The 70,766-nt window shown below is 50.6% G+C and overlaps 1 protein-coding gene and 3 pseudogenes across 2 annotated transcripts; 2 read left to right on the forward strand and 2 right to left on the reverse strand.

Moving 5' to 3' along the window:
- Positions 1 to 6,325: 6,325 nt before the first annotated feature.
- Positions 6,326 to 57,935, reverse strand: LOC147119065 (uncharacterized; annotated as a pseudogene).
- Positions 13,718 to 27,461, forward strand: LOC147119066 (uncharacterized; annotated as a pseudogene). Its single transcript, XR_015077981.1, has 2 exons — positions 13,718 to 20,283; positions 26,102 to 27,461. The product of XR_015077981.1 is annotated as an uncharacterized LOC147119066 (transcript).
- LOC147119067 (uncharacterized) lies at positions 22,218 to 26,095 on the forward strand. Its single transcript, XM_085984771.1, has one exon. The coding sequence runs from the start codon at positions 24,470 to 24,472 to the stop codon at positions 25,157 to 25,159; it is 690 nt and encodes a 229-aa protein (XP_085840897.1). The 5' UTR covers positions 22,218 to 24,469; the 3' UTR covers positions 25,160 to 26,095.
- Positions 33,517 to 36,439, reverse strand: LOC147119068 (uncharacterized; annotated as a pseudogene).
- Positions 57,936 to 70,766: the final 12,831 nt, after the last annotated feature.

Below are 70,766 nucleotides of genomic sequence, written 5' to 3' on the forward strand. Positions count from 1 at the left end.
TCCATGGCTATTAAGAACATTGAGTCCATGAATGGACCAGCAAAATCAATATGCACCCATTGCCATGGAGAGGAGGGCCACTCCCATGGGTGTAGAGGGGCATGTGGTGGTGCATTTTTGACCTTCTGGCATCCTGAGCAGCTCTTTGTCAGGTCCTCGAGTTACTGATCAATCCCCGGCCACCACACATAAGCCCTAGCAAGGCTTTTCATTTTCACCCCTCCCAGATGGCCTTCGTGAAGCTCATTGAGCACTCTCTCACTTAACTTGGGTGGAATTACCACTCGGGATCCACACATCAAGGTCCCCTGGCATACTGACAGCTGTTCTCTTCTGGATGAGAATGCTGGCAACAGTGAGTCGCCATGTGTTGGCCATCCCTTCACCGTCAAATCATATACCCGAGACAGTGTCGGGTCATTTCGGGTCTCCTTCTCTATATCCGCGTTAGTTACTGGCAAGCTTTCAATTATAGTTGATAAAATATTTCGACAGGGTCCACTGCTGGTGCTTCCTCCGCAGTAGGCAGTGGCAGGCGTGATAGCCCATCAGCGTCTCCATGCTGTTTCGTGCCCTTATACTCTATTTCATATTGGTTCGCCCCTAGAAAAAGGGACCATCTTTGTAGCCGTTGCGCAGTCATCACCGGAATGCCCTTCTTTGGATTAAAGATGGAGACAAGTGGTTGGTGGTCAGTCAGCAAGGTGAACTTCTGCCCGTGCAGATAGTGGTTGAACTTTTTTACTCCCCACACTAGGCTGAGGGCCTCCCTGTCAATCTGGGCGTAGTTACGCTCGGCTGAGGTTAGTGACCGAGACGCAAAGGCTACTGGCCTCTCCAAGCCATCCGGGAATTTGTGCGACAGCAGCGCACCAATACCATAGGGTGATGCATCACACGCCAACCGAATTGGTAGTGCTGGGTTGAAATGAGCCAACACCTCTTTTGATGTGATCAATTCTTTGCACTTCTGGAAAGCTCGTTTACATTCGTCATTCCACTTCCATGGTACCCCCATTTGCAGTAGGGTGTTCAGTGGGTGTAGTACTGTAGAAAAATTTGGCAAGAACTTATAGTAGTAGTTCAACTGCCTGAGGAACGACCTCAGTTGTGACACATTTTCTGGTGCTGGAGCCTTGACTACTGCCTCAATCTTTTCAGGGGACTTATGTAACCCCTCTTCATCAATAACGTGGCCACAATACGAGATCTGCTTCTGGAAAAACTCGCATTTGTGGCGATTAGCTCGGAGCCCATATTCCTTCAATCTAGTGAGCACCTGCTCCAGGTTGGCGAGGTGATCACTGTCATTTTCACCCGTGACCAGGATGTCATCCAAATAACGCTGGGTCCCTGGAATCCCTTGCAGGACTTGATCCATTGCCCTTTGCCAAATAGCCGGAGCTGATGCTACCCCGAACACCAGCCGGTTGTATTGGTAGAGACCTTTGTGAGTGTTGATCGTGAGGTACTGTTTCCAGGCTTCTTCTACCTCCATTTGCAGGTACGCCTGGGCCAGATCAATCTTAGTGAAGTGTTTTCCTCCAGATAGCGAGGTGAAAATATCTTCAATCCGCGGAAGCGGATATTGTACCGTGTGAAGGACTGGGTTCACTGTCACCTTAAAGTCCCCACAGATGCGAACCTTCTTTGGTTCCCCAGGCGTATTACTCAACGACCTCTTCATTACAGGAACGATGGGTGTAGCCCACTCGCTCCAGTCCACTTTGGACAGTACTCCAGAATGTTCCAACCCTTCCAGCTCTGCTTCGACGGCTGGGCGGATCGCATAAGGCACCGGTCTGGCCTTAAAAAACTTTGGGCTTGCATTTTCCTCTATTTTGATCATCGCTGTTATGCCTTTTAGTGTTCCGAGTCCCTCCTGGAACACTTCTTGTGCGTCAGTTAGCATTTTTGACAGTCGTCCAGGTGTGACGTCGTCATTCTTTTTGGCATCTACCATCAGTGCTTGTATGGAATGCCAATCTAACTGTATCTTCCGGATCCATTCACGTCCTAGCAGTGGTGGTCCTCCATCTGGCAATACATATAGGTCCATTTTTGGTGTTTCCTTGCCGTTGTATATCATGTTCACCCTTATTTTTCCTTTGGAGTAGACGTTTTGCCCCGTGTACGTCTTCAAGACAATCTCTGTATCTCTCAAGGGCATATGTGAGAATAGCCGCTTGTAGTCCCTTCGGTTTATGACTGTTAGGGCTGATCCTGTGTCCAATTCCATTTTCACTTGGGCTCCGTCTATCTTGAGCATGACCCAGATAGTTTGGTGATCCTCCATTTTGATTACATTATGTAGTTTCAGACAACCCAGCTCCTTGCTGCCGGAGTCTGTATCACTTTTCTGTTCGTCTGAACTACTCTCCGTCACCTTATGTACCTTTTTGTACTTCTCCTGTGGAGATTTCTTGCTGCTGGTTTTCTTTCCCGACCTGCAGACTCTTGCTATGTGTCCTACTTTTCCACACTGTCTGCACATAAGAATATAAGAACATAAGAAATAGGAGCAGGAGTAGGCCAATCGGCCCCTCGAGCCTGCTCCGCCATTCAATAAGATCATGGCTGATCTGATCCTAACCGCCAATCTACTATCACAGAACCATCTCCTGAATCTAACAGAATTAGACACACGAAATAGGAGCAGGATCAGGCTACACGGCCCCTGGGCCTGCTCTGCTACCCACAGGGCCATATCTGATCCGAACCTAGACTCATGTCCAAATTCCTGCCCGCTCCCCGTAACCCTTAATTCCCTTTACTTCTAGGAAACTGTCTATTTCTGTTTTAAATTTATGTAATGATGTAGCTTCTACAGCTTTTTGGGGCAGCATATTCCATGGACCTACCACCCTCTGAGTGAAGTAGTTCCTCCTCATCTCAGTTTTGAAAGAGCAGCCCCTTACTCTAAGACTATGCCCCCTAGTTCTAGTTTCACCCATCATCGGGAACATCCTCCCCGCATCCACCCGACCCAACCCCTTCACAATCTTATATGTTTCAATAAGATCACCTCTCATTCTTCTGAACTCCAATGAGTAGAATCCCAATCTACTCAGCCTCTCCTCATATGTCCATCCCCTCATCCCCGGGATTAACCGAGTGAACCTTCTTTGTACTGACTTGAGAGCAAGGATGTCTTTTCATAAGTATGGACACCAAAACTGTATGCAGTATTCCAGGTGCGGTCTCACCAATACCTTGTACAACTGAAGCAATACCTCCCTATTTTTATATTTTATCCCCCTAGCAATGAAAGCCAACATTCCATTGGCCTTCTTAATCACTTGCTGCACCTGCATACTAACCTTTTGAGTTTCGTGCACCAGGACCCCCACCCCAGATCCCTTTGTACTTCAGTACTTTCCAGTTTCTTGCCATTAAGATAATAACTTGCTCTATGATTTGGTCCTTGAACCAGCAATCATTATGGTCGTGTGTTGTTCTGCCGCAGCGATAACACTTCACTGCTCCATATGACATTTCATTTGTGCCATATTCTTGCGGTCTCCGTAGTATCTCTGCAGCGCCCCGTGCGGCTGCTTCATGTGATACTGCCATGCTGAAAGCCTTGTCCAGCATAAGATCCTTTTCTGATTGAAGCCGTTTCTGGGTTCCTTCACTTTGAAGCCCACACGCAAACTTGTCCCTTAAAGTATCTGCTAGTCCCGTTCCAAACTGGCAGTGTTTCGATAGCTTGCGCAGTTCCGTTAAATACTCAGCATTACTTTCGTCTTTATGCTGGTTCCTTTTGTGAAACTTAAATCTTTCTGCTATCAGCAGCGGTGTGGGGTTTAAGTGGTCCTGTCGGATTGCCACTATGCTTTCAAAATCCTTTTCCACTGGCTTCTCTGGGGTTACTAGGTTTTGCAGTAAGCCGTACGTTTTTGCACCCATGGAATTCAACAATACCAGTGCTTTCCTGGCATCTGGCACTTCATTCGCCTTGCAGTACACTTCTATGTGTTCTATATATGTCGCCCAATCTTCGACTTCATTGTCGAACGCTGTGACACTGCCACTCTTCGGCATCCCTGGGTGTGGTTAGACTGGCTAAAAATGGCGTCTCCCGCACTCTCCCTTCTTCTCCGCTGGCTCAAAATGGCGTCTCCCGCGCTTTCCTTTCTTCCCACGCTCTCCCTTCTTCTCCACTGTGGCTCAAAATGGCGTCTCCCATGCTCTCCCTTCTTCTCCGCTGCGGCTCAAAAATGGCATCTCCCGCGCTTCCTTTCTTCCCCCGCGGACGCTGCTCAGCCCTTTTCTGCGCGTTTTCCTGCATGCCTCTCTCATTGACGCCGCTCGGTCCTGAACCCCGGCTGCGCCCAGTGCACTTTACCCTCTCTTTTTTTTTTCCGTTGACGCCGCTCGGTCTTGAACCCCAGCTGCGCCCTGTGCGCTTTACCCTCTCTCGTTGACGCCACTCGGTCTTCAACCCCAGCTTTACCCTGTGCGCTTTACCCTCTCTCTTACCCCGTCGATGCTGCTCGGCCTTTTTCTGTGCCGTCGGTCGGCTCCAGCCGCCGCCGTCTGGGAAGGGTCTGCGCCGTACCTGCTGCCAGCCCGCTGCGCTGGATCGTCGCGACTGGAGAACCAAGCCCAGCTCTCCACAACCTCCTCTGCGATGCTCAAGTCCTCTCTGGATGGTCGACGCCCGCACTGATGGAATTGGCCTTCTTCTGCAGAGTTGCAGGTAGGTTCGAATCGCCTCATCGCCAATGTTAAATCCGTGAATTTTGATGTATGGTGTCCTTCAATAAATCAACAGAGACTGCAGAGGAACAATCAACAGGTGTTTACTGGATGAGGGTTACTCTAAAACTAAAAGTACTGATCCCTACTCAGGGTTTATATACAGGTGTGGTCACTGCCGGTACTACAGTACACAGGAGCTGTAAAAAGTAGTTCTCCCCTTAAAGGTACATACACTACATAGAGTAGGGGTTGGGAGTAGCTACTCAGACTGGCAAAAGGTGGGAAGTGGTGTTCCACAGGGATCAGTGCTGGGATCACTGTTGTTCACCATTTTCAGAAACGATTTGGAGTCGGGAATCAGAAGTAAAATTTTAAAATTTGTCGATGACACCAAATTGGGAGGTAGAGTTAATACTGAGGAAGACAAAATGCAAGAAGATATTAATAAATTTCAGAATGGGCGTGTAATTGGCAAATGAATGTCACTATAGATCAGTGTGAGGCGGTGTGTTTTGGTGGGAAGAATAAGGAGGCCACACACTACTTGGACAAGGGGGTGAAATTGGGTTGCTTTGTGTCTCCCGCGATATTCAGCGGGAGGTTAGCGGCGGCGGTAGCCGGTAGCTCCCCGTGACACTGCACCGCCGGCAATGGCATCATCGCCATGTGCAGCACCCCGGCTGCAACCTTGGGTTGCGACCCCTGACCTATCGCCTTACGCTACATGCCACAAGGTCAGGGGTCGTTCCTGCAGCCGCGGCGATGCCACTTAAAGGGCAGGTGTCGGGCGGCAACTTTTTATTTTGGCCGACTGCCAGCACCTGCCCCCTTCCCCTTTCTTCTTCGGGGTGCCGGCCGCGATCGCTCAGCCCGGCGCTCCTCTTCATCCGACACCCCGCTCCCCGGTGGTCCAGCAGGGCCCCGGTGTGCACAGTGCTAGGCCCCTCCCCTTTAATCGGGGAGAGAGGTCTGCTATGACACGGTGCTATGTGCCGATGGGCGTGGCGCTGTTGCATGAAGTGCCGTGGAATTCACTGGTAGCCCCTCAAGAGGGAGGGGAGCGCTTCCAGTAGCACCCCACCTCCTGCCTGGGGCACTACCACTGAATTTAATGCACAGGGGCGCTAACTTTTTCAGGGCTTAAATTAGCCCCGGCGACGTTAGCGACCCAAAGGGGGCGCCACCAAATTTTCCCCCTAAGAGTCTAAATGGGCTGGGGGAGCAGAGGGATCCCGGGATACAGATACACAAATCACTAAAAGTAGCGACACACGATAATAAGGCCATTACAAAAAAAGCACTGGGGTACATTCCTAAAGGAGCCTTCTGTTCCGTGCCTAGGAGCTCTGAACCATGGCAGAGAATGGCTGGGACACGTTTCTCACAGGCCTCGAGATTAACCCACACGGAGCCTTTGCTGTCAGTGAAGAGAGACGAGAAAGACCAAAGTGCCGTTTGCCCCTCTCAGTGTGGCCCTGAAGGACTGTGTCCAGGCTGAAGTTCTGTTCCCCCCGTACGATCCTCCCCCAAATTGTCCTTTCTGAGCTCCAGCCAGGTGATGCTAAACACTCAGGTGGGAAAGACAAAAATCTACAACAATGTGTTTGAAACAAAGCTGATTTATTTGACATATATCCAGAATATTAAACTCCAGCTCAGTTACAGGAGTTATTAACATCAGTAGAAACAAATCCCAACTGTCAGAATGAACATGGTTCAGTCCTGGATGTGATTAACAGCAGCAATAACAGCAGAATTCAACCCCTGCAGTCACTTGTGAACTTGCTGGTGTCTCAGCAGGCTGGATGAACGAGTGAATCCCTTCCTACACTCAGAGCAGGTGAACGGCCTCACCCCAGTGTGAATGTGCTGGTGTGTCAGCAGGTTGCATGAATGAGTGAATCCCTTCCCACACACAGAGCAGGTGAATGGCCTCTCCCCAGTGTGAATGTGCTAGTGTGTCAGCAGGGTGAATGACTGAGTGAATCCCTTCCCACATACGGAGCAGGTGAACGGCCTCTCCCCAGTGTGGGTGCGCTGGTGTACAGTGAGATCAGTTGACTGCCTGAACCCAGTCCCACAGTGAGAGCACCTGAACGGCCTCTCCCCAGTGTGAACAAGTTGATGGTACGTCAGTACCCCAGAACTTTTATAGCACTTCCCACAGTCCGGGCATTTAAAAGGTCTCTCATCAGTGTGAACTCGCTGGTGTTTCAGCAGGGTGGATGACTGAGTGAATCCCTTCCCACACACAGTGCAGGTGAATGGGCTCTCCTCAGTGTGAACTCGCTGGTGACTCAGCAGATGCTTTTTGCTTTTAAATCTCTTCTCACAGTCAGAACATTTAAAAGGTCTCTCTCCAGTGTGAACAAGTTGATGTTCCCGCAGGTGGGATGAATTAGTGAATCCCTTCCCACACTCAGAGCAGGTGAACGATCTCGCCCCAGTGTGAACTCGCTGGTGTCTCAGTAGGTGAGATGAATTAGTGAATCCCTTCCCACACTCAGAGCAGGTGAACGGTTTCTTTCCAGTGTGAACTCGCTGGTGTCTCAGTAGGTGGGATGAATTAGTAAATCCCTTCCCACACTCAGAGCAGGTGAATGGCCTCTCCCCGGTGTGACTGCGCTTGTGTGTCGATAGGCCAGAGGATCGGCTGAAGCCTCGTCCACACACAGAACACGTGTATGGTTTCTCCCCACTGTGAACGGTGCTTTTTGCTTCCATGTTCAGAGGCCGATGATATTCAAATCCATGAGTCGAGTGACTCTGTCAGATCTTGATGTGGTGTGTGGTTTGAGCTTACCGTCTGTAAATACTCCCCTTCTAATGCCCTGTAAAATTAATTTAAAACAGGGAGCGTGAGAGAGAACTCACAAGAAAACAAAGGTAGGTTGTGCAATTGAGCTCAATGGCCCAGAAATTCGGGTCGGGTTCTTCCCGCGGGTGCAAGCCCCCGACCTGCACTTACCTAGCGCGCCGGCCATTGAGGCCTGGCCCTGCGTGGATTTCCGATCTGTGGCCCACTCCAGCTCCCGGCGCGCTGTGCTTGCATGATCCAGCGGTGTACTTAGTGCGATGCGTCGGCTGGGATCACGTGAGCCACGGGCAACCAATCGGAGGAGGGAAAAGTCCATTCATGAGATTGACAGAAAGAACTGTCAAACTCATGAAAACTCCGGGCGCCCAAAGCAGTACTTAACCTTAAAATAAATTTGAAAAAAAATCACACTATTTAAATCAACTATAAATAACATTAAATAACTATGTTAAGCAATAATTTAAATTTTTGAAAAAAATAATTTTATAAAAAATCGGGGCTAAAAATACACTTACCTTACTGTAAAGTATTTAAAAATAATAAACCTGTGGAAAAAATGTTCTAATTTTAATTAATTGACCACTTACCTTTTAAAATGAAGTCCTTACGTCTGGTTTTTAAATGTGCAAAAAGTACAGGCCTTCACGCACGGGCAAACCCGTAAAAAAAGCGGAAGTTCAGCGGGCACGCGCAGACTCCCGCGCACACGCGTTCGACCTCTGAACCCCTTCGTTCAGAGGATCGGAAATGCCGGTTTCCCGCGCATGCGTAGTGCATGCAAGAAAGCGGCACTTCCATCGGGTCCACGCGTGGGTACTCTGTGCGCACTCACGCGTTGGGACCCGAATTTCTGGGCCAATGAATCTGGTCATTTGTGGGGCCGGCACTGGAAAAAAGTGACCATGAAAGCTGTCGGATTGTCGTAAAAACCCAACTGTTTCATTAATGTCCCTCAGGGAAGGGAATCCGCCACCTGGTCTGGGCCTACACATGACTCTGACCTCTATGGGAGGAGAGAGAGAGAAAGGTGGGAGTGGGAGGGGGAGGGGGCTAAGGAAAGGAACTTTATACATCTGCAACTCGACCAGAACTTTAACAGAACCTCCAAAACCCGCAACCTCCACCACCTAGAAGGACAAGGGCAGCTGTTGCATGGGAGCACCATCATCTCCAAGTTCCCCTCCAAGTCACACACCATCCTGACTTAGACATATTCATCGTTGCTGGGTCAAAATCCTGGAACTCTTTACCGAACAACATTGGGCAGTCAAAACTGCCCAACGCATTACCGGCACCCGGCTACCGACCATAGAGCACATATACCAGAAACGCTGTTTACGGCGGTCACGGTCCATCATCAAAGACCCTACCCACCCCAGCCACAGTCTGTTCACCCTCCTGCCATCTGGGAGACGCTACAGATGCATTCGCACCCGTACGACCAGATTTAGGAACAGCTTCTTTCCCAGGGCTGTCATCCTACTGAACTCCACAAATAAACTCTAAAGCCTGCACATCTGCCAATGCACTTTATTATGGTTATGTTAATGTAGTACAAGCCAAATGTATGTTGAATGTTTAAATGTCTTAATCTAAATGTACACTCTCGGGAGCCGCAAGCCTACATTTCGTTGTACTGCACCTGTGCACTAACAATGACAATAAAAGTTGGTTTGATTTTTGATTTGATTTGTGGGAGTACCTTCACCACACGGACTGCAGCAGTTCAAGAAGGCGACTCATCACCACCTTCTCAACAGGAAACTGGGGATTGGCCATATTTGCTGCTCTTGCGAGCGGCACCCACATCCCAAGAATGAATTAAAACAAATCTGTAGATGTAAACTGGATTAAAAGCCTGCACAGAAATATTTGTTCCTAAAACAATACTCTTTTACATTGTGCGGACAGTGTCTGTTTAAGAACCTAATCTCCCCCAGAATCCACCTCCCTTGACAGTCTCACATTGGAAATTGTTGGGTCCTCCTGCGCTCAGAAGTACAGGGGGTTAAACCCAGCAGCTTCTCCTCCATCTCCACTCCAGCTCAAACTGAAGCAACAAAAAGACCTACACAGGAGGCCAGGGAGCGACTTCCGTCAGCCTGCAATAAAACTAAAAGGTACACAGTGGTGTTCCCCAGGGGTCGGTACTAAGACCACTGCTTTTCTTGATATATATTAATGATTTGAATTTGGGTGTACAGGACACAATTTCAGAATTTGCAGATGACACAAAACTTGGAAGTAAAGTGAACAGTGAGGAGGATAGTGATAAACTTCAAGAGGACATAGACAGGCTGGTGGAATGGGCGGACACGTGGCAGATGAAATTTAACGCAGAAAAGTGCGAAGTGATACATTTTGGTAGGAAGAATGAGGAGAGGCAATATAAACTAAAGGGTACAATTCTAAAGTGGGTGCATGAACAGAGAGACCTGGGGGTATGTGTGCACAAATCGTTGAAGCTGGCAGGGCAGGTTGAAAAAGTGGTTAAAAAAGCATACGGGGTCCTGGGTTTTATAAATAGAGGCATAGGCCTAGAAATTGGGTTTTGGCTTAGCCAGGGCTTTTGCGCCGGAAGTTAGTGCCGGCGCTAAGTCCCCCTGCGCGCGCCAAAAATTCAGTAGCGCCGCGCCCAAACGGCTGCCGGCGCTACTGAAGGGTCTTAGCGCCTGGAAAAGGGCGCTAACTGCCGTTTAGCGCCGCAATTCCGGCGCTGCGGCACCCGATGCGGTGCGGCAGGCTGGGGAAGTGCAGGCCTCCTCCTTCCGTTAAGGAGGAGCTGCCTGCACCCGGCCGCGGCCCGCGCAAATCTGTTTAAAAATGAGCCCCGCACCTCGGACAAGTGCCGGGCTTGCATCTGTTCCGGGGGGGGAGGGGGAGAAGTCCGGGGAGGGAGCTGCGGGCAGGCGGCCGGCGGGAAAGCGGCCGGCCGCCACGGGGCCTTTAATGCGCCGGCGCAACCATATGTTGGACTCTGTTGCCAGAGTCTTAGTTGCGGCTGCCACGGGCGAGGCGGCCGCAACTGAATTTCGGCGCTGGGGCCCGTCGGCATGGCAACTGGGACGCTGCGCACACCGATGACATCATCGGTGCCGGTGCAGCGCTACCGGTGCAACGCCGCTTTAGGGCCCCAGGGAATTTTTCAACTGGCCATAACTCTGGCGCTAGTCCCTCTAGCGCCTCAAAAGCGGCGCTAAGGCTAGTGAATTTCTAGGCCATAGAGTCCAAAAGCAAGGAGGTTACGATGAACCTTTATAAAACACTGGTTCGGCCTCATCTGGAGTATTGTGTCCAATTCTGGGCACCGCACTTTATGAAGGATGTGAAGGCCTTAGAGATGGTGCAGAAAAGATTTACAAGAATGGTTCCAGGGATGAGGGATGAGGGACTTCAGTTACGTGGATAGACTGGAGAAGCTGGGGTGGTTCTCCTTAGAGCAGAGAAGGTTGAGAGGAGATTTGATAGAGGAGTTCAAAATCATGAGGGGTCTGGACAGAGTAGATAGAGAGAAACTGTTCCCATTGGCGGAAGGGTCGCGAACCAGAGGACACAGATTTAAGGTGATTGGCAGAAGAACCAAAGGCGACATGAGGAAAAACTTTTTTACGCAGCGAGTGGTTAGGATCTGGAATGTACTGCCTGAAAGGGTGGTGGAGGCAGATTCAATCACGGCTTTCAAAAGGGAATTGGATAAGTATCTGAAGTAAAGAAATGTGCAGGGTTACGGGGAAAGGGCGGGGAGTGGGACTAGCTGAAGTGGTCTTGCAGCGAGCCGGCATGGGCTCAATGGGCCGAATGGCCTCCTTCTGTGCTTTAACCATTCTATGATTCTATAAAATATTAGAAAGTTTGTGCCACAGAAGCACGGGGTTTATCTGTTTTTATTGATGAATTTAAAAAGTCTCTATTAAAACCTGAGCCAGTGTGTTGTGAGGCAAAGAGCCTTGTGTCCAATAAGGGGAATAAAGGCCCACAGCCTCCCCTGGCCCCGGGCCCTGAACAAGGGACTGGAGAAACTCGCTGCCCTGCGGATCAGACAATCAGCCGGCGCTAGTCCCGCCCCTTGGGCTCCCCGATTGGTTGGAGGACCCGCCGCCGGCTCGCTCCTCCAGCCCCGGCCCGCTTGCTCCCTATTGGTCAGAAGCTCCTGTCAATCAGGCTGTGGGCCCGGGTCACATGTCCCCGAGGAGATCACGTGCACCGTCCAACTGACTGCGCTCGGTCCGGGGCCTCACAGACTCTCGGGTTTTTCTATTTCTCTTTATTCTCTCCCGATCCACCCCTCCCCCCCGACCCCGCGCGATTCTCCACCCAATCGGAGTGGAGAAAACTCACTTTGCGTCACTGATCCTGGCTCTGCAACCGACACCAAGGCCTTTCCCCGGAATACCCCGTGCCGACTCCGTCCGACAGGATCCGAGTGCGCAGGTGCAGCTCTGAGTGGGGGAGGGGGGTTGGTCTCCTCTGGGCATGCGCGGTTATTACCCTTGGCGACCGGGAGGGGTCGCTGTGCCGGACTCGGCCCAAACCGCCGCTCTGTGTGCGTATGCACGGACACTCGCTGTCCCCAGTAGGAGCAGGAATGGCCATTTGGCCCATCGAGCCTGCTCCACCATTCAATGAGATCATGGCTGATCATCACCTCAACTCCATTCATCGGCCCGATACCCACATCCCTTGATTCCCCTAGAGTCCAAAAATCTATCGATCTCAGCCTTGAATATACTCAAAGACTCAGCATTCACAGCCCTCTGGGGCAGAGAATTCCAAAGATTCACAACCCTCCGAGTGAAGAAATTCCTCCTCATCACAGTCTTAAATGGCCGATCCCTTATCCTGAGACTATGACCCCTCGTTCTAGACTCTCCAGCCAGGGGAAACAGCCTCTCAGCATCTACCCTGTCAATCCCCTTCAGAATCTTGTATGTTTCAATGAGATCACCTCTCATTTTTCTAAACTCCAGAGAGTATCGACCCATTCTACACAATCTCTCATCATAGGACAGCCCTCTCATCCCAGGAATCAATCTAGTGAACCTTCGTTGCACCGCCTCCAAGGCAAGTATATCCTTCCTTAGATAAGGAGACCAAAACTGTGCACAGTACTCCAGGTGTGGCCTCACCAAGGCCCTGTACAATTGTAGCAAGACTTCCTTACTCTTATACTCCAACCCCCTTGCAATAAAGGCCAATATGCCATTTGCCTTCCTCATTGCTTGCTGTACCTGCATGCTAGCTTTCTGTGTTTCTTGCACAAGAACACCCAAATCTCTCTGAACACCAACATTTGAAAGTTTCTCACCATTTAAAAAATATTCTGTTTTTCTATTCTTCCTACCAAAGTGAATAACCTCACATTTCCCCACATTATACTCCATCTGCCACCTTACTGCCCACTCACTAGTCTATCTATATCCCTTTGCAGACTCTGTGTTCTCCTCACAGCTTACTGTCCCACCTAGCTTTGTATCACCAGCAAACTTGGATACATTACACTCGGTCACTTCATCTAGGTCATTAATATAGATTGTAAATAGCTGAGGCCCCAACACTGATCCTTGCGGCACCCCACTAGTTACAGCCTGCCAACCTGAAAAAGGTCCGTTTATCCCTACTCTCTGTTTTCTGTCTGTTAACCAATCCACTATCCATGCTACTATATTACCCCCAACCCCATGAGCCCTAATCTTGTGTAATAACCTTTTATGTAGCACCTTATCGAATGCTTTTTGGAAAATCAAATACACTACATCCACTGATTCCCCTTTATCTACCCTGCTAGTTACATCCTCAAAAAACTCTAATAAATTTGTCAAACACGATTTCCCTTTCATTACTATTCAAAAAAGGAGGGAGAGAGAAAACTGGGAATTATAGACCGGTAAGCCTGACATCGGTCGTGGGGAAAACAGTGACAGGATCGGACAAAGTCAACATGGATTTACAAAAGATAAATCGTGCTTGACTAATCTACTGGAATTTTTTGAGGATGTAACTGCTAAAATAGATAAGGGAGAACCAGTGGATGTTGTGTATTTGGACTTTCAGAAGGCTTTCGATAAAGTCCCGCATAACAGATTAGCGTGTAAAGTTAAAGCACATGGGATTGGAGGCAAGGTACTGACTTGGATAGAGAACTGGTTGGCAGATAGGAAGTGTTAGGGAATATATATATATATTTTAATAACATAGATTTTAATATGATTAAACTAATGACTGAAAGTGCTGATTGTGCTTAAACAGCCACAGAAAAAAGGACCACGTGTAAGACTGCAGAACAAAGACATGGTGAGATGTATTCGATCCAATCACAGCGTGGTAACGTCACATAGGCTGATGTATCAGATCCAATCACAGCGTGGTAACATCACATCGGCTGATTCAGCTTAACTTTAGAACAAAGGAATGAGTGATGTATAAGAGATCCAATCAGTGTGATAATGTCAGATCGGCCGATGTAGTTGAACCAACCACGGCTCTGCATGCATGCTGCTGAGCCAATGGTAATAAAGGGGGAGGGTACATTTGCTGTGATCTGCTGCTGTATAAAAACCAGCCATTTTGAACATGCTTGTTAGTACAACAAAGGAAAGTCAAACATGTAAGTCAGTGCTGCAATAAATCGACTATTTAAAACTTACCACCGGACTCGCAAACTTTTATTTTAGTGTGTTGACCTCAGATCAGTTTGGTCCACTGAAATTACCTTGATCTAACAATTTGGCGTAGTCGGGCAGGATCGCTGAAGGAAGAGACTTAATCTGAGACACCAGACCTATATCGGAGGTAAGGACTCCTCATTATAAAAATCCTCGGTTGGTTGTCTAGTCATCTCCCCTCCACGCGATTCCACAAACCTCCGGGTAGCGAACCATCCAGGTGGTAGACGGCCTCGAGGTCCCATATAGAGCTCTAACTTACTGACTCGGCTGAAAAGCCTATGACTTGAGACCCCCAAGTAAAGAAATCGATATTATGGCACCACTCGATAAACCTACAACTATTAAAGGGGGGCGTGCCCCACCTGAAATTTCAGGGGATGAAATTCTCGAGCAGTTGAAAGACTATATAGAATTACAGTTTGACTTACCTAAAACCTGGTTCGAAATCGAACAAAAGTACAGTACCTCCTCCGGACAATGGTCTTTGGATGACATAAAAAGGGTCTGGGGAAAAACGACCCATATGAAAGATAAAAGACGGATCAGATGGTCCTTGGCAGTTATGAATCAGACCTAACAGTGAAATGAGATTAAGACAAACTCCCAACACGATCACAACTTGACCAATGCAAAAGAGCAGAAAGATGCGATTTATGAACAATTGTAAAAGAAAACAAATGAGCTTGAAAAGTCAGAAGTGGAAGTTAAAAAACTTAAAGATGAAGTTCAGGACTGTAAAAAACAATTGGATAAACAACCGATAGTACCGGTAGTCCAAGAAAAGGGAAAATGTGTCGGGACCTGGAAGGGTTACCCAGATCTAAATGAAATAAAGGAGGAAGGTCGTGGGAGACAAAGACAAGAAGCAGGTCAAGAGACCGACTCGGGATCCTCTAGTAATGTCAGTGAAAGTGAAGAAGAGGAAACAGGACCCCATTTGGCCCCGTTGAGACAGAAAAGGAAAAGAGTAGAAAAGGAGTATGAGAAGAAAGAAGATGGGGAAGAAAGGGTGAAGTATCAACTCCACCCATGGGACGGAGTCCAAATTCTGATTGTAATGATACCCAGGAGAGAGGGAAATAAGTTACACAGCAAAGTAAAGACTGGCCTGGGAAATGGTGAGCAAGAATTAGATGCCGGATGGGATGCGATCCAACAGTGGTTACAAGTGATTAGCTCTGCAAAAACGGATTGGGGAAAGATCATAGCCTGTCAACAGAAAGGGACGGAGGAAGTGTTAGAGTACGACGGGCGATTTAAAACTAACTGGTTGGAACACTCGGGGCTGAACACAGGAGAGATAAAGAAGGAAAAAGATCTAATTTGCAGGCTAACCAATCTGAAAACTCAGCAAAGGAAGAAAAAAACAGGGATTTGGAAAGCCAGGAAATGCTGAGACGCCGATGGAAAAAGAGGAAAAAAAGAGAAACTTAAAGTTTTACTGACATGGAATTTATTAACATCTGTGCTGAGACAAATAAAACACAAGATTTGCTGAGTGAAAGGAACCTTGAAAAATGACTATGAATTTTTAAGAAATTACAGTATTTCTTTTGTCTGATCAGATGTTCTTTAAAAGAAAGATTCTGTTATGTGTGTTTTAGCTCCACCCACTTCTCTGTGTTAAAAGCGTTTAAATCTTTTGTCTTGTCTTGGATTTTGGAAGTTTTAAGAATGTGCGAAAAAGATTGTGCCCCAAGAATTGAAAAAAAAACCTTTGAACTAATTTAAATTAAGCTGGTGTGTAAAAACTGAGAAGAGCAACAAAAAGTTTGTTTAACAAAAGATTAAGTTTCAGTCTAAGATTTAACCTTGGAGTCACGGTTGCTATGGTGAAATCTTCTAAAGCAGTTTGATTTGATTTGTCTAAATGTGAAAAACTAATTTTTCTCCAGTTCTATTCAATGTTTTTACAGTATTTTGGAAAGACACCTGAAGAAAGGACAATAAGAAATATGACGTAATTTACTGTTTTCTGCAAGAATGTGCTATTTTGTTTTGTTTTATCTGTTCTGTTCGTGTTTAGTTAAAGTGTGAAAACACAACTGTCTTTTTCGATCAGGAAAGTTTTTTTAATTTACGTGAAGTGACGCAATTACGCCTGATAATGTTTTGCTCCACCTTCTTAAAAACCTGCAAAGGAGTTAACCCTTTCCACTGACAGCTGCTTAAGTTCACCAAGCAACAACTTTAGTATGAAATTTAAAGATATGGGACATTATTAAATTTAAGTTTCTTAATTTTAAGTTAATATTTCCCCACAGTGATAGAAGGAAAATTATAATTTGGCGACACTGGATCAAAAGGTTAGAGACCTGGGGTCTCACATTAAAGATGTATTACAAAAGACAAATGAAAATACAGATAAAAGAATTATCTGAGGATCAAAAGCTGACCATACATCTACAAAAGATAGTTACAGTGCTAGAAACACACGCCCAAACCATTAATAAATTCATAAAAGAGTACAATGCATCTCAGCAGGCGGCTGCTAATGACATATGTAGCACATATGGTAACTGGATTGTGGAACAATCCCGAGAAAACCTGGCCCAGATACAGGCAGGGGAAGTACCCTTATGGATAACGAATCAACAATTAAGGGCGAACCTGACCGGTGGGCACAAGGGGGACGGTACCTCTAAACAGGCAGTAGCAGGCAGGAGCTTGACGGATTGCCAGTTGAGAGCAATGGTTCGGGTGCACCCCACACAAGTCGAGTGTAAACCTGACGGGGGAGGGCTCCTAGGGTTGGTATTGGTAATACCGGTGATGGCACCCGAAGCCCAAGGACGAGAGGTGCACCGAATACAGAATATTGGGGTAGTGAAGGACGGAATGCACATATCCCATCACAATATGTTACCATATGCTGTGAAGATTAAAGGGAATTTGGCTGGAACAAAATTGGAGGGATGTGTTACTAGGCACGCTATCACTGTATGCCCACATAGTATTGGACACAGCCCAGAGGCACAGTGTGGATTTAACAATACTGGTACCAATCAGGGTAAAATTTGGTTTAAAGGATATAAAGGGGTCCTCAATATTTGACCGGTATAAAACCATCTGAAAGGTATCATTTAGTCTTGTTAGCTGGAAAATAAACGCAAAGCACCATGAGATACTTGGCTATATTAACTCTTTTAGACTAACATAAGTAGAAATTAGCTGACATTCTGAAATGTTGCTTGTAATTACAACCTGGTAACTATTTAGAAAGAGCCTGTTCTTGGAAGAGATAAGGATACAAAGGCACAATTAAGAAATAGCAAGTAAGACCTTGAAGAAATAATCAGCCAGCTGTACAATTCAATGTGGCTTTGTCCAGCTAGCCGTGTCTCTGCTGGAAAGTACTTTCCCACACCGATAACAAAAGTAAGAGATGGCTCATAATACTGCTGTTTGGATTTTGGGATAATTTTGAAATGACAAAATGGACTCAGGCACTATATATTTGTTTACTTTTGGGAAAATAAAAGATCCTCTAAAATAATGATAAATAAAAAGTGTTAATAACTTGGATCAAGTGAAAATGTTTGATCTATGTTTTCTATCTTAAATATTGTACTGGACAGTAAAGTTTCTCCAGGACTCATGAATGAGATATGAATAGTAATTAAAGGAAAGTGATTGAGAGTGTAAGATTGAAACAGGAGAATTACACGACTGAACGGGAATTTTCAAAACTTTCTAGTGAAAGTCAGGAAAGTGTAGTTAAGAAAACTGAATTTGATAGTCTGGCCACTACCCAAGACATCGGGACCATGCAGAGGAAGATGAGCAAAGATCTCCAGACAACTACAATCTTTCGATAAGACACCTGAAAGCCCGAGAAAGGCTTGTATCGGATGGCATGTGTGCCATGATATTGAGATACCGGTGTGAGTTTGCAAATGTGATTTGTTACATATGAGGTAATTACCATCCAGGAATGTATGGTGAATTTACACTGAAGAACGGGTCTCAGACATGCTCAGTTACTTGTCAACAGCAAAACATGGTTAATGTGGCTCAGGAGAGCGAGACAACTTTTAAAGCATTGACACATACTCCATCGAGAAACTATCTAATTAATGAAACAATCAGAATAGATTTAAACACACTGGTACCTGTTAGAGGGATTGAAATTGAAGTTGAAGTGGAGAGTTACATAGAATCTGGATTGTGGCAATTGAGGGCCAAGGAGAAATCATGTTTAGTAAGAATTATCCACAAGATGGATACGAGTAAAAGAGATCTGGAGAATCTTTTAAATCCATGATTTGTTGATTAGATGTTAAACTGTAATGTGTTTGATATGATTGTAAAACTGAATTTAACTGTGACTGTAATAATTGTGTTTTGTAGGTAACAGAGCGTGGGAAAAAACAGTATGAATCCAGTATGAGGTGATTTTGGTGGTGCCTCCTGTGTCACTACTACTGCAATTATCATGCTTTACGGGTCTAACAGGACCTGTCCCATCAACCAACACGTTTTTAAGTATGAGCTACCCAATAATGTGGCACAATTCGGATACTCGGATATGACATTCCCCTGTTGTTTGTGGGTTTCAGTGAGCTCATGATGTGACTGAACTCCTCCCTAAAGGATTTTTATGTTTTGGAGCAAGACAACTCGAGAATAGATATTGAAATTGACAGCATAGGGGACAACTCACATTGGTGGGATATTGGGCTTAATACATCAGCACACCCTTAGGTTCGTATTATTTCACATGCTCTGGTAGCTATCCAACTTGTAATGATAGTGTATTTGATATATGTAACGTGTGTAGTAAGACTTTGATACATAAGCCAATTGGGTACTCATGCCCATGACTGACAAGCACTAACAAATTAATTGAGCACACCGAAAGAGAAGATCCGAAGTAATGTAGAGGAGACCCCAGGCAGGGTAACATCAGGAAAGATAGAAGAAACAGAGGATTTCCCAGGCGGGGCAGAATTGGAACACCGGAACAGTGAATTGGATTTGAGTAAGGGGTCAGAGGTTGCTCCTCCCCCTCAAAGGAATGGACTGTAAGGAAGGGAGAAATCTTCAAGACTCCCTACTAACTAACGCCCAAGTTGAGAGAGCAATAAGAGCTAGCTAGATTAGTCAAGAGCCAATTGTGAGAAGTCAATAAGGATATTTCCTTCTCAAAGAAGGGAATTGTAAGAAATAGCTGTTAGATTAAAAGATGGGTTTTAATTCTTAGACCAGGGACTGACAACAGGCAAGCAGAAAAAGATAGCATAAATGCCAGCAAGGTCGAATATCAAGCATCAAAAGACAAATAGAAATGATAAGGGAATGGTAAAATGCAAGGAAACAGGGAGGATAGCACCTGCTAGATAACAAGGAGCCACGAAGCCATAAAATGCCCTTGAAGAATCTTGACAAAACATTCCTCAGAAGGATAAGAGGGAGGCCTTGTACAATAGGGTGGGGATCAAACTGTGTGTTTCTGTTGATTAAATGTGCTTGCCACCAGGCGGCTGCTGCCCCGCGGGCAAGATGCCTTGCAGGTCGCCGCAGACCGTTTTTACATCTTAAAGGGGCATGTTATATTTAGCTGCTAGATCGGTTTGTACCTTTTCTACTTTTTATAATTTTTCTACCTTTTTACTTTTTAATTTTTACCTGAATGTATTTTTCAAAGCCAAAGCCATAAGCTGAGGGGAGCTCCTCCCACTTTTTAAGATGCACTAATTAATTTAAGATCGTGAAATCAATTAACTTATTAAAACCGGGCTTTTACTGTGGCCACGTAAAATCCTGGTTGATGTAAATTTGTGCAGAGCCACTGATCCGGACAGTGGCAAAACACAGCAATGATCGATTATGTTTTTAACCTGACTCTTTATTTTTATGATTCAATTTTGAAAGAATCAAAGGGGGGAGTGTTAGGGAATATATATATATATATTTTAATAACATAGATTTTAATATGATTAAACTAATGACTGAAAGTGCTGATTGTGCTTAAACAGCCACAGAAAAAAGGACCACGTGTAAGACTGCAGAACAAAGACATGGTGTGATGTATCCGATCCAATCACAGCGTGGTAACGTCACATAGGCTGATGTATCAGATCCAATCACAGCATGGTAACATCACATCGGCTGATTCAGCTTAACTTTAGAACAAAGGAATGAGTGATGTATAAGAGATCCAATCAGTGTGATAATGTCAGATCGGCCGATGTAGTTGAACCAACCATGGCTCTGCATGCATGCTGCTGAGCCAATGGTAATAAAGGGGGAGGGTACATTTGCTGCGATCTGCTGCTGTATAAAAACCAGCCATTTTGAACATGCTTGTTAGTACAACAAAGGAAAGTCAAACATGTAAGTCAGTGCTGCAATAAATCGACTATTTAAAACTTACCACCGGACTCGCAAACTTTATTTTAGTGTGTTGACCTCAGATCAGTGTGGTCCACTGAAATTACCTTGATCTAACAGGAAGCAAAGAGTAGGAATAAATGGGTCCTTTTCCGAATGGCAGGCAGTGACTAGTGGGGTACCGCAGGGATCGGTGCTTGGACCCCAGCTATTCACAATATATATTAATGATCTAGACGAGGGAACTAGATGTAATATCTCCAAGTTTGCAGATGCCACAAAGCTAGGTGGGTGTGTGTGCTGTGAAGAGGATGCCGAGAAACTCCAGTATGATTTGGACAGGTTGGGTGATTGGGCAGATGCATGGCAGATGCAGTCTAATGTGGATAAATGCGAGATTATCCACTTTGGTGGCAAAAACAGGAAGGCAGATTATTATCTGAACGGCAATAGATTGGGAGAAGGGGAAGTGCAACGAGACCTGGGTGTCCTTGTGCACCAGCCACTGAAGGTAAGCATGCAGGTGCAGCAGATGGTTAAGAAGGCAAATGGTATGTTGGCCTTCGTAGCGAGAGGGTTCAAGTACAGGAACAAGAATGGCTTGCTACAGTTTTACAGGGCCTTGGTGAGACCACATCTTGAGTATTGCGTGCAGTTTTGGTCACCTTATCTGAGGAAGGATGTTCTTGCCATGGAGGGAGTGCAGCAAACATTCACCAGACTGATACCTGGGATGGCAGGAATGACGTATGAAACATAGAAACATAGAAGATAGGAGCAGGAGTAGGCCATTCGGCCCTTTGAGCCTGCTCCGCCATTCAATGAGATCATGGCTGATCATCCAATTTCAGTACCCTGTCCCTGCCTTCTCCCCATATCCCTTGATCCCTTTAGCCTCAAGAAATATATCCAACTCTTTCTTGAATATATTTAATGAACTGGCCTCCACCGCCCTCTTTGGCAGAGAATTCCACAGGTTCACCACTCTCTGGGTGAAGAAATTCCTCATCATTTCAGTCCTAAATGGCTTACCCCTTATCCTTAGACTATGACCCCTGGTTCTGGACTCCCCGGCCATCAGAAACATCCTTCCTGCATCTAGTCTGTCCAGACCTGACAGAATTTTATAGGTTTCGATGAGATCCCCTCTCAATCTTCTAAACTCCAGTGAGTATAAGGCCAATCGACACAATCTCTCCTCATACGTCATTCCTGCCATCCCAGGTATCAGCCTGGTGAATCTTCGCTGCACTCCCTCCATGGCAAGAATGTCCTTCCTCAGGTAAGGTGACCAAAACTGGACACAATACTCAATGTGCAGTCTCACCAAGGCCCTGTACAACTGTAGCAAGACATCCTTGTTCCTGTACTCAAACCCTCTTGCTACGAAGGCCAACATACCATTTGCCTTCTTAACCGCCTGCTGCACCTGCATGCTTACCTTCAGCGACTGGTGCACAATAACACCCAGGTCTCTTTGCACTTCCCCTTCTCTCAATCTATTGCCATTCAAATAATAATCTGCCTTCCTGTTTTTGCCACCAAAGTGGATAACCTCACATTTATCCACATTATAGTGCATTTGCCATGTTTCTGCCCAATCACCCAACCTGTCCAAATCGTACTGGAGTTTCACGACATCCTCCTCACATCTTACCCTCCCACCCAGCTTTGTGTCGTCTGCAAATTTGGAGATATTACATCCATTTCCCTCGTCCAGATCATTAATATATATTGTGAACAGTTGGGGTCCTAGGACCGATCCTTGCGGTACCCCACTAGTCACTGCCTGCCACTCGGAAAACGACCCGTTTATTCCAACTCTTTGCTTTCTGTCCGCCAACCAGTTTTCTATCCAAGTCAATACCTTGCCCCCAATCCCATGTGCCTTAATTTTGCACGCTAATCTCTTATGCAGGACCTTATCGAAAGCCTTCTGAAAGTCCAAATACACCACATCCACTGGTTCTCCCTTATCTATTTTACCAGTTACATCCTCAAAAAATTCCAGTAGATTAGTCAAGCATGATTTACCTTTTGTAAATCCATGTTGACTTTGTCCGATCCTGTCACTGCTTTCCAAGTGCTCTGCTATTACATCTTTTATGATAGACTCTAGCATTTTCCCCACTACCAATGTCAGGCTTACTGGTCTATAATTCCCTGCTTTTTCTCTACCACCTTTTTTGAATAGTGGGGTAACATTAGCTACCCTTCAATCCATGGGCACCGTTCCAGAGTCTATCGAGTTCTGGAAGATGACCAGCAATGCATCTACTATCTCTAGGGCCACTTCCTTAAGTACCCAGGGAGGTAGACCATCAGGCCCTGGGGATTTATCGGCCTTCAGTCCCATCAATTTTCCTAACACCATTTCCCTACAAATACTGATTTCTTTCAGTTCCTTCCTTTCATCAGACCCTATGTTCCCCGGCATCTCTGGGAGGTTATTTGTGTCCTCCTTTGTGAAGACAGAACCAAAGTATGTATTTAGTTGGTCGGCCATTTCCTTGTTTCCCATTATAAATTCCCCTGATTCTGACTGTAAGGGACCTACGCTTGACTTCACCAATCTTTTTCTCTTCACATATCTATAAAAGCATTTACAGTCAGTTTTAATGTTCCCCGATAGCTTACTCTCATATTCTATTTTCCCCTTCTTAATTAATCCCTTTGAGGAGAGATTGGGTCGATTGGGCTTATATTTGCTGGAGCTCAGAAGAATGGGAGGGGATCTCATTGAAACTTACAAAATTCTAACAGGACTAGACAGACTGGATGCAGGAAGGATGTTCCCGATGGCGGGGGAGTCCATAACCAGGGGTCACAGTCTAAGAATAAGGGGTAAACCATTTAGGACTGAGATGAGGAGGAATTTCTTCACCCAGAGAGTGGTGAACCTGTGGAATTCTCTACCACAGAAGGCAGTTGAGGCCAATTCATTAAATATATTCAAGAAGGAGTTAGATATATTTCTTAAGGCTAAACGGATCAAGGGGTATGGGGAGAAGGCAGGGACAGGGTACTGAATTTGGATGATCAGCCATGGTCTCAGTGAATGGCGGAGCAGGCTCGAGGGGCTGAATGGCCACTCCTGCTCCTATCTTCTATGTTTCTATGAAACCATGTTGACTCTGACTAATCATGTTATGATTTTCTAAGTGCCCTGATATCACTTCTTTAACAATGGATTCCAGCATTTTCCCAACGACTGATGTCAGGCTAATTGGCCTGTCGTCCTTTTTTTTTCTCTCCCTTCTTTCTTGAATAGCGGGGTTACATTTGCGACCTTCCAATACGCTGGGACCATTCTAGAATATATTGTCAATAGCATATATTGCCAATCCCCAGTTTCCTGTTGAGGAGGTGATGATGGGCCTTCTTCTTGAACCGCTGCAGTCCGTGTGGTGAATGATTTACAGGATTTTCACCCAGCGCTGATGAAGGAACGGCAGTATATGTCCAAGTCAGGATGGTGTATGACCTGGAGGGGAACTTGGAGGTGGTGGTGTTCCCATGCACCTGCTACCCTGGTCCTTCTAGGTGGTGGAGGTTGTGGGTTTGGGAGGTTCTGTCAAAGCTCTTGTCGAGTTGCAGATGTATAAAATCCACCTCCTTCTCTCCTCCCATAGAGGCCAGATTCTTGTGTAGGCCCAGACCGGGTGGAGGATTCCCTTCCATGAAGGACCAGTGAACCAGTTGGGTTTTTCCGACAATCCAGCAGCTTTCATGGTCACTTTTTCCCTCGTGCCGGCCCCACAAATGACCAGATTCATTAACCCGCCTCTTTTTGTGGGTTCTCTCTCACGCTCCTTTTCTCCTGTTTTAAATTCATTTTACAGGGTGTTAGAAGGGGAGGATTTGCAGAGGGGAAACTCAAACCAAACATCACATCAAGATCTGACAGTCACTCGATTGATCAGGACCTGAATATCATCGGCCTTTCAACATGGATGTAAAAATTGGGGAGAAACTGTACACGTGTTCTGTGTGTGGTCGAAGCTTAAGCCGATCATCTGGCCTGTCGAGACACAAGCAGAGTCACACCGGGGAGAAACCGTGTAAATGTCGGGACTGTGGGAAAGGATTCAGTTATCCATTTGAGCTGGAAATTCATTGGCACATTCACACCGGGGAGAGGCCATTCACGTGCTCCATGTGTGAGAAGGGTTTCACCGAATCTTCCAGCCTCCAGAAGCACCAGCAGATTCACACTGGGGAGAAGCCGTTCACCTGCTCCGTGTGTGGGAAGGGATTCACTCAGTCATCCCAGCTTCTGAGACACCAGCGAGTTCACACTGGGGAGAGGCCATTCACCTGCTCCGTGTGTGGAAAGGGATTCACTCAGTCATCCCAGCTTCTGAGGCACCAGCGAGTTCACACTGGGGAGAGGCCATTCACCTGCTCCGTGTGTGGAAAGGGCTTCGCTGAGTCATCCCACCTCCTGACACACCAGCGCTTTCACACTGGGGAGAGACCATTCAGTTGCACTTCAGTTGAAGCCTCATCCACACACGGCACATGTCAGTGGAGCGATGATTTTTCAGGCTGGTTAAAGCTCTTTCCACAGTCAGTGCACTGGAACACTCTCACTCGGGTGTGTGTGTCTTGGTGCTTTTCCAGTCACACTGATGTTTGAAATCTTTTCCCACAGACAGAACAGACAAACATTTCTCCTTCCACATTCAAAGACCAATGATATTCAGGTCCTGATGAATGGAGTGACTCTGTCAGATCTTGATGTGATGTTTGGTCTGAGTTTGCGGTGTGTAAATGCTGCCCTTCTCACAGCCTGTAAAAGGAGTTTACAAAAGCCATCACTGTGAGTCCAGGATAGAAATTGACAAGATTCTCTCCTCCTGGTTCCTGGCCAAGGGGGCCGCGCATGCTCAGCTCACCTTCTGTTGTTCAGGTTTAAAGGTCAAGCCCCGCTCCTCACACACTCCGATTGGTTGGAGGACCTGCTGCCCGCTCGGTCCTCCAGCCCCGCCTCACTCTTCCTATTGGTCCGGAGCTCCCATCAATCACAGGACAGTGTGAGCTGAGCATGCGCGGGAGTGACCAGACAGGAGAAACCACAACTGGATCAACACAGCAGAGCCGCCAATCCAGAGCCGGCTTGTATCAGGGCGGGCACTGGATGCGGAAGTCGGTCCCTGGCCGTCTGTGTAGGTCTTTTTGTTGCTTCAGTTTGAGCTGGAGTGGAGATGGAGGAGGAGCTGCTGGGTTTAACCCCCAGTACTTCTGAGCCCAGGAGGACCCAACAATTTCCAATGTGAGACTGTCAGGGGAGGTGGATTCTGGGGGAGATTAGGTTGTTAAACAGACACTGTCCCCACAATGTAAAAGAGTATTGTTTTAGGAACAAGTATTTCTGTAGAGGCTTTCAATCCAGTTTCCCTGAGGACAGTTGTGAACCAGTTGGGTTATTATGACAATCCGGCAGCTTTCACAGTTACTTTTTCTGCTGTCGGCCCCACAAATGACCAGGTTCATTAAGCTCAATTTCACAGCCTGCCTTTGTTTTTTTTGTGAGTTCTCTCTCACGTTCTCTTTTTCCTGTTTTAAATTCATCTTACAGGGTATGAGGAGTGGAGGATTTGCAGACAGGAAGCTCAAGCCAAACATCGCATCAAGATCTGACAAAGTCACTCGATTCATCAGGTCCTGAATATCATTGGTGTTTGAACATGGAAGCAAAATGCACCGTTCACAGCGGGGAGAAACCGTACACGTGTTCTGTGTGTGGACGAGGCTTCAGCCAATCATCTAGCCTGTCTAGACACAAGCGCAGTCACACTGGGGAGAAACCGTGGAAATGTGGGGACTGTGGGAAAGGATTCAATTGTCCGTCTGAGCTGGAAACTCATTGGCGCAGTCACACCGGGGAGAGGCCGTTCACCTGCTCCGTGTGTGGGAAAGGATTCACTCAGTCATCTGCCCTGCTGACACACCAGCGAATTCACACTGGGGAGAGGCCGTTCACCTGCTCCGTGTGTGGGAGGGGATTCACTCAGTCATCTGCCCTGCTGACACACCAGCGCATTCACACCAAGGAGAAGCTGTTCACCTGCTCTGTGTGTGGGAAGGGATTCACTCAGTCATCTGCCCTGCTGACACACCAGTGAATTCACACTGGGGAGAGGCCATTCACTTGCCCCGAGTGTGGGAAGGGGTTCACTCAGTCATCAAATCTGCTGAAGCACCGGCGAGTTCGCACTGATGAGAGACCTTTTAAATGCCTGGACTGTGGGAAGAGCTACAAAAGTTCCAGGGAATTGATGTGCCATCAAAGTGTTCACACTGATGAGAGACCGTTCAGGTGCTTTCTCTGTGGGACTGGGTTCAGGCGGTCATCTCACCTCACTGCACACCAGCGAGTTCACACTGGAGAGAAACCGTTCACCTGCTCTGTGTGTGGGAAAGGATTCACTCAGTCATCCGGCCTTGCGACACACCAGCGAGTTCACACTGGGGAGAGGTAATTCACCTGCTCCATGTGTGGGAAGGGATTCACTCAGTCACCACATCTACTGGCTCACCAACTTGTTCACACCAATAAGAGACCATTTAAATGTTCTGAATGTGGGAAGAGCTTTAAAAGCACAAAAGATCTGCTGACACACCAATGCACTCATACTGGGGAGAGGCCGTTTACCTGCTCTGTGTGTGGGAAGGAACTCACTCAGTCACCACATCTACTGGCTCACCAACTTGTTCACACCAATAAGAGACTGTATAAATGTTCTGAATGTGGGACGAGCTTTAAAAGCGCAAAAGATGTTCACATGTGACTGCAGGGGTTGGATTCTGCTGTTGTTAAACACTTCCAGGACTGAAACATGTTCATTCTGACAGTTTGTGTTTATTTCTGCAGATGTCAATAAACCCTGTAACTGGGCTGGAGTTTAATATTCTGGATAAATCAGCTTTGCTTTAAACACATTGTTGTAGTTTTTCATCTTTCCCATCTGGGTGTTTAGCATCACCTGGCTGGAGCTCAGAAAGGACAATCTGGGGGAGGATCGTACAGCGGGAACAGAACTTCAGCCTGGACACCGTCCTTCAGGGCCACACTGAGAGGGGCAAACGGCACTTTGGTCTTTCTCGTCTCTCTTCACTGACAGCAAAGGCTCCGTGTGGGTTAATCTTGAGGCCTGTAAGAAATGTGACCCAGCCGCTCTCTGCCATGGTTCAGAGCTCCTAGGCATGGAACAGAAGGCTCCTTTACAACTGTGTTTAGAGTCAGGAAGAACAACGGTGAATGCTGGAAACGTGCTGTCAAATCAGAGATTGGTGTCAAACTGCGATCTGTTTCTGACTGAAAGTGAAACGGCAGGTTTAAGTTTCCAGTCAAAAAATGACTGTGGTCATTATTCTATGAAGATTTAACGTGTTTGTCTGACAGTCCTGAGTCTACCATTTTAAGGCAGGCATTAATTCATTTGAAATAAACCCGTTTAATATAAATTGGTTAAAGTCTGCATTAAAATAGCAGATGGAGGAGTTCACAGGAGACTGATAAAGAAGGACCAGCAGCGTGTTTCCAGGAATTCCCTGTTTTATTGATGTGTGTGTGTTAGACATCAGGATAACTAAAAATACACGACCCGGAACAGCCACATGGGTGCGGTCCCGACAGTTACTCTGGGATCACTCCCGCTGTGGAACTCCACCACATGACCCTGCTGAAGGTTGTAGGCTCAGGGTGTGGGGTCTCCGGGAGTGGATGGTAAGAAAGCTGGGCTTCAGTATCCTGACAAATATATGGCGAGGAACCAGAGGAATCCTTACTGAGGAACCGTCTGGGGTTTTACCAGCCAGCGTAGGTCTAGGGGTGAATGATGCCTGACTCCCCGAACTGTCTTACATTGAACCCAGTTCAGATCAAGGTGAGTTCAGTTTACAGGAGAATAGGGACAAATATCACCCACAATTGAGGGAGACAAAAGCAGCCATTAGAGAAGTTAAGAGATATTTGGAAAAGAAAATGCTGCACAATTATGATAATAATAGCAAAAGCTTATCCAGCTTCGTCAGAAGACATAGTTACACAGAGTTACATAGAATTACAGAGTCTACAGCACAGGAACAGGCCATTCGGCCCAACTGGTCAATGCCGGTGTTTCTGCTCCACACGAGTCTCCTCCCACCACTCTTCATCTAACCCTATTAGCATATCCTTCTATTCCTTTCTCCCTCATGTGCTTATCTACCTTCCCCATGAATGTATCTGTGCTATTCGCCTCAACTACTCCTTGTGGTAGCACGTTCCACATTCTGACCTCTCTTTGGGTAAAGAAGTTTCCCCTGAATTCCCCATTGGATTTATTAGAGACTGTGTTATATTTATGACCTGTAGTTTTGGACTCCCCCACAAGTGGAAACATTTTCTCCAGGTCCACCCGATATAACCTTTTCATAATCTTAAACACCTCGATCAGGTCACCCATCGGCCTTCTCTTTATTCTAGAGAAAAGAGCCCCAGCCTGTTCAGCCTTTCCTGATAAGTATATCCTCTCAGTTCTGGGATCATCCTTGCAAAGCCTTTTTCCACCCTCTCCAGTGCCTCTATATCCTTTTTATAATATGGAGACCAGAACTGTTCACTGTACACCAAGTGTGGTCTAACCAATGTTCTATACAAGTTCAACATAACTTCTCTGCTTTTCAATTCTATCCCTCTAGAAATGATCCCCAGTCCATTGTTTGCTCCTGTTATGGCCTCATTAACCTGCGTCGCTACTTTTAGTGATTTGTGTATCTGGACCCCGAGATCCCTTTGCTCCTCTACCCCATTTAGACTCTTATTTTCTAAGTAGTTTGTGGCCTCCTTATTCTTCCTACCAAAATGCACCACCTATCTTAAAATTAATTTGCTAATTACCCTCCCATTCTGCAAGTTTATTAATGTCTTCTTGCATGTTGTCAGTCTTCCTCAGTATTAACTCTAACTGCCAATTTGGTGTCATCGATAAATTTTGAAATTGTACTTCTCATTCCCGAGTCCAAATTGTTCATGTAAATGGTGAATAACAGTGGTCCCAGCACAGATCCCTGTGGAACATCACTTCCCACCTTTTGCCACTCTTAAACCCTACTCTCTGTTTCCTGTTTTGTAACCAGCTTGCTATCCATAACAGTTTGTAAGATCTAGAAGATGATCAAGGTCAAGCTGTGTGGCGTGAAGGGCCAGGCAGCAGAATGGATGGAAAGATGGCTACAAAACAGAAATCAGAGGGTTGGAGTTAAGGGAAGTTTGTTGCTATCTTTCCATCCATTCTGCTGCCTGACCTTTGACTCCACACGGCCTGACCGTGGTCATCTTGTAGACCGTACATACTGCAGACACAGTGCACCAGTGGTGGAAGGGCTGGATATTGAGTCCTGTGGCAGGGGCGCTGATGAAGTGGATTTCTCTGTCTGTGAGTTTTGAGGCAAAGCTAGTGGTGTTTTTCACCACTTTCCACCTTTAAAACAACCTTGCTGCTAGTTTATTAAAGCCATTAACAGCCGCTCGGGTGGGACACACCAATAAATGAGGCCTTGTTTCCCTCAGAATGACAGGCCTGAACCCGAGTTAGAAAACATTTAGTAATTAAACCAGACTGGGCGGGGCCTGAGGTGCGAGTTAGTAACAGAAAATCCTCCAGTCTGCAAAACAGCCATTTACCACAACTTGCTGCTTTCTGTCCTTAAGCCAATTCCTTATCCAAGCTGCCACTGACCCACCTATTCCTTGAGCCTCAATTTTGTTAACCAGCCTTCTATGTGGTACTTTGTCAAATGCCTTCCAAAAATCCATGTAGACAACATCCATTGCATTCCCTTCATCAATCCTCTCTGTTACTTCATCAAAAAATGTAATTAGATTAGTCAAACACGATCTGCCTTTTACAAATCCGTGTTGGCTCTCCTTAATTCTTCTTCTTCTCTTCTTCTTAGGCAGTCCCTCGGAACCGAGGATGACGCTTCCGCATTAAAAATGAGCTCGCAGGTGACTGATTAGTCCAATGCGGGACCTACAGTCTCTGTCACAGGTGGGGCAGACGGTGGTTGAAGGGGCGGGTGGGTGGGGCGCTTGGGTTGACGTGCGCTCCTTGCGCTGCCTGCGCTTGGCTTCCGCTTGCTCCTGGCGAAGAGACTCGAGGTGTTCGGCACCTTCCCGGATGCTTCTCCTCCACTTTGTGTGGTCTTGGGCCAGGGGTTCCCAGGTGTCGGTGGGGATGTTACACTTTTGCAAGGAGGCTTTGAGGGTGTCCTTGAAGCGTTTCCTCTGCCCACCTGGGGCTCTCTTGCTGCGCCGGAGCTCCGAGTAGAGCGCTTGTTTTGGGAGTCTCGTATCGGGCATGCGGACAATGTGACCCGTCCATCGGAGCTGATTGAGCGTGGTCAGAGCTTCGATGCTGGGGATGTTGGCCTGAGCAAGAACACTGATGTTGGTGCGCCTATCCTGCCAATGGATTTGCAGGATATTACGGAGGCAGCGTTGGTGGTACCTCTCCAGTGCCATGTCTCTGAGGCATACAGCAGGGCAGGTATCAGTACTGCCCTGTAGACCATGAGCTTAGTGCCAGGTTTGAGGTCCTGGTCTTCAAACACTCTCTTCCTCAGGCGACTGAAGGATGCATTGGCACACTGAAGGCGGTGTTGGACTTCATTGTCGACGTCTGCCCTTGTTGACAGTAGGCTCCCGAGGTATGGAAAGTGGTCCACGTTGTCCAAGGCCTTATCATGGATTTTGATAATCAGGGGCAGCACTGTGTGGTGGGGGCAAGTTGGTAGAGGACCTTTGTCTTACGGATGTTTAGTGTAAGGCCCATGCTCTCGTATGCTTCGGTGAAGGTGTTTACAATGGTTTGGAGTTCGACCTCCGAGTGAGCGCAGATGCAAGCATCATCTGCATACTGTAATTCGATGACAGAGGATGGGATGACCTTGGATCTGGACTGGAGGCGATGGAGGTTGAACAGTTTCCCGTTTGTTCTGTAAATTAGCTCCACTCCAGTGGGGAGCTTACTGAGGGTGAGATGGAGCATTGCAGCAAGGAAGATTGAGAAGAGCGTTGGTGCGATGACACAGCCTTGCTTGACCCCGGTTCGTACGTGAATTGGGTCTGTGGTGGAACCATTGGTCAGGATCACGGCTTGCATGTCGTCGTGAAGCAGGCAGAGGATAGTGACAAACTTTTGAGGGCAGCTGAATTTGAGGAGGACACTCCATAATCTCTCATGGTTGACAGTGTCGAAGGCCTTTGTGAGATCAAAGAAGGCCATGTACAGTGGTTGGTGCTGTTCCCTGCATTTCTCTTGTAATTGACGTGCGATGAAGATCATGTCCATTGTGCCTCTTAGTGGGCGGAATCTGCATTGCGACTCTGGGAGGAGCTCTTCGGCCACTGGAAGAAGGCGATTGAGGAGGATTCTTGCGATGACTTTCCCTGTGACAGATAGCAGGGATACTCCTCTGTAATTACCGCAATCGGACTTGTCACCTTTCCTGAAGATGGTCTACTTTATTAGCTTAAACCTCTCCAAGTGCCCATTAACTTTTTCATTGATTATTATTTCTAAAAGTTTACCCACCACTGATGTTAAACTGACCGGCCTGTAGTTACTAGGATTGTCCTTACACCCTTTCTTGAACAATGGTGTTACATTTGCCACTTTCCAATCCTAGGCACCTACCCCGCATCTAGGGAAGATTGGAAAATTTTGGAAAGCACTTCCACTATCTCCTCCCCCCATTCCCTTAGCAACCTGGGGTGCAAGCCATCTGGACCAGGCGACTTGTCCACTCTAAGCATACCCAGCCTTTCTAGTACATCCTGCCTATCGATTTTCACCCCTTCCATTGCTTCTACCTTTTCCACTTTCACCGATATTTTGTCAGCATCCACCTCCTTAGTAAACACCGATACAAAGTGCTTGTCCTGCGCCTCTAAGCATATATCACCTTCTTTGTCTCTAATAGGCCCCACCCCACCTCTTACTACCGGCTTACTGTTTACATGCCGGTAGAAGATTTTTGAGTTCCCTTTTATGTTAACCACCATTCTACTCTCATATTCTCTCTTTGCCAATCTTATTTTCATCTTCACATCCCCTCAACTTTTTGTATTTGGTCTGGTTCTCCCTTGAAGAATTCACCTGACATGTATCATACACCCTCTTTTTTTGTTTCATCATCTTCTCTATCTCCCTCATCATCCAAGGAGCCCTTGCTTTGGTTCCCTTACGCTTCCCTCTTGTTGGAATGTACCTAGCCTGTACTTGGAACATCTCCTCCTTAAAGATCACCCATTGTACCATTACAGTTTTTCCTGTCAGTCTTTGGTTCCATTTTACCCTGGCTAGATCCTTTCGCATCCTATTGAAGTTAGTCCTTTTCCAGTTTAGAAGTTCCACTCTAGATTGTTCCTTGCTCCTCTCCATTGCTAATCTAAATCTTATGATACAATGATCACTCGTACCCAAGTGTTCTCCCACAGACACTTGGTCGACCTGACTCACCTCATTCCCCAGCACCAGTTCCAGCAATGCCACCTATCCTAGTTGGGCCAAGAACATACTGGTGAAGGAAATTCTCCTGAACACATTTCAGAAATTCCTCCCCTCCTTTCCCTTTACCCTTGCATTATCCCAATCGAAATTTGAGTCATTAAAGTTCCCCAATATCACCACTCCATAGCTCTTGCATATCTCTGCGATTTCCCTGCAGATTTGCTCCTCTACCTCCCTCTCACTATTTGGAGGCCTATACAATACCCCCAATAGCGTGACCATATTCTTTTTGCTCCTCAACTCAATTAAAGGACTCTCATCATAAATTAAGGGGAAAGTTCAGACAGCGGTTCTTGAACGAACACTGCAGCCCCAACAAGTCAATCAGCTATATATCCAGAATATTAAACTCCATCCCAGTTATAGGGGTTATTAACATCAGCAGAAACAAACCCCAACTGTCACAATGAACATGGTTCAGTCCTGGATGTGATTAACAGAAGCAATAACAGCAGAATCCAACCCTTGCAGTCACTTGTGAGCTCGCTGGTGTGTCAGCAGGCTGGATGAACGATCAAATCCCTTCTCACACACGGAGCAGGTGAAAGGTCTCTCCCCAGTGTGAACTCGCTGGTGTGTCAGCAGGTGGGATGCCTGAGCGAATCCCTTCCCACACACAGAGCAGGTGAATGGCCTCTCCCCAGTGTGAACTCGCTGGTGTGTCAGAAGCTCGGATGAATGAGCGAATCCCTTCTCACACACGGAGCAGGTGAAAGACCTCTCTCCGGTGTGAACTTGCTGGTGTGTCAGCAAGTGGGATGACCGACTGAATCTCTCCCCGCACACAGTGCAAGTGAACGCCCTCTCCCCAGTGTGAACTCGCTGCTGTAGAATGAGGTTGGATGACTGCTTGAATCTCTTCCCACAGTGAGTGCAGCTGAATGGTCTCTCATCATTGTGAACTCGCTGATGTGTTGGGAGAATGGATGAGCGAGTGAATCCCTTCCCACATACGGAGCAAGTGAACGGCCTCTCCCCAGTGTGACTGCGTTGATGAATTTCCAGTTGGGAAGGGTAATTGAATCGCTTACCACAGTCGTCACATTTCCACAGCTTCTCAGTGGTGCGGGTGTCCTTGTGTCTCTCCAGGTTGAACGATCAGTTGAAGCTTCATCCGCACACAGAACACGTGTACGGTTTCTCCCCACTGTGAATGGTGCGATGTTTTTTCAGGCTGTGTAACTGGTTAAAGCTCTTTCCACAGTCAGTGCACTGGAACACTCTCACTCGGGTGTGTGTGTCTCGGTACTTTTCCAGTCACACTGATGTTTGAAATCCCTGTGCAACACCACTTCTCACCTTTTGTCAGTCTGATTAGCTACTCCCAACGCCTACTCTGTTTCCTGTTTTCTAACCAGCTTGTTATCCATAAACAGTATGTACGGTCTTCAAGATGACCAAGGTCAGGCCGTGTGGAGTGAAGGGCCAGGCAGCAGAATGGATGGAAAGCTGGCTACAAAACAGAAATCAGAGGGTTGGAGTTAAGGGAAGTTTGTAGCGATCTTTCCATCCATTCTGCTGCCTGGCCCTTGACTCCACAGGGCCTGACCGTGGTCATCTTGTAGACCGTACATACTGCAGACACAGTGCACCAGTGGTGGAGGGGGTGGATATTGAGTCCTGTGGTGGGGCGCTGATGAAGTGGATTTCTCTGTCCGGGAGTTTTGAGGCATCGCTGGTGGCGTTTTTCACCACTTTCTACCTTAAAAAACAACCTTGCTGCCAGTTTATTAACATAACTATATACAGTAGTGATGTGATCATTCAAAGCAAATTAAAAGATGGTGCTGCTATTTACTGAACACAACTGAATAATTCTACAAGGATGTTATCACAGTCTTACTCAGTATTAATTACACTCCCCAATTTAGTGTCATCTGCAAATTTTGAAATTGTACTTCTGATTCCCGAGTCCAAATCATTCATGTAAATGGTGAACAACAGTGGTCCCAGCACCGATCCCCGTGGAACACCACTTCCCACCTTCTGCCCATCTGAGTAAATACCTTTAACTCATCCCATTACCATAACTGGACTTGTCTCCCTTCCCATGGCGAGGGGATTGCTGTACCAGACGGGAGGGGCAACATTTGGGGACTCTCAATTCTCCACCAATTCCCATTCCCCTTCTTTCTGGTGGATAATGGAGGTGCCACTGTGTGTAATGTGCAAGTCAGTAAGAATTGTCCGCAAGGATTAATCAGCACTTTCTAACTGGAGATGTTAATCAGCGGAACCTTTCAGACACTGAATTATACCAAAGACTAAAAAAGGATTGAAGTAAAATGTATAATTTTATTGTGAACGAATTTCTGACGAGAGTCCCTGAATTAAGCGGAAGGATCGCAGACAGCGGTTCTTAAAGGGACACTGCAGTCCCGAGAACACAATCAGCTATATATCCAGAATATTAAACTCCAGCCCAATTATAGGGGTTATTAACATCAGCAGAAACAAACCCCAACTGTCAGAATAAACATGGTTCAGTCCTGGATGTGATTAACACCAGGAAAAGCAGCAGAATCCAACCTCTGCAGTCATTTGTGAACTCGCTGGTGTCTCAGCAGGTGGGATGACCAAGTGAATCCCTTCTCACATACGGGGCAGGTGAACGGCCTCTCCCCAGTGTGAATTCGCTGGTGTGTCAGCAGGTTGGATGAATGAGTGAATCCCTTTCCACACACGGAGCAGGTGAACGGCCTCTCCCCAGTGTGAACTCGCTGGTGTCTCAGCAGCGTGGATGACTGAGTGAATCCCTTCCTACACACAGAACAAGTGAATGGCCTTTCCCCAGTGTGAACTCGCTGGTGTTTCAGCAGCTGGGTCGAATTCGTAAATCCATTTCCACACATGGAGCAGATGAACGGTCTCTCCCCAGTGTGAACTCGCTGGTGTGTCAGCAGAGTGGTTGACTGACTGAATCCCTTCTCACACATGGAGCAGGTAAACGGCCTCTCCCCAGTGTGAACTCGCTGGTGTGCAATGAGGTTGGATGAACACCTGAACCTCTTGCCACAGTGGTAGCAACTAAACGGTCTCTCATCAGTGTGAACTCTCTGGTGTGACTGGAGGCAGAATGACTGAGTGAATCCCTTCCCACACTCGGAGCAGGTGAATGGCCTCTCCCCGGTGTGACTGCGCCTATGATTTTCCAGCTGGGACGGATAATTGAATCCCTTCCCACAGTCGTCACATTTCCACGGTTTCTCCATGGTGCGGGTGTCCTTGTGTCTCTCCAGGTTGGATGATCAGTTGAAGCCTCGTCCACACACACAACACGTGTATGGTTTCTCCCCGCTGTGAATGGTGCGATGTTTCTTCAGGCTGTGTAACTGGTTAAAGCTCTTTCCACAGTCAGTGCACTGGAACACTCTCACTCGGGTGTGTGTGTCTAGGTGCTTTTCCAGTCAGACTGATGTTTGAAATCCCTGTGGAACACCACTTCTCACCTTTTGTCAGTCTGATTAGCTACTCCCAACGCCTACTCTCTGTTTCCTGTTTTCTAACCAGCTTGTTATCCATAAACAGTATGTACGGTCTACGAGATGACCAAGGTCAGGCCGTGTGGAGTGAAGGGCCAGGCAGCAGAATGGATGGAAAGCTGGCTACAAAACAGAAATTAGAGGGTTGGAGTTAAGGGAAGTTTGTTGCGATCTGTCCATCCATTCTGATGCCTGACCCTTGACTCCACAGGGCCTGACCGTGGTCATCTTGTAGACCGTACATACTGCAGACACAGTGCACCAGTGGTGGAGGGGGTGGATATTGAGTCCTGTGGCAGGGGCGCTGATGAAGTGGATTTCTCTGTCCGTGAGTTTTGAGGCATCGCTAGTGGCGTTTTTCACTTCCTTCCACCTTTAAAAAAAACCTTGCTGCCAGTTTATTAAAGCCATTAACAGCCGCTCGGGTGGGACACACCAATAACTGAGGCCTTGTTTCCCTCAGAATGACAGGCCTGAACCCGAGTTAGAAAACATTTAGTAATTAAACCAGACTGGGCGGGGCCTGAGGTGCGAGTCAGTAACGGAAAATTGGTGGCCAGCGTACTTCACACCGGGGCTGAGGACCCGGGGACTCGGGTTTCTGTATCATTTATTGATTAATTTTGTTTATTGCCCAATCTCAATCAGACTGGCGGGTCATCTTGCTGTCTGGCGGAGGCAAGGTTCCCCAGTGGAGGGCTCTCTATGCTGGAGTCCTTCCCTGCACCATTGGGGATCTGGGGTGGAGACTGTTACAAGGAGCTGTCATGTGCAACAGTTTTTAAGCTCCTTTCCGGACTCCAAGGCCAGATGTGTTTTCTGTGGCCAAGAGGAGTCCATGGGCCGTGTATACATTCAGTGTGAGAGGTTGCAGCCCCTGTATAGTTACCTGAAGGGGCTGCTCCTCAACTCTTGGTTACACTTTAGCCCCACGCTCCTAATCTTTGCCCACCCGGTGCGGAGGGGGGGGTAAGTCGGAGGGTCTTCTCCTGGACCTGATCTTGGGCCTGGTGAAAACAGCAATTTGTAGGCCCAGGATGGGCGGGGCCCATGGGGGTGGGGGGGACTCTGGCTGCCTGCCTCTCTCCCGTGGTCTTGTCCTTGCCCGGGTGGCCCTGGAGAGGGAGCAGGCGGTGTCCACCGGTTCACTTGATACCTTCCTTGACCGGTGGACACCTCGGGTTAAAGAGACAATAATCGATCCTCACAATCACATTGTGATTTAATTATTAATGGTGTGTGTGTCACAAATACATTTTGTGCTATTTTGAATAGAAATACAAAAGCTCTATTAGACATGTTAAACTACTAGTTATTTAATCAGGGCTGCAGCTACTGAAAGGTTGACTGTACTGAGGTTTGTGGCCAGAGCTGGCAGACGTGCTGTTCTTATGTCTGATGTCTCACACCTGAAGAGTCTGTTTATGTCACCTTGTAATGACCTTTTTCTGTTGCCTGGTGTCAGAAATAGAAATCAAAGGGAGATGATGCCCCACTCTGTTAATCAACTCTTTGACACATTTCCATTTCTTAATTTACAAAGATCACAACTCCATTAGTGAACAATGGATTGCCAGTCTGCCACTTTTTAGTGAGGCTTGAAAGGATTCGCTGTGAAGCTACACCTGCCCATCTGTCTGTGTGTCACTGTGTTTGGATTGTGTTAGACAACAGTCCTAATATCTCACCTACATCCATTACAATTTTTGAAATGTTAGATTGTACTTGGAATAAGCTGAGTTTGAATTTGACAATTCTGAAATTGGGAGCTGTTTAATGATTTCTGTTTTTCACATAACTATATACAGTAGTGATGTGATCATTCAAAGCAAATTAAAAGATGGCGCTGCTATTTACTGAACACAACTGAATAATTCTACAAGGATGTTATCGCAGTCTTCCTCAGTATTAACTACACTCCCCAATTTAGTGTCAGCTGCAAATTTTGAAATTGTACTTCTGATTCCCAAGTCCAAATCATTCATGTAAATGGTGAACAACAGTGGTCCCAGCACCGATCCCCGTGGAACACCACTTCCCACCTTCCACCCATCTGAGTAAATACCTTTAACTCATCCCGTTACTATAACTGGACTTGTCTCCCTTCCCATGGCGAGGGGATTGCTGTACCAGACGGGAGGGGCCACATTTGGGGACTCTCGATTCTCCACCAATTCCCATTCCCCTTCTTTCTGGTGGATAATGGAGGTGCCACTGTGTGTAATGTGCAAGTCAGTAAGAATTGTCAGCGAGGATTAATCAGCACTTTCTAACTGGAGATGTTAATCAGCGGAACCTTTCAGACACTGAATTATACCAAAGACTAAAAAAGGATTGAAGTAAAATGTATAATTTTATTGTGAACTAATTTCTGACGAGAGTCCCTGAATTAAGCGGAAGGATCGCAGACAGCGGTTCTTAAAGGGACACTGCAGTCCCGAGAACACAATCAGCTATATATCCAGAATATTAACCTCCAGCCCAATTATTGGGGTTATTAACATCAGCAGAAACAAACCCCAACTGTCAGAATAAACATGGTTCAGTCCAGGATGTGATTAACACCAGGAAAAGCAGCAGAATCCAACCTCTGCAGTCATTTGTGAACTCGCTGGTGTCTCAGCAGGTGGGATGACCGAGTAAATCCCTTCTCACACACGGGGCAGGTGAATGGCCTCTCCCCAGTGTGAATTCGCTGGTGTGTCAGCAGGTTGGATGAATGAGTGAATCCCTTTCCACACACGGAGCAGGTGAACGGCCTCTCCCCAGTGTGAACTCGCTGGTGTCTCAGCAGCGTGGATGACTGAGCGAATCCCTTCCCACACACAGAACAAGTGAATGGCCTTTCCCCAGTGTGAACTCGCTGGTGTTTCAGCAGCTGGGTTGAATTCGTAAATCCATTTCCACACATGGAGCAGATGAACGGCCTCTCCCCAGTGTGAACTCGCTGGTGTGTCAGCAGAGTGGTTGACTGACTGAATCCCTTCTCACACATGGAGCAGGTGAACGGTCTCTCCCCAGTGTGAACTCGCTGGTGTGCAATGAGGTTGGATGAACACCTGAACCTCTTGCCACAGTGGGAGCAACTAAATGGTCTCTCATCAGTGTGAACTCTCTGGTGTGACTGGAGGCAGAATGACTGAGTGAATCCCTTCCCACACTCGGAGCAGGTGAATGGCCTCTCCCCAGTGTGACTGCACCTATGATTTTCCAGCTGGGACGGATAATTGAATCCCTTCCCACAGTCGTCACATTTCCACGGTTTCTCCATGGTGCGGGTGTCTTTGTGTCTCTCCAGGTTGGACGATCAGTTGAAGCCTCGTCCACACACACAACACGTGTATGGGTTCTCCCCGCTGTGAATGGTGCGATGTTTTTTCAGGCTGTGTAACTGGTTAAAGCTCTTTCCACAGTCAGTGCACTGGAACACTCTCACTCGGTGTCTCAGTGCTTTTCCAGTCACACTGATGTTTGAAATCTTTTCCCACAGACAGAACAGACAAACATTTCTCCTTCCACATTCAGAGGCCGATGTTATTCAGGTCCTGATGAATGGAGTGACTGTGTCAGATCTTGATGTGATGTTTGGTTTGAGTTCGAGGTGTGTAAATGCTGCCCTTCTCACAGCCTGTAAAAGGAGTTTACAAAAGCCATCACTGTGAGTCCAGGATAGAAATTGACAAGATTCTCTCCTCCTGGTTCATAGAAACATAGAAGATAGGAGCAGGAGTAGGCCATTCGGCCCCTCAAGCCTGCTCCACCATTCGATGCGATCATGGCTGATCATCCAAACTCAGTACCCTGTCCCTGCCTTCTCCCCATATCCCTTGATACCTTTAGCTCTAAGAAATATATCTAACTCCTTCTTGAATATATTTAAAGACTTGGCCTCAACCGCCTTCTGTAGTAGAGAATTCCACAGGTTCACCACTCTCTGGGTGAAGAAATTCTTCCTCATCTCTGTCCTAAATGGCTTACCCCTTATCCTTAGACTATGACCCCTGGTTCTGGACTCTCCAACCATCGGGAACATTCTACCTGCATCTAGTTTGTCCAGACCTGTCAGAATTTTATAAGTTTCGATGAGATTCCCTCTCATTCTTCTAAACTCCAGCGAGTATAAGCCCAATCGACACAATCTCTCCTCATACGTCATTCCTGCCATCATAGGGATCATACTTGTGAATCTTCGCTGAACTCCTTCCATGGCAAGAACATCCTTCCTCAGATAAGGCAACCAAAACTGCACACAGTACTCAAGGTGTGGTCTCACCAAGGCCCTGTACAACTGCAGCAGGGCATCCTTGCTCCTGTACTCAAACCCCTTCGCTATGAAGGCCAACATACCATTTGCCTTCTTCACCACCTGCTGCACCTGCATGCTTACCTTCAGCGACTGGTGCACTAGGACACCCAGGTCTCGTTGCACTTCCCCTTTTCCCAATCTATTGCCATTCAGATAATAATCTGCCTTCCTGTTTTTGCCACCGAATTGGATAACCTCGCATTTATCCACATTGTCATGCATTTGCCATGCATCTGCCCAATCACCCAACCTGTCCAAATCATACTGGAGTTTCTCTGCATCCTCCTCACAGCACACACGCTCACCCAGCTTTGTGTCATCTGCAAACTTGGAGATATTACATCTAGTTCCCTTGTCTAGATCATTTATATATATTGCGAATAGCTGGGGTACTAGCACCGATCCCTGCGGTACCCCACTAGTCACTGCCTACCACTCAGAAAAAGACCCATTTATTCCAACTCTTTGCTTCCTGTCTGCCAACCAGTTCTCTATCCAAGACAGTACCTTACGCCCAATCATATGTGCTTTAACTTTGTACGCTAATCTCTTATGCGGGACCTTGTCGAAAGCCTTCTGAAAGTGCAAATACACCACATTCACTGGTTCTCCCTCATCTATTCTACCAGTTACATCCTCAAAAAATTCCAATAGATTAGTCAAGCATGATTTACCTTTTGTAAATCCATGTTGACTTTGTCCAATCCTGTCAGTTTTCCAAGTGCTCTGCTATTACATCTTTTATAATGGACTCTAGCATTTTCCCCACTACTGATGTCAGGCTTACCGGTCTATAATTCCCCATTTTCTCTCTACCACCTTTTTAAATAGTGGGGTTACATTAGCTATCCTCCAATCCATGGGAACTGTTCCAGAGTCGATAGAATTTTGGAAGATGACCAGCAATGCATCTACTATTTCTGGGGCCACTTCCTTAAGTACCCTAGGATGTAGATTATCAGGCCCTGGGGATTTATTGGCCTTCAATCCCGTCAATTTCCCTAACACCATTTCCCTACAAATACTGATTTCATTCAGTTCCTCCCTCTCATTAGACCCTATGTTCCCTGACATCTCTGTGAGTTTATTTGTGTGCTCCTTTGTGAACATAGAACCAAAGTATGTATTTAATTGGTCTGCCATTTCTTTGTTCCCCATTATAAATTCCCCTGATTCTGACTGCAAGGGACCTACGCTTGAATTCACCAATCTTTTTCTCTTCACATATCTATAGAAGCTTTTACAGTCAGTTTTTATGTTCCCTGCAAGTTTACTCTCATACTCTATTTTCCCCCTTTTAATTAATCCCTTTGTCCTCCTTTGCTGAATCCTAAACTGCATCCAATCCTCAGGTTTTCTGCTTTTTCTGGCCAATTTATAGGTCCTCTCCTTGGATCTTATGCTATCCCTAATTTCCCTTGTTAGCCACGGTTGATTCACCTTTTTTGTTTTATTTTTATGCCAAACAGGGATGAACAAATTCTGCAGTTCATCCATGCGATCTTTAAATGTTTGCCATTGCCTATCCACCATCAACCCTTTGAGTAACATTCACTATTTATACAGAATATTAATCTCCAGCGCAGATGCAGGGGTTATTAAGATCAGCAGAAACAAGCCACAGCTACTAGAATGAACATGGTTCAGTCCTCAATCCGTTCATAGTAAATCATGTTCCATTCACTAATCTGGTCTTTCAATGGGGGGCTTTTACCCAGCATTCCCCGTGGTGGACCACGTGCTGCACCCAGACTACAGGAGCCCAGCGCGCAGGCGCAGAAGCATGCGCAGTGCGTTACTGGAGAGGGAAGGAGAGGAACTGAAACCGAGAGCGCGAGGATGCAGCGGGTAAGAGTCGCGACGGAGGGGAGTAATGGACCGTTAGGTGGGTGGAGAGGCTTCATAAACAACTCCTGCAGGAGGCAAGCCCCGAAGATCCCGTGTTTGCAGTTGCGGGGATTTCTTCTCCTTACAGGCTCAGGTTAACGGCAGCCATATTTGTAAAGGAGGGCGGAAAGTTTCAGTGCGACGCCATTTTATTTAGTGTGTAACAGTGCATACGAGGCCATCTTAGTGCAGGACCATAGCGTGGACGGGGGCTTCGGTGTCTGCTTCCAACCGGGTCCCAGTGCCCGGGAGTGACAATCAATGTCTCAGTTATTGTATTCTCACTCTCCACACAGGGGAGTCCTCACCATCTCTCCTGAAGGCGCTGGTAAGTGCTAAGCTCAGAGTTTACATACCATAGAATTGTAAGAGCAGAGCCTCAGAAGGTTGTGGGTTTAATTCCCACTCCAGGGATTTAAGCGCAAAAATCTAGGCTGACACTCCAGTGCAGTACTGAGGGAGTGCTGCATTGTCAGAGGTGCTGTTTCTCGGATGAGATGTTAAACCGAGGTGGACATAAAAGATCCCGTTGCACTATTTTGAAGGAGTTATCCCCGGTGTTCTGGCCAATATTTATCCCTCAATCAACACCACTAAAAAAAAACAGATTATCTGGTCATTATCACATTGCTGTTTGCGGGAGCTTGCTGTGCGCAAGTGGACAGTGGAAGCATTCTTTCTGTATCCACTCTATCAAAATTTTTCATAATTTTAAAGACCTCTATTAGGTAACCCCTCAGCCTTTTTTCAAGAAAAAAGAGACCCAGCCTGTTCATTCTTTCCTGATATGTATACCCTCGCATTTCTGGTATCATCCTTGTAAATCTTCTCTGCACCCTCTCCAGTGCCTCTATATCCTTTTTATAATATGGCGACCAGAACTGTATTCTAAGTGTTGTCTAACCAAGATTCGATACAGGTTTCGCATAACTTCCCTAATTTTCAATTCTAATCCCTCTAGAAATAAACCCTAGTGCTTGGTTAACTTTGTTATGGCCTTGCTAACCTGTCGGTGGAACTTTTAGCGATTTGTGCATTTGTACTCCTCGATCCCTTTGTTCCTCTACCCCACCTAGACTCGCACCCTCCAAGTGATGTGACCTCCTTATTCTTCCTACCAAAATATAATACCTAACATTTCTCTGTGTTGAATTTCTTTTGCCAAGTATATGCTCATTCTGCAAGTTTATTAATGTCCTCCTGTAACTTGTTGCAGGCCTCCTCAGTATTGACTATCTCCCCGCCCCCCCCCTCCCCGTTAACTATCTGCCATTCCTCTGGCACTACACCTTTCTCTAATGAATTATTAAATATGTGTAATAATGCCTCTGCTATCTCTTCCCTAGATTCTTTTAAAATATGTGGATAACGGGGTTTTATCCTCTGAGTTTGATTAGTTTATTTAATATATTCCCTTCTTTATTTTAAATGCACTTATCTCATTACTAATCTCATCATCCAATGTCATGTCCACCTGTTCTATCTCCCTGGTAAATACTGAAGTAAAATAATTATTTAATATTTCTGCCATCTTCTCATCGTTATCTGTGGTATTATCCTGACTATCCCTTAATGGCCCTATTCCCATCCCAACTTTCCTTTTTTTTAATTGATGTGCCTAGAAAATGTTTTACTATTTTGTTTTATGTTCCTTGATAATTTAATTTCATAGTTCCTCTTTGCCTCCCAAATTGTTTTTTTTGACTTCTCTCCTAATTTCTTTGTATTCCCCCTTATCATGCACTCCCCTGCTGTCCATGTACTTAGTGTATACCTCTTTCCTTACCCTCAATTGTTCCCTTATGGCTTTATTCATCCATGGAGTCTCATTAGTGTTTAGTTTGTTCTTTCCTTTTAGTGGAATATATTGCTCCTGCACTCTGTTGAACACCATTTTAAATGTTTCCCATTGCTGTTCTACATCGTTGTTTGCCAATAATGTTGTTTTTTTCTTCAAGTTCTATTCTCAGCCCCTCAAAATCAGCTTTTCTCCAATCTATTAATCTGGTTTTCGTCATACTTATGTCCTTCTCAATTATCATCTTAAAGCATATTATATTATGGTCACTACTGCCTATATGATCTTGCCATAGAACTTTCAACTCTCATGATTTTTTCCTAGTGGCGAGATTGGTCCACTTAAAAGTCACTCGTTGTCGCAACTCAGATCTTCTAAACATCTAGACCAATCAGAGTGCGGCATTCGTTTGTCAGGGAGACACCCTCCTGTGATTGGCTGCTGCTGGGACATGTGGGGTAGGTTTCATCATATAAGGAGGCAATTGTTTCAGCCAATAGTGACTGGTGAGGAGAGGTCGAAAACGGAGCGGCTGAAGAGGGCGAGGAGAGGCCGAGAGCGGGTGAAGAGAGCGAGGAGAGGCTGTGAGCAGAGCGGGTGAAGAGGGTGAGAAGAAGCCGAGAGTGGAGCGGGTGAAGAGGGTGAGGAGAGGCTGAGAGCGGAGTGGGTGGAGAGGGTGAGGAGAGGCTGTGAGCAGAGCGGGTGAAGAAAGCGAGGAGAGGCCGAGAGCGGAGCGGGTGAAGAGGGTGAGGAGAGGCCAAGAGCGGCTGAAAAGGGTGAGGAGAGGCCGAGAGCGGCTGAAAAGGGTGAGGAGAGGCCGAGAGCAGGTGAAGAGGGTGAGGAGAGGCTGAGAGCGGAGCGGGTGAAGAGAGCGAGGAGAGGCTGAGAGCGGAGCGGCTGAAGAGGGTGAGGAGAGGCCGAGAGCGGAGCGGCTGAAGAGGGTGAGGAGAGGCCGAGAGTGGAGCGGGTGAAGAGGGTGAGGAGAGACCGAGAGCGGAGCGGCTGAAGAGGGTGAGGAGAGGCTGAGAGCGGAGCGGGTGAAGAGGCTGAGGAGAGGCCGAGAGCGGGTGAAGAGGGCGAGGAGAGGCCGAGAGTGGAGCGGGTGAGGAGAGGCCGAGAGTGGAACGGGTGAAGAGGCTGAGGAGAGGCCGAGAGTGGAGCGGGTGAAGAGGGTGAGGAGAGGCCGAGAGTGGAGCGGGTGAAGAGGGTGAGGAGAGGCCGAGAGTGGGTGAAGAGGGTGAGGAGAGGCCGAGAGCGGAGCGGGTGAAGAGGGTGAGGAGAGGCCGAGAGCGGAGCGGGTGAAGAGGGTGAGGAGAGGCCAAGAGCAGAGCGGGTGAAGAGGGTGAGGAGAGGCCGAGAGCGGTGCGGGTGAAGAGGGTGAGGAGAGGCCGAGAGTGGGTGAAGATGGCGAGGAGAGGCCGAGAGCGGAGCGGCTGAAGATGGTGAGGAGAGGCCGAGAGTGGAGCGGGTGAAGAGGGTGAGGAGAGGCCGAGAGCGGAGTGGGTGAAGAGGGTGAGGAGAGGCCGAGAGCGGGTGAAGAGGGTGAGGAGAGGGCGGGAGCGGAGAGGGTGAAGAGGGTGAGGAGAGGCCGAGATTGGAGCGGGTGAAGAGGGTGAGGAGAGGCCGAGATTGGAGCGAGTGAAGAGGGTGAGGAGAGGCCGAGATTGGAGCGGGTGAAGAGGGTGAGGAGAGGCCGAGATTGGAGCGGGTGAAGAGGGTGAGGAGAGGCCGAGATTGGAGCGAGTGAAGAGGGTGAGGAGAGGCCGAGATTGGAGCGGGTGAAGAGGGTGAGGAGAGGCCGAGATTGGAGCGGGTGAAGATGGTGAGGAGAGGCCGAGAGCGGAGCGAGTGAAGAGGGTGAGGAGAGGCCGAGAGCGGAGCGGCTGAAGAGGGTGAGGAGAGGCCCGGAGCGGCTGAAGAGGGTGAGGAGAGGCCGAGAGCGGAGCGGGTGAAGAGAGTGAGGAGAGGCCGAGAGCGGGTGAAGAGGGTGAGGAGAGGCCGAGAGCGGGTGAAGAGGGTGAGGAGAGGCCGAGATTGGAGCGGGTGAAGAGGGTGAGGAGAGGCCGAGAGCGGAGCGAGTGAAGAGGGTGAGGAGAGGCCGAGAGCGGAGCGGCTGAAGAGGGTGAGGAGAGGCCCGGAGCGGCTGAAGAGGGTGAGGAGAGGCCGAGAGCGGAGCGGGTGAAGAGAGTGAGGAGAGGCCGAGAGCGGAGCGGGTGAAGAGGGTGAGGAGAGGCCAAGAGCGGAGCGGGTGAAGATGGCGAGGAGAGGCCGAGAGCGGAGCGGGTGAAGAGGGCGAGGAGAGGCCGAGAGTGGAGCGGGTGAAGAGGGTGAGGAGAGGCTGAGATCGGAGCGGGTGAAGATGGCGAGGAGAGGCCGAGAGTGGGTGAAGAGGGTGAGGAGAGGCCGAGAGCGGAGCGGGTGAAGATGGCGAGGAGAGGCCGAGAGCGGAGCGCCTGAAGAAGGTGAGGAGAGGCCGAGAGCGGAGCGGGTGAAGATGGCGAGGAGAGGACGAGAGCAGAGCGGGTGAAGAGGGTGAGGAGAGGCCGAGAGCAGAGCGGGTGAAGAGGGTGAGGAGAGGCCGAGAGTGGGTGAAGAGGGTGAGGAGAGGCCGAGAACGGAGCGGGTGAAGAGGGTGAGGAGAGGCCGAGAGCGGAGCGGGTGAAGATGGCGAGGAGAGGCCGAGAGCAGAGCGTCTGAAGAGGGTGAGGAGAGGCCGAGAGCGGAGCGGGTGAAGAGGGTGAGGAGAGACCGAGAGCGGAGCGGGTGAAGAGAGTGAGGAGAGGCCAAGAGCAGAGCGGGTGAAGAGGGTGAGGAGAGGCCGAGAGCGGTGCGGGTGAAGAGGGTGAGGAGAGGCCGAGAGTGGGTGAAGATGGCGAGGAGAGGCCGAGAGCGGAGCGGCTGAAGATGGTGAGGAGAGGCCGAGAGTGGAGCGGGTGAAGAGGGTGAGGAGAGGCCGAGAGCGGAGTGGGTGAAGAGGGTGAGGAGAGGCCGAGAGCGGGTGAAGAGGGTGAGGAGAGGGGGGGAGCGGAGCGGGTGAAGAGGGTGAGGAGAGGCCGAGATTGGAGCGGGTGAAGAGGGTGAGGAGAGGCCGAGATTGGAGCGAGTGAAGAGGGTGAGGAGAGGCCGAGATTGGAGCGGGTGAAGAGGGTGAGGAGAGGCCGAGATTGGAGCGGGTGAAGAGGGTGAGGAGAGGCCGAGATTGGAGCGAGTGAAGAGGGTGAGGAGAGGCCGAGATTGGAGTGGGTGAAGAGGGTGAGGAGAGGCCGAGATTGGAGCGGGTGAAGATGGTGAGGAGAGGCCGAGAGCGGAGCGAGTGAAGAGGGTGAGGAGAGGCCGAGAGCGGAGCGGCTGAAGAGGGTGAGGAGAGGCCCGGAGCGGCTGAAGAGGGTGAGGAGAGGCCGAGAGCGGAGCGGGTGAAGAGAGTGAGGAGAGGCCGAGAGCGGGTGAAGAGGGTGAGGAGAGGCCGAGAGCGGGTGAAGAGGGTGAGGAGAGGCCGAGATTGGAGCGGGTGAAGAGGGTGAGGAGAGGCCGAGAGCGGAGCGAGTGAAGAGGGTGAGGAGAGGCCGAGAGCGGAGCGGCTGAAGAGGGTGAGGAGAGGCCCGGAGCGGCTGAAGAGGGTGAGGAGAGGCCGAGAGCGGAGCGGGTGAAGAGAGTGAGGAGAGGCCGAGAGCGGAGCGGGTGAAGAGGGTGAGGAGAGGCCAAGAGCGGAGCGGGTGAAGATGGCGAGGAGAGGCCGAGAGTGGAGCGGGTGAAGAGGGTGAGGAGAGGCTGAGATCGGAGCGGGTGAAGATGGCGAGGAGAGGCCGAGAGTGGGTGAAGAGGGTGAGGAGAGGCCGAGAGCGGAGCGGGTGAAGATGGCGAGGAGAGGCCGAGAGCGGAGCGCCTGAAGAAGGCGAGGAGAGGCCGAGAGCGGAGCGGGTGAAGATGGCGAGGAGAGGCCGAGAGCAGAGCGGGTGAAGAGGGTGAGGAGAGGCCGAGAGCAGAGCGGGTGAAGAGGGTGAGGAGAGGCCGAGAGCGGAGCGGGTGAAGAGGGTGAGGAGAGGCCGAGAGTGGGTGAAGAGGGTGAGGAGAGGCCGAGAGCGGAGCGGGTGAAGAGGGTGAGGAGAGGCCGAGAGCGGAGCGGGTGAAGATGGCGAGGAGAGGCCGAGAGCAGAGCGTCTGAAGAGGGTGAGGAGAGGCCGAGAGTGGAGCGGGTAAAGAGGGTGAGGAGAGGCTGAGAGCGGAGTGGGTGAAGAGGGTGAGGAGAGGCCGAGAGCGGAGCGGGTGAAGAGGGTGAGGAGAGACCGAGAGCGGAGCGGGTGAAGAGGGTGAGGAGAGACCGAGAGCGGAGTGGGTGAAGAATGTGAGGAGAGCCCGAGAGTGGGTGAAGAGGGTGAGGAGAGCCCGAGAGTGGGTGAAGAGGGTGAGGAGAGGCCGAGAGCGGAGCGGCTGAAGAGGGTGAGGAGAGGCTGAGAGCGGAGTGGGTGAAGAGGGGGAGGAGAGGCCGAGTGCGGGTGAAGAGGGTGAGGAGAGGCCGGGAGCGGAGCGGGTGAAGAGGGTGAGGAGAGGCCGAGAGCGGAGCGGGTGAAGAGGGCGAGGAGAGGCCATGAGTGGAGCGGGTGAAGAGGGCGAGGAGAGGCCGAGAGCGGAGCGGGTGAAGATGGCGAGGAGAGGCCGAGAGCGGAGCGGGTGAAGATGGCGAGGAGAGGCCCGGAGCGGAGCAGGTGACGAGGGTGAGGAGAGGCCGAGAGCGGAGCGGCTGAAGAGGGTGAGGAGAGGCCCGGAGCGGCTGAAGAGGGTGAGGAGAGGCCGAGAGCGGAGCGGGTGAAGTGAGTGAGGAGAGGCCAAGAGCGGAGCGGGTGAAGATGGCGAGGAGAGGCCGAGAGCGGAGCGGGTGAAGATGGCGAGGAGAGGCCGAGAGCGGAGCGGGTGAAGAGGGGGAGGAGAGGCCGAGAGCGGAGCGGGTGAAGAGAGTGAGGAGAGGCCGAGAGCCGAGCAGGTGAAGAGGGTGAGGAGAGGCTGAGAGCGGAGCGGGTGAAGAGAGCGAGGAGAGGCTGAGAGCGGAGCGGCTGAAGAGGGTGAGGAGAGGCCGAGAGCGGAGCGGCTGAAGAGGGTGAGGAGAGGCTGAGAGCGGGTGAAGAGGGCGAGGAGAGGCCGAGAGTGGAGCGGGTGAGGAGAGGCCGAGAGTGGAACGGGTGAAGAGGCTGAGGAGAGGCCGAGAGTGGAGCGGGTGAAGAGGGTGAGGAGAGGCCGAGAGTGGAGCGGGTGAAGAGGGTGAGGAGAGGCCGAGAGTGGGTGAAGAGGGTGAGGAGAGGCCGAGAGCGGAGCGGGTGAAGAGAGTGAGGAGAGGCCGAGAGCGGAGCGGGTGAAGAGGGTGAGGAGAGGCCAAGAGCAGAGCGGGTGAAGAGGGTGAGGAGAGGCCGAGAGCGGTGCGGGTGAAGAGGGTGAGGAGAGGCCGAGAGTGGGTGAAGATGGCGAGGAGAGGCCGAGAGCGGAGCGGCTGAAGATGGTGAGGAGAGGCCGAGAGTGGAGCGGGTGAAGAGGGTGAGGAGAGGCCGAGAGCGGAGTGGGTGAAGAGGGTGAGGAGAGGCCGAGAGCGGGTGAAGAGGGTGAGGAGAGGGCGGGAGCGGAGAGGGTGAAGAGGGTGAGGAGAGGCCGAGATTGGAGCGAGTGAAGAGGGTGAGGAGAGGCCGAGATTGGAGCGGGTGAAGAGGGTGAGGAGAGGCCGAGATTGGAGCGGGTGAAGAGGGTGAGGAGAGGCCGAGATTGGAGCGAGTGAAGAGGGTGAGGAGAGGCCGAGATTGGAGCGGGTGAAGAGGGTGAGGAGAGGCCGAGATTGGAGCGGGTGAAGATGGTGAGGAGAGGCCGAGAGCGGAGCGAGTTAAGAGGGTGAGGAGAGGCCGAGAGCGGAGCGGCTGAAGAGGGTGAGGAGAGGCCCGGAGCGGCTGAAGAGGGTGAGGAGAGGCCGAGAGCGGAGCGGGTGAAGAGAGTGAGGAGAGGCCGAGAGCGGGTGAAGAGGGTGAGGAGAGGCCGAGAGCGGGTGAAGAGGGTGAGGAGAGGCCGAGATTGGAGCGGGTGAAGAGGGTGAGGAGAGGCCGAGAGCGGAGCGAGTGAAGAGGGTGAGGAGAGGCCGAGAGCGGAGCGGCTGAAGAGGGTGAGGAGAGGCCCGGAGCGGCTGAAGAGGGTGAGGAGAGGCCGAGAGCGGAGCGGGTGAAGAGAGTGAGGAGAGGCCGAGAGCGGAGCGGGTGAAGAGGGTGAGGAGAGGCCAAGAGCGGAGCGGGTGAAGATGGCGAGGAGAGGCCGAGAGCGGAGCGGGTGAAGAGGGCGAGGAGAGGCCGAGAGTGGAGCGGATGAAGAGGGTGAGGAGAGGCTGAGATCGGAGCGGGTGAAGATGGCGAGGAGAGGCCGAGAGTGGGTGAAGAGGGTGAGGAGAGGCCGAGAGCGGAGCGGGTGAAGATGGCGAGGAGAGGCCGAGAGCGGAGCGCCTGAAGAAGGCGAGGAGAGGCCGAGAGCGGAGCGGGTGAAGATGGCGAGGAGAGGCCGAGAGCAGAGCGGGTGAAGAGGGTGAGGAGAGGCCGAGAGCAGAGCGGGTGAAGAGGGTGAGGAGAGGCCGAGAGCGGAGCGGGTGAAGAGGGTGAGGAGAGGCCGAGAGTGGGTGAAGAGGGTGAGGAGAGGCCGAGAGCGGAGCGGGTGAAGAGGGTGAGGAGAGGCCGAGAGCGGAGCGGGTGAAGATGGCGAGGAGAGGCCGAGAGCAGAGCGTCTGAAGAGGGTGAGGAGAGGCCGAGAGTGGAGCGGGTGAAGAGGGTGAGGAGAGGCTGAGAGCGGAGTGGGTGAAGAGGGTGAGGAGAGGCCGAGAGCGGAGCGGGTGAAGAGGGTGAGGAGAGACCGAGAGCGGAGCGGGTGAAGAGAGTGAGGAGAGGCCAAGAGCGGAGTGGGTGAAGAGGGTGAGGAGAGGCCGAGAGCGGGTGAAGAGGGTGAGGAGAGGGCGGGAGCGGAGCGGGTGAAGAGGGTGAGGAGAGGCCGAGATTGGAGCGGATGAAGAGGGTGAGGAGAGGCCGAGATTGGAGCGAGTGAAGAGGGTGAGGAGAGGCCGAGATTGGAGCGGGTGAAGAGGGTGAGGAGAGGCCGAGATTGGAGCGGGTGAAGAGGGTGAGGAGAGGCCGAGATTGGAGCGAGTGAAGAGGGTGAGGAGAGGCCGAGATTGGAGCGGGTGAAGAGGGTGAGGAGAGGCCGAGATTGGAGCGGGTGAAGATGGTGAGGAGAGGCCGAGAGCGGAGCGAGTGAAGAGGGTGAGGAGAGGCCGAGAGCGGAGCGGCTGAAGAGGGTGAGGAGAGGCCCGGAGCGGCTGAAGAGGGTGAGGAGAGGCCGAGAGCGGAGCGGGTGAAGAGAGTGAGGAGAGGCCGAGAGCGGGTGAAGAGGGTGAGGAGAGGCCGAGAGTGGGTGAAGAGGGTGAGGAGAGGCCGAGATTGGAGCGGGTGAAGAGGGTGAGGAGAGGCGGAGAGCGGAGCGAGTGAAGAGGGTGAGGAGAGGCCGAGAGCGGAGCGGCTGAAGAGGGTGAGGAGAGGCCCGGAGCGGCTGAAGAGGGTGAGGAGAGGCCGAGAGCGGAGCGGGTGAAGAGAGTGAGGAGAGGCCGAGAGCGGAGCGGGTGAAGAGGGTGAGGAGAGGCCAAGAGCGGAGCGGGTGAAGATGGCGAGGAGAGGCCGAGAGCGGAGCGGGTGAAGAGGGCGAGGAGAGGCCGAGAGTGGAGCGGGTGAAGAGGGTGAGGAGAGGCTGAGATCGGAGCGGGTGAAGATGGCGAGGAGAGGCCGAGAGTGGGTGAAGAGGGTGAGGAGAGGCCGAGAGCGGAGCGGGTGAAGATGGCGAGGAGAGGCCGAGAGCGGAGCGCCTGAAGAAGGCGAGGAGAGGCCGAGAGCGGAGCGGGTGAAGATGGCGAGGAGAGGCCGAGAGCAGAGCGGGTGAAGAGGGTGAGGAGTGGCCGAGAGCAGAGCGGGTGAAGAGGGTGAGGAGAGGCCGAGAGCGGAGCGGGTGAAGAGGGTGAGGAGAGGCCGAGAGTGGGTGAAGAGGGTGAGGAGAGGCCGAGAGCGGAGCGGGTGAAGAGGGTGAGGAGAGGCCGAGAGCGGAGCGGGTGAAGATGGCGAGGAGAGGCCGAGAGCAGAGCGTCTGCAGAGGGTGAGGAGAGGCCGAGAGTGGAGCGGGTGAAGAGGGTGAGGAGAGACCGAGAGCGGAGCGGGTGAAGAGGGTGAGGAGAGACCGAGAGCGGAGTGGGTGAAGAATGTGAGGAGAGCCCGAGAGTGGGTGAAGAGGGTGAGGAGAGCCCGAGAGTGGGTGAAGAGGGTGAGGAGAGGCCGAGAGCGGAGCGGCTGAAGAGGGTGAGGAGAGGCTGAGAGCGGAGTGGGTGAAGAGGGGGAGGAGAGGCCGAGAGCGGGTGAAGAGGGTGAGGAGAGGCCGGGAGCGGAGCGGCTGAAGAGGGTGAGGAGAGGCCGAGAGCAGAGCGGGTGAAGAGGGCGAGGAGAGGCCATGAGTGGAGCGGGTGAAGAGGGCGAGGAGAGGCCGAGAGCGGAGCGGCTGAAGATGGCGAGGAGAGGCCGAGAGCGGAGCGGGTGAAGATGGCGAGGAGAGGCCCGGAGCGGAGCAGGTGACGAGGGTGAGGAGAGGCCGAGAGCGGAGCGGCTGAAGAGGGTGAGGAGAGGCCCGGAGCGGCTGAAGAGGGTGAGGAGAGGCCGAGAGCGGAGCGGGTGAAGTGAGTGAGGAGAGGCCAAGAGCGGAGCGGGTGAAGATGGCGAGGAGAGGCCGAGAGCGGAGCGGGTGAAGATGGCGAGGAGAGGCCGAGAGCGGAGCGGGTGAAGAGGGGGAGGAGAGGCCGAGAGCGGAGCGGGTGAAGAGAGTGAGGAGAGGCCGAGAGCCGAGCGGGTGAAGAGGGTGAGGAGAGGCCGAGAGCGGAGCGGGTGAAGAGGGTGAGGAGAGGCCGAGAGTGGGTGAAGAGGGCGAGGAGAGGCCGAGAGCGGAGCGGGTGAAGAGGGCGAGGAGAGGCCGAGAGCAGAGCGGGTGAAGAGGGTGAGGAGAGGCCGAGAGTGGAGCGGGTGAAGAGGGTGAGGAGAGGCCGAGAGCGGAGCGGGTGAAGATGGCGAGGAGAGGCCGAGAGCGGAGCGGGTGAAGAGGGTGAGGAGAGGCCGAGATTGGAGCGGGTGAAGAGGGTGAGAAGAGGCTGAGAGCGGAGTGGGTGAAGTGAGTGAGGAGAGGCCGAGAGCGGAGCGGATGAAGAGGGCGAGGAGAGGCCGAGAGCGGAGCGGGTGAAGATGGCGAGGAGAGGCCGAGAGCAGAGCGGCTGAAGAGGGTGAGGAGAGGCCGAGATTGGAGCGGGTGAAGAGGGTGAGGAGAGGCCGAGATTGGAGCGGGTGAAGAGGATGAGGAGAGGCCGAGAGCGGAGCGGGTGAAGAGGGTGAGGAGAGGCCGAGAGCGGAGCGGCTGAACAGGGTGAGGAGAGGCCGAGAGCGGAGCGGGTGAAGAGGGTGAGGAGAGGCCGAGAGCGGAGCGCCTGAAGAAGGCGAGGAGAGGCTGAGAGCGGAGCGGGTGAAGAGGGCGAGGAGAGGCCGAGAGCGGAGCGGGTGAAGAGGGCGAGGAGAGGCCGAGAGCGGAGCAGGTGAAGAGGGTGAGGAGAGGCCGAGAGCGGGGCGGGTGAAGAGGGCGAGGAGAGACCGAGAGCGGAGCAGGTGAAGAGGGTGAGGAGAGGCCGAGAACGGAGCGGGTGAAGAGGGTGAGGAGAGGCCGAGAGCGGAGCGGGTGAAGAGGGTGAGGAGAGGCCGGGAGCGGAGCGGCTAATTAATATTTCCTTGTCGAGCATTGTATCCGCCTTCTAGTCATGTCAGAAAAGGGACACCCAAGCAAGCGGCACCACTACAGGTGTAAATACAATGCTGGTTGGAGCAGCTCCTACCCAGTACACAGCAGCAGACTTTCAGATGAACACGCATTTTGTCTTGTTTGTCCTGTAGACATTAACATTGGGAATTCTGGAGTGAACGACCTCAAGAAACACCTGGAAACTTGCAAGCATGTAATCCGGGCTGAGGCCTCGAGGACGCAGCAGTCGACAGGCTTTGTTAGCCCAGCTCGGCAGACTTTAGCTCAGAAGGTTACAAATGCTGAAGTACTTTTTTGCCAGGCCATTGCGGAACATGGATTACCCATTGCATGTGCAGATCATTTCACAAAACTGGTGAAGGTGATGTTTCCTGATTCAGACATTGCAGAAGGATTTTCCTGTGGGTGTACCGAAGCCAGTGCAATAATACAGGCTCTTGCCAGGCACCATTCTGGATGCGCTGTAACACATGCTCAAACTGGCCCCATCACTTTAATGGTGGATGAGAGCAATGATGTTCGCAGCGACAAGGAGGTTTGCATTCTGATCAGGTACTTTCACCAGACTCTTAAAGTTGTAAAAACAGACCTCGTGGCCGTGGAAATATGTAATACAGCAAATGCAGAAAAGGTGTTTAGTCTAATAAATTCTGTTCTTGCTGCCCACCACATTCCCTGGGAGAATGTTATTGGTTTCTCTTCTGACTCTGCCAACATCCTGAGAGGAAAGAATAACTGTTTTAAGTCGGATAAAACAGCGGTCACGTTCCGTGTACAGTCTGCCTTGTGTTTCCCACATTGTACACCTTGCAGCGAAGGATGCTGTTGAAGCAATCTCTAAACCAGTGGAAGATCTGCTCGTGGACATCTTTTATTATTTCAGTGGTAGCGCGAAACGAAAAGAGGAATACGAACAACACCAGCAGTGGTGTGACGCAGACGAGCTTGAGCTAATAAAACACAGAGGAACAAGGTGGATCAGTCTCCGCCCAGCAGTAGCGAGGTGTAATAACCAGTGGGAGCCCCTTAAAGCCCATTTAGGAAGCAGCAATGAAACGGAACAACCCGGCCCAGTGCAGCGAGTTTACACCTACATACAAGACCAGGAAATGCACCTTTACTTCCTATTCTTGGAACATGGGCTGGATGATTTATTAGCCTACAATGTTTTTTCCCAAGCCGAGGATTCGAGAGTTGTCTACCTCTGGGAAGAAAGCCGGAAACTGCTAAAAATGCTGCTCAACCGATTTGTGAAGTCGGATGTGTTGAGCAGAGCCGATGATGTCACCGTGGTGGATTTCCAAGAATTAACGAATCAGAAAGAAGACGAGAAGTTGTCTGTTGGCGTTAAAGCGAAGATGTTTCTTGCTGCGGATGGAGATTTAGACAGAGCCACACTTCAGAGCTTCTACGCTGGAGTCAGAAAGTTTAATCTGCAGCTGTCCAGAAACTACTGAAAAAATTACCACTAACGGACAAAACAGTGGAGGCGCTGGGACTGCTACATCCAGCTAAAAAACTGGATTATGGGGAAGACACGATTATTAGTCTCCTGACACGGTATCCATCGGTTACAAAATCCGACGATGAGAAACAGACCATCGTGAACGAGTGGATCCAGTATCAAGTAGATTCTTAACTGCCCGATTTCCAGCCAGGGACAACAAGACTGGATGAGTGGTGGGGGCAAGTGCTGGATCTAAACCAAGTGGGGACCCAAGAAAAGCGCTATGATTGCTGCTCTTCTGATTCTCCCTTACGATCAGGCCGGTGTGCAGCGAGTCTTCTCCCTAACAGTGGTCCCAGCACCGATCCCCGTGGAACACCACTTCCCACCTTCCGCCCATCTGAGTAAATACCTTTAACTCATCCCGTTACTATAACTGGACTTGTCTCCCTTCCCATGGCGAGGGGATTGTTGTACCAGACGGGAGGGGCCACATTTGGGGACTCTCGATTCTCCACTAATTCCCATTCCCCTTCTTTCTGGTGGATAATGGAGGTGCCACTGTGTGTAATGTGCAAGTCAGTAAGAATTGTCAGTGAGGATTAATCAGCACTTTCTAACTGGAGATGTTAATCAGCGGAACCTTTCAGACACTGAATTATACCAAAGACTAAAAAAGGATTGAAGTAAAATGTATAATTTTATTGTGAACTAATTTCTGACGAGAGTCCCTGAATTAAGCGGAAGGATCGCAGACAGCGGTTCTTAAAGGGACACTGCAGTCCCGAGAACACAATCAGCTATATATCCAGAATATTAACCTCCAGCCCAATTATTGGGGTTATTAACATCAGCAGAAACAAACCCCAACTGTCAGAATAAACATGGTTCAGTCCTGGATGTGATTAACACCAGGAAAAGCAGCAGAATCCAACCTCTGCAGTCATTTGTGAACTCGCTGGTGTCTCAGCAGGTGCGATGACCGAGTAAATCCCTTCTCACACACGGGGCAGGTGAATGGCCTCTCCCCAGTGTGAATTCGCTGGTGTGTCAGCAGGTTGGATGAATGAGTGAATCCCTTTGCACACACGGAGCAGGTGAACGGCCTCTCCCCAGTGTGAACTCGCTGGTGTCTCAGCAGCGTGGATGACTGAGCGAATCCCTTCCCACACACAAAACAAGTGAATGGCCTTTCCCCAGTGTGAACTCGCTGGTGTTTCAGCAGCTGGGTTGAATTCGTAAATCCATTTCCACACATGGAGCAGATGAACGGCCTCTCCCCAGTGTGAACTCGCTGGTGTGTCAGCAGAGTGGTTGACTGACTGAATCCCTTCTCACACATGGAGCAGGTGAACGGCCTCTCCCCAGTGTGAACTCGCTGGTGTGCAATGAGGTTGGATGAACACCTGAACCTCTTGCCACAGTGGGAGCAACTAAATGGTCTCTCATCAGTGTGAACTCTCTGGTGTGACTGGAGGCAGAATGACTGAGTGAATCCCTTCCCACACTCGGAGCAGGTGAATGGCCTCTCCCCAGTGTGACTGCGCCTATGATTTTCCAGCTGGGATGGATAATTGAATCCCTTCCCACAGTCGTCACATTTCCACGGTTTCTCCATGGTGCGGGTGTCTTTGTGTCTCTCCAGGTTGGACGATCAGTTGAAGCCTCGTCCACACACACAACACATGTATGGGTTCTCCCCGCTGTGAATGGTGCGATGTTTTTTCAGGCTGTGTAACTGGTTAAAGCTCTTTCCACAGTCAGTGCACTGGAACACTCTCACTCGGTGTCTCGGTGCTTTTCCAGTCACACTGATGTTTGAAATCTTTCCCCACAGACAGAACAGACAAACATTTCTCCTTCCACATTCAGAGGCCGATGTTATTCAGGTCCTGATGAATGGAGTGACTGTGTCAGATCTTGATGTGATGTTTGGTTTGAGTTCGAGGTGTGTAAATGCTGCCCTTCTCACAGCCTGTAAAAGGAGTTTACAAAAGCCATCACTGTGAGTCCAGGATAGAAATTGACAAGATTCTCTCCTCCTGGTTCATAGAAACATAGAAGATAGGAGCAGGAGTAGACCATTCGGCCCCTCGAGCCTGCCCCACCATTCGATGCGATCATGGCTGATCATCCAAACTCAGTACCCTGTCCCTGCCTTCTCCCCATATCCCTTGATACCTTTAGCTCTAAGAAATATATCTAACTCCTTCTTGAATATATTTAAAGACTTGGCCTCAACCGCCTTCTGTAGTAGAGAATTCCACAGGTTCACCACTCTCTGGGTGAAGAAATTCTTCCTCATCTCTGTCCTAAATGGCTTACCCCTTATCCTTAGACTATGACCCCTGGTTCTGGACTCTCCGACCATCGGGAACATTCTACCTGCATCTAGTTTGTCCAGACCTGTCAGAATTTTATAAGTTTCGATGAGATTCCCTCTCATTCTTCTAAACTCCAGCGAGTATAAGCCCAATCGACCCAATCTCTCCTCATACGTCATTCCTGCCATCATAGGGATCATACTTGTGAATCTTCGCTGAACTCCTTCCATGGCAAGAACATCCTTCCTCAGATAAGGCAACCAAAACTGCACACAGTACTCAAGGTGTGGTCTCACCAAGGCCCTGTACAACTGCAGCAGGGCATCCTTGCTCCTGTACTCAAACCCCTTCGCTATGAAGGCCAACATACCATTTGCCTTCTTCACCACCTGCTGCACCTGCATGCTTACCTTCAGCGACTGGTGCACTAGGACACCCAGGTCTCGTTGCACTTCCCCTTTTCCCAATCTATTGCCATTCAGATAATAATCTGCCTTCCTGTTTTTGCCACCGAAGTGGATAACCTCGCATTTATCCACATTGTCATGCATTTGCCATGCATCTGCCCAATCACCCAACCTGTCCAAATCATACTGGAGTTTCTCTGCATCCTCCTCACAGCACACACGCTCACCCAGCTTTGTGTCATCTGCAAACTTGGAGATATTACCTCTAGTTCCCTTGTCTAGATCATTTATATATATTGCGAATAGCTGGGGTACTAGCACCGATCCCTGCGGTACCCCACTAGTCACTGCCTACCACTCAGAAAAAGACCCATTTATTCCAACTCTTTGCTTCCTGTCTGCCAACCAGTTCTCTATCCAAGACAGTACCTTACTCCCAATCATATGTGCTTTAACTTTGCACGCTAATCTCTTATGCGGGACCTTGTCGAAAGCCTTCTGAAAGTCCAAATACACCACATTCACTGGTTCTCCCTCATCTATTCTACCAGTTACATCCTCAAAAAATTCCAGTAGATTAGTCAAGCATGATTTACCTTTTGTAAATCCATGTTGACTTTGTCCAATCCTGTCAGTTTTCCAAGTGCTCTGCTATTACATCTTTTATAATGGACTCTAGCATTTTCCCCACTACTGATGTCAGGCTTACCGGTCTATAATTCCCCATTTTCTCTCTACCACCTTTTTAAATAGTGGGGTTACATTAGCTATCCTCCAATCCATGGGAACTGTTCCAGAGTCTATAGAATTTTGGAAGATGACCAGCAATGCATCTACTATTTCTGGGGCCACTTCCTTAAGTACCCTAGGATGTAGATTATCAAGCCCTGGGGATTTATTGGCCTTCAATCCTGTCAATTTCCCTAACACCATTTCCCTACAAATACTGATTTCATTCAGTTCCTCCCTCTCATTAGACCCTATGTTCCCTGACATCTCTGTGAGTTTATTTGTGTGCTCCTTTGTGAACACAGAACCAAAGTATGTATTTAATTGGTCTGCCATTTCTTTGTTCCCCATTATAAATTCCCCTGATTCTGACTGCAAGGGACCTACGCTTGACTTCACCAATCTTTTTCTCTTCACATATCTATAGAAGCTTTTACAGTCAGTTTTTATGTTCCCTGCAAGTTTACTCTCATACTCTATTTTCCCCCTTTTAATTAATCCCTTTGTCCTCCTTTGCTGAATCCTAAACTGCATCCAATCCTCAGGTTTTCTGCTTTTTCTGGCCAATTTATAGGTCCTCTCCTTGGATCTTATGCTATCCCTAATTTCCCTTGTTAGCCATGGTTGAGTCACCTTTTTTGTTTTATTTTTATGCCAAACAGGGATGACCAAATTCTGCAGTTCATCCATGCAATCTTTAAATGTTTGCCATTGCCTATCCACCATCAACCCTTTGAGTAACATTCACTATTTATACAGAATATTAATCTCCAGCGCAGATGCAGGGGTTATTAAGATCAGCAGAAACAAGCCACAGCTACTAGAATGAACATGGTTCAGTCCTCAATCCGTTCACAGTAAATCATGTTCCATTCACTAATCTGGTCTTTCAATGGGGGGCTTTTACCCAACATTCCCCGCGGTGGACCACGTGCTGCACCCAGACTACAGGAGCCCAGCGCGCAGGCGCAGAAGCATGCGCAGTGCGTTACTGGAGAGGGAAGGAGAGGAACTGAAACCGAGAGTGCGAGGATGCAGCAGGTAAGAGTCGCGACGGAGGGGAGTAATGGACCGTTAGGTGGGTGGAGAGGCTTCATAAACAACTCCTGCAGGAGGCAAGCCCCGAAGATCCCGTGTTTGCAGTTGCGGGGATTTCTTCTCCTTACAGGCTCAGGTTAACGGCAGCCATATTTGTAAAGGAGGGCGGAAAGTTTCAGTGCGACGCCATTTTATTTAGTGTGTAACAGTGCATACGAGGCCATCTTAGTGCAGGACCATAGCGTGGACGGGGGCTTCGGTGTCTGCTTCCAACCGGGTCCCAGTGCCCGGGAGTGACAATCAATGTCTCAGTTATTGTATTCTCACTCTCCACACGGGGGAGTCCTCACCACCTCTCCTGAAGGCGCTGGTAAGTGCTAAGCTCAGAGTTTACATACCATAGAATTGTAAGAGCAGAGCCTCAGAAGGTTGTGGGTTTAAGTCCCACTCCAGGGATTTAAGCGCAAAAATCTAGGCTGACACTCCAGTGCAGTACTGAGGGAGTGCTGCATTGTCAGAGGTGCTGTTTCTCGGATGAGATGTTAAACCGAGGTGGACATAAAAGATCCCGTTGCACTATTTTGAAGGAGTTATCCCCGGTGTTCTGGCCAATATTTATCCCTCAATCGACACCACTAAAAAAAAAACAGATTATCTGGTCATTATCACATTGCTGTTTGCGGGAGCTTGCTGTGCGCAAGTGGACAGTGGAAGCATTCTTTCTGTATCCACTCTATCAAAATTTTTCATAATTTTAAAGACCTCTATTAGGTAACCCCTCAGCCTTTTTTCAAGAAAAAAGAGACCCAGCCTGTTCATCCTTTCCTGATATGTATACCCTCGCATTTCTGGTACCATCCTTGTAAACCTTCTCTGCACTCTCTCCAGTGCCTCTATATCCTTTTTATAATATGGCGACCAGAACTGTATTCTAAGTGTTGTCTAACCAAGATTCGATACAGGTTTCGCATAACTTCCCTAATTTTCAATTCTAATCCCTCTAGAAATAAACCCTAGTGCTTGGTTAACTTTGTTATGGCCTTGCTAACCTGTCGGTGGAACTTTTAGCGATTTGTGCATTTGTACTCCTCGATCCCTTTGTTCCTCTACCCCACCTAGACTCGCACCCTCCAAGTGATGTGACCTCCTTATTCTTCCTACCAAAATATAATACCTAACATTTATCTGTGTTGAATTTCTTTTCCCAAGTATATGCTCATTCTGCAAGTTTATTAATGTCCTCCTGTAACTTGTTGCAGGCCTCCTCAGTATTGACTATCTCCCCGCACCCCCCCCACCTCCGTTAACTATCTGCCATTCCTCTGGCACTACACCTTTCTCTAATGAATTATTAAATATGTGTAGTAGTGCCTCTGCTATCTCTTCCCTAGATTCTTTTAAAATATGTGGATACCGGGGTTTTATCCTCTGAGTTTGATTAGTTTATTTAATATATTCCCTTCTTTATTTTAAATGCACTTATCTCATTACTAATCTCATCATCCAATGTCATGTCCACCTGTTCTATCTCCCTGGTAAATACTGAAGTAAAATAATTATTTAATATTTCTGCCATCTTCTCATCGTTATCTGTGGTATTATCCTGACTATCCCTTAATGGCCCTATTCCCATCCCAACTTTCCTTTTTTTTAATTGATGTGCCGAGAAAATGTTTTACTATTTTGTTTTATGTTCCTTGATAGTTTAATTTCATAGTTCCTCTTTGCCTCCCAAATTGTTTTTTTTGACTTCTCTCCTAATTTCTTTGTATTCTCCCTTATCATGCACTCCCCTGCTGTCCATGTACTTAGTGTATACCTCTTTCCTTACCCTCAATTGTTCCCTTATGGCTTTATTCATCCATGGAGTCTCATTAGTGTTTAGTTTGTTCTTTCCTTTTAGTGGAATATATTGTTCCTGCACTCTGTTGAACACCATTTTAAATGTTTCCCATTGCTGTTCTACATCGTTGATTGCCAATAATGTTGTTTTTTTTTTCAAGTTCTATTCTCAGCCCCTCAAAATCAGCTTTTCTCCAATCTATTAATCTGGTTTTCGTCATACTTATGTCCTTCTCAATTATCATCTTAAAGCATATTATATTATGGTCACTACTGCCTATATGATCTTGCCATAGGACTTTCAACTCTCATGATTGTTTCCTTGTGGCGAGATTGGTCCACTTAAAAGTCACTCGTTGTCGCAACTCAGATCTTCTAAACCTCTAGACCAATCAGAGTGCGGCATTCGTTTGTCAGGGAGACACCCTCCTGTGATTGGCTGCTGCTGGGACATGTGGGGTAGGTTTCATCATATAAGGAGGCAATTGTTTCAGCCAATAGTGACTGGTGAGGAGAGGTCGAAAGCGGAGCGGCTGAAGAGGGCGAGGAGAGGCCGAGAGCGGGTGAAGAGAGCGAGGAGAGGCTGTGAGCGGAGCGGGTGAAGAGGGTGAGAAGAAGCCGAGAGTGGAGCGGGTGAAGAGGGTGAGGAGAGGCTGTGAGCGGAGCGGGTGAAGAAAGCGAGGAGAGGCCGAGAGCGGAGCGGGTGAAGAGAGTGAGGAGAGGCCGAGAGCGGAGCGGGTGAAGAGGGGGAGGAGAGGCTGAGAGCGGAGCGGCTGAAGAGGGTGAGGAGAGGCCGAGAGCGGCTGAAAAGGGCGAGGAGAGGCCGAGAGCAGAGCGGGTGAAGAGGGTGAGGAGAGGCTGAGAGCGGAGTGGGTGAAGAGAGCGAGGAGAGGCCGAGAGTGGAGCGGGTGAAGAGGGGGAGGAGAGGCTGAGAGCGGAGTGGCTGAAGAGGGTGAGGAGAGGCCGAGAGTGGAGCAGGTGAGGAGAGGCCGAGAGTGGAGCGGGTGAAGAGGGTGAGGAGAGGCCAAGAGCGGAGCGGCTGAAGAGGGTGAGGAGAGGCTGAGAGCGGAGCGGGTGAAGAGGGTGAGGAGAGGCCGAGAGTGGAGCGGCTGAAGAGGGTGAGGAGAGGCCGAGAGCGGAGCGGGTGAAGCGGGTGAGGTGAGGCCGAGAGTGGAGCGGGTGAAGAGGGTGAGGAGAGGCCGAGAGTGGAGCGGGTGAAGAGGGTGAGGAGAGGCCGAGAGTGGGTGAAGAGGGTGAGGAGAGGCCGAGAGTGGAGCGGGTGAAGAGGGCGAGAAGAGGCCGAGAGCGGAGCGGGTGATGAGGGTGAGGAGAGGCTGAGAGTGGAGCGGGAGAAGAGGGTGAGGAGAGGCCGAGAGCGGAGCGGGTGAAGAGGGCGAGGAGAGGCTGAGAGCGGAGCGGGTGAAGAGGGTGAGGAGAGGCCGAGAGCGGAGCGGGTGAAGAGGGTGAGGAGAGGCTGAGATTGGAGCGGGTGAAGAGAGTGAGGAGAGGCCGAGAGTGGAGCGGGTGAAGAGGGTGAGGAGAGGCCGAGAGCGGAGCGGCTGAAGATGGCGAGGAGAGGCCGAGAGCGGAGCGGCTGAAGATGGCGAGGAGAGGCCGAGAGCGGAGCGGGTGAAGAGGGCAAGGAGAGGCCGAGAGTGGAGCGTCTGAAGTGAGCAAAGAGAGGCCGAGATTGGAGCGGGTGAAGAGGGTGAGGAGAGGCCGAGATTGGAGTGGGTGAAGAGGGTGAGGAGAGGCCGAGAGCGGAGCGAGTGAAGAGGGTGAGGAGAGGCCGAGAGTGGAGCGGGTGAAGAGGGTGAGGAGAGGCCAAGAGCGGAGCGGCTGAAGAGGGTGAGGAGAGGCCGAGATTGGAGTGGGTGAAGAGGGTGAGGAGAGGCCGAGAGCGGTTGAAGAGGGTGAGGAGAGGCCGAGAGCGGAGCGGCTGAAGAGGGTGAGGAGAGGCCGAGAGCGGAGCGGGTGAAGAGGGTGAGGAGAGGCCGAGAGCGGGTGAAGAGGGTGAGGAGAGGCCGAGAGCGGAGCGGCTGAAGAGGGTGAGGAGAGGCCGAGAGCGGAGCGGCTGAAGAGGGTGAGGAGAGGCCGAGATTGGAGTGGGTGAAGAGGGTGAGGAGAGGCCGAGAGCGGAGCGGGTGAAGAGAGTGAGGAGAGGCCGAGTGCAGAGCGGGTGAAGATGGCGAGGAGAGGCCGAGAGCGGAGCGCCTGAAGAAGGCGAGGAGAGACCGAGAGCGGAGCGGGTGAAGAGGGTGAGGAGAGGCCGAGAGCGGGGCGGGTGAAGAGGGTGAGGAGAGGCCGAGATTGGAGTGGGTGAAGAGGGTGAGGAGAGGCCGAGAGCGGAGCGGCTGAAGAGGGTGAGGAGAGGCCGAGATTGGAGTGGGTGAAGAGGGTGAGGAGAGGCCGAGAGCGGAGCGGCTGAAGAGGGTGAGGAGAGGCCGAGAGCGGAGCGGCTGAAGAGGGTGAGGAGAGGCCGAGATTGGAGTGGGTGAAGAGGGTGAGGAGAGGCCGAGAGCGGAGCGGGTGAAGAGAGTGAGGAGAGGCCGAGAGCGGAGCGGGTGAAGAGAGTGAGGAGAGGCCGAGAGCGGAGCGGGTGAAGATGGCGAGGAGAGGCCGAGAGCGGAGCGCCTGAAGAAAGCGAGGAGAGGCCAAGAGCGGAGCGGGTGAAGAGGGTGAGCAGAGGCCGAGAGCGGAGCGGGTGAAGATGGCGAGGAGAGGCCGAGAGCGGAGCGGGTGAAGATGGCGAGGAGAGACCGAGAGCGGAGCGGGTGAAGAGGGTGAGGAGAGGCCGAGAGTGGGTGAAGAGGGTGAGGAGAGGCCGAGAGCGGAGCGGGTGAAGATGGCGAGTAGAGGCCGAGAGCAGAGCGTCTGAAGAGGGTGAGGAGAGGCCGAGAGCGGAGTGGGTGAAGAGGGTGAGGAGTGACCGAGAGCGGAGCGGGTGAAGAGGGCGAGGAGAGGCCGACAGCGGGTGAAGAAGGTGAGGAGAAGCTGAGAGCGGAGCGGGTGAAGAGGGTGAGGAGAGGCCGGGAGCGGAGCGGGTGAAGAGGGTGAGGGGAGGCCGAGAGCAGAGCGGGTGAAGAGGGCGAGGAGAGGCCGTGAGCGGAGCGGGTGAAGAGGGCGAGGAGAGGCCGAGAGCGGAGCGGGTGAAGATGGCGAGGAGAGGACGAGAGCAGAGTGGGTGAAGAGGGTGAGGAGAGGCCGAGAGCGGAGCGGGTGAAGAGGGCGAGGAGAGGCTGAGAGCGGAGCGGGTGAAGAGGGTGAGGAGAGGCCGAGAGCGGAGCGGGTGAAGAGGGTGAGGAGAGGCCGAGAGCGGAGCGGGTGAAGAGGGTGAGGAGAGGCTGAGATTGGAGCGGGTGAAGAGAGTGAGGAGAGGCCGAGAGTGGAGCGGGTGAAGAGGGTGAGGAGAGGCCGAGAGCGGAGCGGCTGAAGATGGCGAGGAGAGGCCGAGAGCGGAGCGGCTGAAGATGGCGAGGAGAGGCCGAGAGCGGAGCGGGTGAAGAGGGTGAGGAGAGGCCAAGAGCGGAGCGGCTGAAGAGGGTGAGGAGAGGCCGAGAGCGGAGCGGGTGAAGAGAGTGAGGAGAGGCCGAGAGCGGAGCGGGTGAAGAGGGTGAGGAGAGGCCGAGAGCGGAGCGGGTGAAGAGGGTGAGGAGAGACCGAGAGCGGGTGAAGAGGGTGAGGAGAGGCCGAGAGCGGAGCGGGTGAAGAGGGTGAGGAGAGGCCGAGAGCGGAGCGGGTGAAGAGGGCGAGGAGAGACCAAGAGCGGAGCAGGTGAAGAGGGTGAGGAGAGGCCGAGAGCGGAGCAGGTGAAGAGGGTGAGGAGAGGCCGAGAGCGGAGCGGGTGAAGAGGGTGAGGAGAGGCCGAGAGCGGAGCAGGTGAAGAGGGTGAGGAGAGGCCGAGAGCGGAGCGGGTGAAGAGGGTGAGGAGAGGCCGAGAGCGGAGCGGGTGAAGAGGGTGAGGAGAGGCCGAGAGCGGAGCGGGTGAAGAGGGTGAGGAGAGGCTGAGATTGGAGCGGGTGAAGAGAGTGAGGAGAGGCCGAGAGCGGAGCGGGTGAAGAGGGCGAGGAGAGGCTGAGAGCGGAGCGGGTGAAGAGGGTGAGGAGAGGCCGAGAGCGGAGCGGGTGAAGAGGGTGAGGAGAGGCCGAGAGCGGAGCGGGTGAAGAGGGTGAGGAGAGGCTGAGATTGGAGCGGGTGAAGAGAGTGAGGAGAGGCCGAGAGTGGAGCGGGTGAAGAGGGTGAGGAGAGGCCGAGAGCGGAGCGGCTGAAGATGGCGAGGAGAGGCCGAGAGCGGAGCGGCTGAAGATGGCGAGGAGAGGCCGAGAGCGGAGCGGGTGAAGAGGGTGAGGAGAGGCCAAGAGCGGAGCGGCTGAAGAGGGTGAGGAGAGGCCGAGAGCGGAGCGGGTGAAGAGAGTGAGGAGAGGCCGAGAGCGGAGCGGGTGAAGAGGGTGAGGAGAGGCCGAGAGCGGAGCGGGTGAAGAGGGTGAGGAGAGACCGAGAGCGGGTGAAGAGGGTGAGGAGAGGCCGAGAGCGGAGCGGGTGAAGAGGGTGAGGAGAGGCCGAGAGCGGAGCGGGTGAAGAGGGCGAGGAGAGACCAAGAGCGGAGCAGGTGAAGAGGGTGAGGAGAGGCCGAGAGCGGAGCAGGTGAAGAGGGTGAGGAGAGGCCGAGAGCGGAGCGGGTGAAGAGGGTGAGGAGAGGCCGAGAGCGGAGCAGGTGAAGAGGGTGAGGAGAGGCCGAGAGCGGAGCGGGTGAAGAGGGTGAGGAGAGGCCGAGAGCGGAGCAGGTGAAGAGGGTGAGGAGAGGCCGAGAGCGGAGCGGGTGAAGAGGGTGAGGAGAGGCCGAGAGCGGAGCGGCTGAAGAGGGTGAGGAGAGGCCCGGAGCGGCTGAAGAGGGTGAGGAGAGGCCGAGAGCGGAGCGGGTGAAGATGGCGAGGAGTGGCCGAGAGCGGAGCGGGTGAAGAGGGTGAGGAGAGGCCGAGAGCCGAGCGGGTGACCAGGGCGAGGAGAAGCCGAGAGTGGAGCGGGTGAAGAGAGTGAGGAGAGGCCGAGAGTGGGTGAAGAGGGCGAGGAGAGGCCGACAGCGGGTGAAGAGGGTGAGGAGAGGCCGAGAGTGGAGCGGGTGAAGAGAGTGAGGAGAGGCCGAGAGTGGGTGAAGAGGGCGAGGAGAGGCCGACAGCGGGTGAAGAGGGGGAGGAGAGGCCGAGAGCGGAGCGGGTGAAGAGGGCGAGGAGAGGCCGAGAGCGGAGCGGGTGAAGAGGGTGAGGAGAAGCCGAGAGCGGAGCGGGTGAAGAGGGTGAGGAGAGGCCGAGAGCGGAGCGGGTGAAGATGGCGAGGAGAGGCCGAGAGCGGAGCGGCTGAAGAGGGTGAGGAGAGGCCGAGAGCTGAGCGGGTGAAGAGGGTGAGGAGAGGCCGAGAGCGGAGCGGCTGAAGAGGGTGAGGAGAGGCCGAGAGCTGAGCGGGTGAAGAGGGTGAGGAGAGGCTGAGAGCGGAGCGGGTGAAGAGGGTGAGGAGAGGCCGAGAGCGGAGCGGGTGAAGAGGGTGAGGAGAGGCTGAGAGTGGAGCGGGTGAAGAGAGTGAGGAGAGGCCGGGATTGGAGCGGGTGAAGAGGGCGAGGAGAGGCCGAGAGCGGAGCGGGTGAAGAGGGCGAGGAGAGGCTGAGAGTGGAGCGGGTGAAGAGAGTGACGAGAGGCCGAGAGCAGAGCGGGTGAAGAGGGCGAGGAGAGACCGAGAGTGGAGCGGGTGAAGAGAGTGAGGAGAGGCCGAGAGCGGAGCGGGTGAAGAGAGTGAGGAGAGGCCGACAGCGGAGCGGGTGAAGAGGGCGAGGAGAGGCCGAGAGCGGACCGGGTGAAGAGAGTGAGGAGAGGCCGAGAGCGGAGCGGCTGAAGAGAGTGAGGAGAGGCCAAGAGCGGAGCGGGTGAAGAGGGTGAGGAGAGGCCGAGAGCGGAGCGGGTGAAGAGAGTGAGGAGAGGCCGACAGTGGAGCGGGTGAAGAGGGCGAGGAGAGGCCGAGAGCGGAGCGGGTGAAGAGGGCGAGGAGAGGCCGAGAGCGGAGCGGGTGAAGAGAGTGAGGAGAGGCCGAGAGCGGAGCGGGTGAAGAGAGTGAGGAGAGGCCGACAGTGGAGCGGGTGAAGAGGGCGAGGAGAGGCCGAGAGCGGAGCGGGTGAAGAGGGTGAGGAGAGGCCGAGAGCGGAGCGGGTGAAGAGAGGCCGAGAGCGGAGCGGGTGAAGAGGGTGAGGAGAGGCCGAAAGCGGAGCGGGTGAAGAGGGTGAGGAGAGGCCGAGAGCGGAGCGGGTGAAGAGGGTGAGGAGAGGCCAAGAGCAGAGCGGGTGAAGAGGGCGAGGAGAGGCCGAGAGCGGAGCGGGTGAAGAGGGCGAGGAGAGGCCGAGAGTGGAGCGGGTGAAGAGGGCAAGGAGAGGCCGAGAGCGGAGCGGGTGAAGAGGGTGAGGAGAGGCCGAGAGCGGAGCGGGTGAAGAGGGTGAGGAGAGGCCGAGAGTGGAGCGGGTGAAGAGGGTGAGGAGAGGCTGAGAGTGGAGCGGGTGAAGAGGGTGAGGAGAGGCCGAGAGCGGAGCGGGTGAAGAGAGTGAGGAGAGGCCAGGAGTGGAGCGGGTGAAGAGGGTGAGGAGAGGCCGAGAGCGGAGCGGGTGAAGAGGGTGAGGAGAGGCCGAGAGTGGAGCGGGTGAAGAGGGTGAGGAGAGGCCGAGAGTGGAGCGGGTGAAGAGGGTGAGGAGAGGCTGAGAGTGGAGCGGGTGAAGAGGGTGAGGAGAGGCTGAGAGTGGAGCGGGTGAAGAGAGTGAGGAGAGGCCGAGAGCCGAGCGGCTAATTAATATTTCCTTGTCGAGCATTGTATCCGCCTTCTAGTCATGTCAGAAAAGGGACACCCAAGCAAGCGGCACCACTACAGGTGTAAATACAATGCTGGCTGGAGCAGCTCCTACCCAGTACACAGCAGCAGACTTTCAGATTGATGTGCCTCAATTATTCCGAGACTCGAAGTTAGCAGAACAAAAGTAAGGCTTTTATTAACTCAGAACATAACACGTAAAATAGAGAGATGTCTACCTTCAGGAGGCTGATGCCGGACTGAAGTTAGATTACAAAGGAGCCAGGTATGGGCGGAGCCCTGCACACAACCAGTTCCAGCACATTCCATGCATAATACATGAGGACTGGGGGAAGGGAAAAGACACAGAAAGCAGGCAGTTAGAAGACACAGAAAACAGGCAGTGATGAATGGAATATATTTCATCACACAGATGAACACGCATTTTGTCTTGTTTGTCCTGTGGACATTAACATTGGGAATTCTGGAGTGAACGACCTCAAGAAACACCTGGAAATTTACAAGCATGTAATCCGGGCTGAGGCCTCGAGGACGCAGCAGTCGACAGGCTTTGTTAGCCCAGCTCGGCAGACTTTAGCTCAGAAGGTTACAAATGCTGAAGTACTTTTTTGCCAGGCCATTGCGGAACATGGATTACCCATTGCATGTGCAGATCATTTCACAAAACTGGTGAAGCTGATGTTTCCTGATTCAGACATTGCAGAAGGATTTTCCTGTGGGTGTACCGAAGCCAGTGCAATAATACAGGCTCTTGCCAGGCACCATTCTGGATGCGCTGTAACACATGCTCAAACTGGCCCCATCACTTTCATGGTGGATGAGAGCAATGATGTTCGCAGCGACAAGGAGGTTTGCATTCTGATCAGGTACTTTCACCAGACTCTTAAAGTTGTAAAAACAGACCTCATGGCCGTGGAAATATGTAATACAGCAAATGCAGAAAAGGTGTTTAGTCTAATAAATTCTGTTCTTGCTGCCCACCACATTCCCTGGGAGAATGTTATTGGTTTCTCTTCTGACTCTGCCAACATCCTGAGAGGAAAGAATAACTGTTTTAAGTCGGATAAAACAGCGGTCACGTTCCGTGTACAGTCTGCCTTGTGTTTCCCACATTGTACACCTTGCAGCGAAGGATGCTGTTGAAGCAATCTCTAAACCAGTGGAAGATCTGCTCGTGGACATCTTTTATTATTTCAGTGGTAGCGCGAAATGAAAAGAGGAATACGAACAACACCAGCAGTGGTGTGACGCAGACGAGCTTGAGCTAATAAAACACAGAGGAACAAGGTGGATCAGTCTCCGCCCAGCAGTAGCGAGGTGTAATAACCAGTGGGAGCCCCTTAAAGCCCATTTAGGAAGCAGCAATGAAACGGAACAACCCGGCCCAGTGCAGCGAGTTTACACCTACATACAAGACCAGGAAATGCACCTTTACTTCCTATTCTTGGAACATGGGCTGGATGATTTATTAGCCTACAATGTTTTTTCCCAAGCCGAGGATTCGAGAGTTGTCTACCTCTGGGAAGAAAGCCGGAAACTGCTAAAAATGCTGCTCAACCGATTTGTGGAGTCGGATGTGTTGAGCAGAGCCGATGATGTCACCGCGGTGGATTTCCAAGAATTAACGAATCAGAAAGAAGACGAGAAGTTGTCTGTTGGCGTTAAAGCGAAGATGTTTCTTGCTGCGGATGGAGATTTAGACAGAGCCACACTTCAGAGCTTCTACGCTGGAGTCAGAAAGTT

This window comes from Somniosus microcephalus, chromosome 4 (genome assembly GCF_052327205.1).
Source record: "Somniosus microcephalus isolate GS21.2 chromosome 4, FLI_Smic_1.0, whole genome shotgun sequence".
NCBI lineage: Eukaryota > Metazoa > Chordata > Chondrichthyes > Squaliformes > Somniosidae > Somniosus > Somniosus microcephalus.

Coding starts and splice junctions, on each gene's coding strand:
- LOC147119067 (XM_085984771.1), top strand. CDS start 24,470: ATGGATGTAAAAATTGGGGAGAAACTGTACACGTGTTCTGTGTGTGGT.